At 47.8% G+C, this 62,900-nt stretch overlaps 2 long non-coding RNA genes across 2 annotated transcripts in view; both read right to left on the bottom strand.

Annotated features, from left to right (window-relative positions):
• Positions 1-23,667: 23,667 nt before the first annotated feature.
• LOC135818877 (uncharacterized) lies at positions 23,668-34,220 on the bottom strand. The gene is made up of 3 exons (XR_010553798.1): positions 34,184-34,220; positions 31,524-31,898; positions 23,668-23,825 (listed from the first exon to the last, which is right to left on the bottom strand). It is a non-coding gene; the product is annotated as an uncharacterized LOC135818877 (long non-coding RNA).
• Positions 34,221-51,117: 16,897 nt separating this feature from the next.
• Positions 51,118-62,900, bottom strand: part of LOC135818876 (uncharacterized) — a 17,292-nt gene continuing 5,509 nt past the window's right edge. The window contains exon 3 of the long non-coding RNA XR_010553797.1: positions 51,118-51,264. This is a non-coding gene — a long non-coding RNA (uncharacterized LOC135818876). The remainder of the gene's footprint in view (positions 51,265-62,900) is intronic.

Here is a 62,900-nt window from a genome sequence, read left to right as displayed (position 1 = left end):
CATGAAGATAACAGCGAGGGCCTCAGACAAGGAGACACTTGACAGGTTACGAGCCATCGGCACTGTCAACAAATTTTCAAATTCTATCGATCGGCGCATTCGAGGTTATACTCAAAATGTGGCCGGTTCTTCACGGGAGCGGTGCAAATCGACTGCGACATATCTCACCCACTCCATTGTCAGGCTGCTCCGGTTCGTCATCACCACCAGTGTGATCAACAACGCCTTGAGTATCAGTATTTTCAAACTTTTCATTACAATTTCAAATGCGTCAGCGGTATCGCCACGAACATCGACCTTGCTGTCATCCTCAGAAAAGTAAAAAGGATCACACTGTTCATCCACACTATCGCTGCTCATAAAGATAATGCCGAGGGCCTCAGAAAAGGAGACACTTGATAGGTTACGTGCCATCGGCACTCTCAACAAAGTAACAAGTTAGTTTCAAATTCCAAATAATTTCTCGATCGGCGCTTTCCCCGAGTATACTCAAATGTGGCCGGTTCTCCACGGGACCGATGCGGATCGACTGCGACATGTCTCACCTTGACGAAGAATCAGATCGTACTCGTCTGAGCAACATATGAGCGACGTCCTTCGTCCTCAAAGGGTTAAACACGTTTGCTCTCTCCCCCATCTATCTATCTTACATCCGCCCTATTCTTGAGTATGCTTGCACTGTCCTCTCGCCCGTCCCCGCAACCCTCAAAGACCGGCTTTAGCTCGTCCAATGGCGCGCCGTTCGCCTCTGTTTGCATCTCTCCCTCTTTGAACACAGAACCCACTCTGTGCTGCTGCACTGGCTCAAATGGCCATCACTCAGCAGCCGCCGTACCCTCTTCCATATTTTTCTTGCAAATAGCCTACACCATACATATGCACCACCGCACCTTCTTGCAATTCACCTACCCTGATTACAACCCATCCGCATGCTCAGGTTCCCCCGAACCTTTGAGCTACCCACAACACGCACAAACCGGCTAAGAGACTCCCCCATATATGCTTCTCTTGATCTCTTTATTAGCATCCCACTGAGCTTCCGGCAAATCAACCCCGGACAAGATTTCAAAGCAAACATCCTACCACTTGTCATCTCTTCCGTATGTACTTGCTCACATTGCTCAGCACATCTATAGCTTCATTGCACCCAGCCTATGTGATAAACTCCCTATTGCCATCGCTACTGCCTCTGCAAGCAGCTAAACTTTGATCTCTCTTTATCCGATCCTTGTGCCTGTAATTCTTTTTCTCTTATTGGCCATAGGTCAGCGTGAGAATAGAAGATTTCAACAACAACAACGCTCAAGTCATTAAACTTGCTATTCCACCTAAGATCAACTCTTACCACGTCTGCTCTTGCAACAATCTATACTTCTCGCATCCTACCCCTGTACTCTTATGCAAGCATCGCTGTAACCTCCATATCCCACACCACCTTAGACAAGCAAGAGAGAATCCAGCGGAAAGCCGCACGATTATGCCTCCGCCTTCCTCTTGACACCCATATTAACCACTCTGGCCTTATACACCGCATCAAATGGCCCACCCTCTTCTCCCGCTTTAAAGTTAAACACATAGCGTTTGCTCACTCCATCCACCACAATAACGCCCGCCTAATATTCTATTGCTCGTAACCCCAAATCATGTCAATACAGGCTATAGCTTTAGGAACACTTGCACCTGGCATTTTGCCAACTGCAAGAACCGACCGCTGCTTCGGTTCCCCTCTGTACAAATCTCTCCATTATTTCAATAGCCTCTCATATCAACGTTACGCGATATTCAATCACCAGCTTTGCTTAAGAAAAATATATCAACCCTGCTGCCCAATTCAATCTGCTCGTGCACGAGCCAAGCTCACTCGTATATGTAGTTTGATCATTGCTAGCCATGAAATTTCCGCATCACACTAATCTCACTATAAAATATTACCTCTTATTGGCCACAGGCCATCGTGAGAATAAAAGATTTCAACTCTTGTTTAAATCAAGCAGTAGCAAACATACCTTCGCAGTAAGTGCCATTACCGATGAAGCCACTTGCACAAGCGCATGTGTAAGACCCCGCAATGTTTGTGCAGGAGGCCGACTTATGACAACTGTGTGTACCACTGTCAGCACATTCATCTACATCTGCGGAATGAAACATGTGAAACAGAGAGTCATGTTTTGGGAACACGGACAGAAAGGGGGCCAGTATCGGCATGATCAGTGCCGATATCCTACTCACATGATTAGAGAGCCCTCTTCACCAGTGCCCTCTCTCGAATGGCGCCCCCTGTTTCTGAGAGCCAATGGAAAAATATAGCCCTCCCTCGAATTATCGAGTTTTCTTTTTTTTATGGCGGATAACATGAAAGTACCAGACTTCCAAAAATATTGCAGCCTCTGTGTCAGTGAAGTGTCAGAATAAGACTGTATATCAAGGTTTCTTGCTCGTATAGCCAGATCACCTTGAAAAGACTGAGATTGGGCATAATCAGGGCTTTGATGGTTTTGTCGTACAGTTGCCAATGGCCGCGGACTTTGATGGTTTTCTCGTACAGGTTGCCCCTGACAGCGGACTTTGATGGTTTTCTCGTACAGGTTGCCGCTGAAAGCAGGCTTTGATGGAATATCAAAGCCCGCTCTCCGAGGCTGCTGATTGGTCGTAACCTAGCAAAGGGCACGTGGGTCATTTGAAGCATGCATAGAAATAAAAAAATTGTCGGTGCACCGCCAAAATCGGTGCGCGCGTACTTGAGAATCAAAGATATATTTTACCATGGCCAATGATAAAATCTGATGTTGAGCCAATAGTAACATGTCAAGAGAAAAGTATCTATAAGTCAGTCATAACTAGTAACTTATAGGTCCTTTTCTCTTTACAGCGTAAACAACTCTTGTTTCATTCAAGCAGTAGCAAACATACCTTCGCAGTAAGTGCCATTACCGATGAAGCCACTTGGACAGGCGCATGTGTAAGACCCCTCAATGTTTGTGCAGGAGGCTGACTTATGACAACTGTGCATACCACTGTCAGCACATTCATCTACATCTGCGGAATGAAAGGCATGTGAAACAGAGAGTCATGTTTTGGGAACACGGAGGCAAAGAGGGCCAGGATCAGCATAACCAGTGCCGATGCCCTACTCACCCAGTTAGAGAGCCGTCTTGAACAATGCCCTCTCTCAAATGGTGCCCTTGATTATGAGCGCCAATGGAAAAATATAGCCCTCCCTGGAATAATCGTTTTTCTTCTTTAAGGGCGGATAACCTGAAAGTACCAGACTTTAAAAAAAAGCAGCCTCTCTTGAAAAGTGCCGTGGGAGAATAAGACTGTATTTCAAGGTACATTATGTGAAACAAGAAAGTAACTATGGCATTTTCAAAGGTTTCAGCTCGTGAACATAAAGAACAAGTTCGAGCCCCCCCCCCCCTTCGTTCAGTCGCACATCTGAGTGGAAATTCCCATGATGCAGCTCAGCAGATAAATATGTTGGTCCCCTTTAGTCAGTGGAGACGAGTCGAGTGTACTTCTGGTGTCGAGAGGCGGGCTCACACCTCAGTATGGCAACTTCCCCGTGTCTAACCCCCAAGACGAAGTGAATATAGTACTAGCCATCTTTTACTGGCCAGAGTGTGAAACACAAACAGTAATGATAAAGTAGAAAGGAAAAGGACATATTGAAACGAGTTCAGAGTAACTCTCCACCACTGTAACTAGATACTATATACAGTCAGAAAGTGCAACAACTAGACACAACACTGACAGAGTACTGAGACATTCGACGTCCTGACACCTAGCTTTGTGCCTAGTTGTTGCACTTTCTGACTCGTTTCCATATGTCCTTTTCCTTTCTACTTTTATTATTGGCTCAATACCCGACTTTCAAAGTATTGATAAAATCTGATGTTGAGCCAATAGTAACATGTAAAGAGAAAAGTATCTATAAGTCAGTCATAACTAGTAACTTATACGTCATTTTCTCTTTACAACGTATACAACTCTTGTTTCATTCAAGCAGTAGCAAACATACACAAGCGGTACCCAAGTACGTGTGGGGCAAAATTCACGTGTGCCGTTCGCGCAATCTGTGGATTTCTCTCAAAACCTGAAGGGCACAGCGAATTCATGGGGAGTGCAGTCTGTGGGTGCAGTCTGTCGATTTCGTTGAAAAATCATGAAGAGCACAGTGAATCCGTACGCCGTGTGGCAGCAATCTGTGGCCCGATTTCTCTGATAACGGATTCACTGTCCAAGTCATGTTTTTTCTCCAAGAAATCCACAGATTGCGCCCACATATTGCGTCCCTCATGGATTCCCTGTGCTCCTCGTTTTTGTTTTCAGGGAACTCGGGCCACAGGTTGCGCCCCACATGGATTCGCTAGGGTCTCAATGTTTTTCAACGAAATCCACAGATTGTCCGCACATAGATTCAATGTGCTCTTCATGGTTTTCAACGAAATCCACAGATTGTACTCGCAGACTGCACTCCACATGAATTCGCTGTGCTCTTCAGGTTTTGAGAGAAATCCACAGATTGCACGAACCATGAACTGGACTTTTGCACCACCCATACTTGGGTGTGCTGCCAGAAGTCTCGCAGAGCCTAAAGAACATGGCTTTTCCTTGCCTGGTCTGCGCAATCTGCGCGATCTAGGCCATGCCCACCCAATTGCTTTTCACTCTTTCTACTCTCTCACGCTATTATCGTTTATTAGCCACTGGCTATCGTGAGAATATAGATTTGAAACAACAATGTATTCAAACTCTCTTACTTCATTCAGAGCACAGGCAGCAAACATACCGTTCACAGTGTGTGCCATTACTGAAGTAGCCACTTGGACAATCGCATGTGTAAGACCCCTCATTTCAGTTTGTGCAGTTAAACCCCTTATGACAAACCTCCTTACCAGTGCCAGTGCATTCATTAACCCTTTCGCTGCTGGCCTAGTTTCCCCCTGCCGGATAAGCTTTCAGCCCACTTGCCTTCATTTCAGACCCTGCATGCACGTCGCCGAGCAAATTTTTTCACCATGTTTGCATCTATTGATGTATTTCCACAATCTATGGCTTGTTGGAAAGGCCTGAGCCAAGCGAAGACTCTCTGGTAGTTCTCAGCTCCATGGGCATGCCAGCGTCACTTCTATGTGCTCTAGAAGAAGCCCTTACATGTCTGAGAATCGCTAAACAACTTCATAATACATTTTGGTTTGCCATCTCTCTCAAACTAAACCAAACTTCACGATTCAAACTGCGCTGCAAAGCTGAGATCCAAGCGATTTGTTTGATGCCCCACAGGCATGCGCTGTAGCAAAGGAAAATCCCTTAAAAAAAAGCGAGTCGCGAGCAAAAAGTTTGAACTGATGGCCAGAAAGCGTATTTTTGATTTTTGCAATTCTATTCGTCATCGCTCACTCAAATCTAGTCCTATTGCAACGAACTTTATATCACTGGAAAACTGAGCTCAACAACTTTCCAACGGTATATCGTTTGTGAAAATCGGCCGCCGTTGACATGAGTTACGACAGTTTCTACAGTGACATATGCAGTTCGTACTATTGCGTGGAGCGAGATATCTCGTCATCCGCCGTTTAGGCACACTTTACAGAGCGAGAAGTCGTCATTAGCACTGAAAGGGTTAACATCTGCGGAATGAAACATGCGCAGCAGAGAGTCATGTTTTGGGAACATGGAGGCAAAGGGGGCCAGGATCGGCATGATCAGTGGTGATACCCTACCCATGCGATCAGAGAGCCCTCTTGAACAATGCCCTCTCTCGAATGGTGCCCCCTGTTTCTGAGAGCCAATGGAAAACTATAGCCCTCCCTCGAATAATCGGTTTTTCTTCTTTTTATGGAGGATAACCCGAGAGCACCAGACTTCAAAAAAATTGCAGCCTCTCTTCAATAGTGCCGTGGCAGAATACGACTATATTTCAAGGTACAATATGTGAAACAAGAAAGTAACTTTTACATTTCCAAAGGTTTGAACGCGGGAACATAAAGAACAAGTTCGAGCCTCCCCCCCCCCCCCCCCCACCTTCCCCCAGTCGCAAATCTGACTGGAAATTCCCATGACGCAGCTCACCAGATAAATGTGTGGGTCCCCTTCACTCAGTAGAGACGAGTCGAGTGTACTTCTGGTGATGAAAGGCGGGCTCACACCTCAGTATGGCAACTTCCCCGTGTCTAATCCCTAAGACGAAGTGAATATAGTACTAGCCATCATTTTACTGGCCAAAGTGTAGAAAAAAACAGTAGTGATAAAGTCGGATGTTGAGCCAATAGTAACATGTCAAGAGAAAAGTATCTATAAGTCAGTCATAACTAGTAACTTATAGGTCATTTTCTCTTTACAACGTATACAACTCTTGTTTCATTCAAGCAGTAGCAAACATACCTTCGCAGTAAGTGCCATTACCGATGAAGCCACTTGGACAAGCGCATGTGTATGACGCCTCAATGTTTGTGCAGGAGGCCGACTTATGACAACTGTGCGTACCACTGCCAGCACATTCATCTACATCTGCGGAATGAAACATGTGAAACAGAGAGTCATGTTTTGGGAACACGGAGGCAAAGAGGGCCAGCATCAGCATAACCAGTGCCGATGCCCTACTCACCCAGTTAGAGAGCCGTCTTGAACAACGCCCTCTCTCAAATGGTGCCCTTGATTATGAGAGCGAATGGAAAAATATAGTCCTCCCTCGAATAATCGGTTTTTCTTCTTTTAGGGCGGATAACATGAAAGTGCCAGACTTCCAAAAAATTGCAGTATCTCTTGAACAGTGAAGTGGGAGAATAAGACAGTATTTCAAGGTCATTATGTGAAACAAGAAAGTAACTTTTCTAATTGTGCACCAACTACAATGCAGCTTACATATTTAGCAAACTTCACTTCTCAACTCCAAAAATGGTCTCTTCATGATAAAAGAAAGTAACTATAGCATTTTCAAATAGGGACTCCACTGGTCCGAAAAATACGTACTCATTTTTCTCCATACTTTGTACGGGAAAGCTGGGTCGCGCGACTTGGTGGGCTTCATTCGCCTTGCGCTGGCATATGGCTGGTATGGGGTCACTTTTGAGTGCCCAGTCGGTTTGCCTAGATTTTCCTGCGTCGAATGAGGGTTCTCAGAAGTTTATGCGGCCAAAATTGGGTTTTCTACGACGTACGTGAAGATTTCGGCATCAATTTTGAAAGTGATCCCGGCTATCCATGGGTTTCTCGATACGATATTCGTGTTCAGCGTCAAAAAACTCTTCGGAAACAAAGGGTGACAAGATAGCACGGCTGAAGATCAAACAGCGCAAATGTATTTTGTGAAGGTGACTGGACTGTCAAGGAAGTCGCGCATTTGAAAAATTGTAGTTTGCCGATGGATGCGCCTGAGCAGAAAGACAGTGTAAATGATCCGTTCTATTGCTGGGGATTTATCGTCCCAGTTGCTCAGTGGAGCTCTGCCATCCCGCGAGTTTGTAGCAAGAGGATTAGTTGTGGACCTTTACAAATTTGTTTGTAATAATTCTTCGACGCAGCAAGAGAAGGAGCGCGTTCTCTTCAACTATTTCTCTGCCCTGCTTCAACAAACAACGAGTGCATCTGCTCCTCTACCGTCAGTGTCCACCAAGGGCAAAGTCACTGGTCGCCAAGCGCACAACTCTGGCAAAAAGTAGTTCACGCGCGTCTGGGGCTCAAGGTCTAAAGGAGTTTGATGAGGGTAACTCAAATATTCTATGCTTTAGAACGGTCGCACGAACACCAGCACTAGCACTGGCAGTACCAGTAGCCTCCAGTTCCAGCACGAGTAGGGGGCAGTGTGGTGAAGCTGTATCTTCAGGGAGGGGTGTGTTTGATAAGGATGTGAGTGCAGATGTATGTTCAAAGCTCAGTGAGTGCCATCAGTTGACAGAGAAACTGTCCAAATTGGAGGGTGAACATGTAGATGCCAAGACAGTAGCGAATTTGCAAAGGAGAGAGAGAAGAACAAGTTTGCAGGTGACAGAACAACGTGCAGAGCTAAAAAAGATTAAAAAGGAAATAGAGAATTGGAAGAGGAGGTGCTATGTTAGGATGATTTGAAGACAGAGCAGCAAAGGCTGCGTAAACAGGTTGTTTACACACACACACACACAGTGTATACGGTCAACTTCGCTTATAACAACACTCGGAGCGACATCAAAAAGGTGCCCTTATTCGCGAAGTGTCGTTATACCCGAAGTCTCATTATAATTATGTATTACAGTGGGATGGGACTTTGCCCTGGGCATGGGAATTCTGTCGTTTATATTCGCGAATTGTCGTTATATCCGCAGTCGTTATTAGCGAAGTTGACTGTACCTCTCTTGTAGCCAATACACTTGAAGTTGAAGTCGTAGTCACCCCTTTTAACGTTAGCGATCACCGTGAATATCTGTAAATGTGTCCAACCCTTAGGTTTCTTCTGCTTTTAGACGTTTTTCAAGGCTCCAAGTTGTTGGCTTGATTATATGATGTAATGACACCATTACTTTGTTCTTTTTATACGCTCATATGCTGTTGCTGTGCTGTTGCTATGCTGTTGCCAATGGCCCGCGAGCGTCCGGCACCAGGCTTAACATATTTTCCATGCTACATGTACATGTATTTGGTCTCACGTATAATAATTCTGTTCAGCACAACTTGTTTTTTGCAACATTCTTTCGTTGCTAAGGTGTTGCTAGGGCTGGCATTTACCAAGTTTTCCTATTGTTTTCCAGGAGAAAATACGGCTCACATTTCCAGTGTATGACTAGTCATAACTCTGTTCATTCTTGACCGATTTTCAAAAAAATTGGACCAATGGAAAGACATCAGAATCAGGAAGGTTTTGAGACTTGTTTGAGTGTGTTTCTTGAGATATGAAATTATACACTGGAATCCCTAATTCAAAGGTTTCAACCCGGGAACATAAAGAACTAGTTCGAGCCTCCTCCCCCTCCCCCCCCCCCCCCTTCGCACATCTGACTGGAAATCCGTATGATGCAGCTCACCAGATAATTATATGGGTCCTCTTCACTTTAAGAGACGAGTCCAGTGTACTTCTGGTGTCCAGAGGCGGGCTCACATCTCAGTATGGCAACTTCCCCGTGTCTAACCCCCAAGACAAAGTGAGCATAGTACTTGCCATCATTTTGCTGGCCAAATTTAAAAAACAAAACAGTAATGATAAACGCGATCAATAAGACAAGCTGAATCAACATGTGTGTATAGTTTATTCATGAAATGTAAAACGGTGGAGACAATGTGAAATAAAACGATAAAAATAGAAAGAAATAATGTCACCGGACCAGGCAATCTTCAACGTGTGCTGTGCGTTGGCTCGGTGAACACGCTTTTGCATGAATAAAGTATACTCAAATGTCGATTCACCTTGTCTTATTGATCGCGGTTATCTAAATATTGTCTCCTCGCCGTTTGTTAAACCTATTGAGCCCGGGCCTATTGAAAACCTCTGCCACGCAGCAACATTTTTAAATTCACTATATGTGAGCAAACTTGATTTCAAACGATTCTTTAATGTATCCTGAGCACATAACTGTTTTTGTTTTGGAAATACAACAAAATTTGCAAAAGTTATGACCCGTTTTCAGAAAGGTAGTTAAATGCGAATTTGATATTTTGAAATGTATGCACGCGCCTGTAACTCCAGTTCAAACTTACGGAGCGACTCGCATTTTTGACTGTACTCGTACATCCTAGGAGTCCTCTGTGCAGCGGTACAGCTCGACGCCACGCCACGGCAGAAGTGCGGAATCGATGTAGTTCCGTACTGACTCGTGACGTTCTAGAACGTCACAACGTCACGCGTGTCACAGTGGCAGTGGTCATGACGTGTCAGAACATCACTCGTGCTTGAAAGGTTAAGTAATGATAAAGTCGGATGTTGAGCCAATAGTAACATGAAAAGAGAAAAGTATCTGTAAGTCAGTCATAACTAGTAACTTATACGTCATTTTCTCTTTACAACATAGACAAAGTAAAAAGCATTTTGACCGCCGCTTTTGCCAGGGCATGTGGGTATGCAACGTACCTCTACAGGAAAGCCCATCATGAGAAAACCCTGGATTGCAAGTACATTTGTATGACCCAGTCGTGTTTGTGCAGTGAGCACCGCCGCTGCAGACACGCGTCTCTGCGCTGCATTCGTCAATTGCTGTGCAAAAGAGAAACATGAAACACCAACAGCAGAGGGGCAGTCTATTCAATGGGAATGCAGGAAGTGCGAGTGATGCAGCGACACCGATGGCCATAGAATTTCACAAGGCACTGGTCAGAGTACTAGTTTGTCGACTTGCCAAGGTAGGGCGCTTAGCCAGGGTATTGTGACAGGATAGGATACAGTAAAACCTGTGACTAGCGACCACCCCTTGGTGCCAGCAAAAGCGGTCTTTAGTAGCAGGTGGTCTTTAGTTAGAGGTTTGCACCGCGCGGCCATATATGGACCCCATTATATAATATCATTATGTATATCAAAATCCAGCTAATACAATTCCCCAAGACCTGCGCAATGCCATTCTTATTTCAGGTCAAACAACACTTGGAGAGAAAGACGGAGAGATAAAGAGAGACAGAGAGAGAGAGACAGAGAGAGAGAGACAGAGAGAAGATTAATTTTTTTTCCGGACATCAAATGCACCTCCTACTTCTGAAGCCAGGAGTCAAACGTTCCCTGTGGAAGTTTCGTTTTGTGCTGGGCTTCAAATTTGTTCATGCAATCAATCGTACCGACTGTCCTTGTTGCGACTTCTCGATTGCTTGAACGCGATTCTCCAGCATCAGGACCTTGCGGTGCTGCTTTGTTTCTGGATTCCTTGATGCCATCGTCGATTCGTCTGTATGACTGGGGTGACAGAGCCGCTCAGTCTTCGTTTCTCCTCCGAGTAGTAACATCGATCAGAGAGCGCTTTCGATACGCTCCCCAAGACGTTTCCTATCATGTTTATTCTTGACAGCGCCAGTTGAAATTCTGACAGGTGTAGTGAAGTCCACACCGACTCCACAGTCAAAAATGACCTGCGTTCATTTCTTCAGCTGTAGTATCGAAAGATGCATTTCAGGACCACGGAAAATCATCAAAATTTCAAGAAGGAGCTTCCAGCAACATTTTATTTCCTACATCGCGGTCCCTAGTTACGGGTCAAAAATCGTCTTTGGGACAAGAAAAGGCTGTCAATGTTCGCGTTCAGCAGGTAGTCGCTAGTCACAGTGCATTTTGAATGTGAGACCGCTCGTGCCTGGCGAAGTGGTCGGTAGTACCAGGCTGGTCGCTAGTCACGGTGGTCTTTAGTTACAGGGTTTACTGTACAATGATGCAACAGAGCACATAGTTACGACAGTTCAGCCATAGCCTGTGGCCACACTCACAGGGAAATACATGTATGACATAGAGGCTTTTTACATTGCCAAGCTACAGCCTAAGCTTTGTAGACAGAAGGTTTTTGTTAGGAAACAAGTGCTGTTTTGACTTCCCGTCTCCCTGTTATAGTTCTTGAACTCTTTGGCGCAACTCACACCATCAATCAGCCTGTGTATGTTTCATCAAAAATTTCCGCCCATATGCCGCATAAATTGACATTATTGTGCTTCGTCACGTTATCACCATGTAGTGATTTGAGTAGTGATGGTACCAAAACCCTCATCACATTGACAACTGACTTTGTCTTGCTGGATAATGATGCGTTCACACACCAAACAGCAACCGGACAGTCTCTTTGGTTTATAGCTCAAAGCTATGGGAGTTATAATTAGAAGATACGATGGAAGACTTGGTTGGTAGAGGAATAGTTGAGTAGTCCACAAAGGACGAAACAGCTCTGTCTGCAGATTGAGTATTTTGCTCCTGCTCTTGTACCAGTTGAGCACTCTCATGTGGGGTAGTGCGTTTGCTGATTGCGCTATGCAGAGCTCACTGACTTGTCAGTTTGAGCACTCTGGCAAGGTACGCTCAGGCCTGGTTTTAATCTGGCTTTGGAAAATTTTATTTTTCATTGCTATCAGGTTCGGCTTCATTTCCTCTGCGGTGCTGTGCTGATGAGTCCACAAAGGAGGAAACAGTTCTGTCCGCAGATTGAATAGTAGAGGTGATGTGGGCAACCGCAGATACCGCAGAGTAGATTTCTAGCACCCAGCACCTAGCGGAGGGAGGGAGAGAGAGAGAGAAAGAGAGATAGAGGACGAATCTAGCCCAAATCACTGGCTTTTATTCAGGGCAAAGCTACAAGGCGATCAGTGATTGGCTGGCCAGATCTCACGAGGATGACGCTTTCCCTCCAAAAGGAGAGGAGTTCACAGTACGCGAAGCACTGCAGACCCTCTACGCCGTACAACGCGAGAAGAGGCACCACTCTTGCTCAACTAGCAAGGGTATGAGCTCTCTTGCAGGACAAAGCGTGGTCCCCTCAATCTAAACAGTATAGTGAGTACAACGCTGGTGACTGTACTGAAGGTGTCGTTGTACGACAACACTTGGTGATCTCTGCCACAAGTTGCAAGCCATGATTGCTAAACTAACGAAAGCGCCAAATCCTTCGCAGAACTAGTCATGGTTCTTACAGAAATCTACAATATTTCGGAGTCCAGCTTTTGACTTGCTGGAGCACAATTCATGGTCCTTTTCATGACGAGTCTGACCCCGGTCATGACTAGTAAAATTGAAAGAAGTTGAAGAATTTGCAAACTCAGATGCCATTGACACCAATTAGGCCTTACCTCTCTGGCAAAAGACAGTATATCTTGTATCACAATGGTGGTCACTCCACTTCCCGGAATTTTGACTCAACATGGCTAAACAGTATGCTGATTTAGCCCGATTAGTACCAGGTTGCCCTGCAAAGTTTGTCCAAGAAATATTTTGCCCCTCATTATCCCGCCACGGCGTAGATTGGAATTTTCCATAAGCTCCAATCCACAAATTAGTTGCTGGGTAAAAACTGCGCAGGCAATCATTCTCATTTTGATTTTGGGGCAAGGCAAGTGTACTCCCTGGCAGCACACTTATGCAGTAAGATTCTGCTTCAGTAAAACTCCTTAACTCTGTAGTCGGCATATACTCAATATGTCGCACAGTTGCACAAACTTTCAGCACTGAGGAAATACAACAAAAGTGAAAGAACAGACGTCAATTGCACATACCCCAAGATATACCGTAGCAGAAAACGGGAGTGATGATAGCAAAGAAGCTAAACCCACCCGTAGTAGCCTTTTCATCGTTAGCCATAGGCTGGAGATCATTCATGAGAAAGAGAGAAACTCCGCCACAACCAAGAGATTAGTTGGTGCACCAGCAAAAATGGAGGAAGGGGGCTGCCGGTGGAAGACATGCCTATCTCATACTGGTCTTTGTGCTTAGGCTGAATTAAGGTTTTTTGTCTCATTTCACCAATATGGAGCACTATGTTTCTAGTCAGGTATTTGATAGCAATAGTCACTGCATACAATACCAGTAATACACACAGATAGTCTGATCACAGACGTGACAGAAGTCACGGAAAGTCACAGAACGCCACAAACAAGTCTTTTAGGTATAGCACTCTTATGGCCACTAAGTCTCTGTTGTTGTATACTTTTTTTTATACAAGAAGTGGGAATCAAATCAGGCATATGCCTAATACCAATGGACCCACTGTGGAAAAATGTAAAGCAGGTTTGTCACTCATGGTACTACCAGTACGACCATGGTCGTACAACTTTTCGTCCAGGATGGTCAGCCCAATTCATCCAAAAAAGCATTAAAAAATCAAGGATCTTCGGAGTAAACATCACAACTATCATTGCAAGGAACACGACAATTGGTTTAGACTTGATGCCTAGCTCCCAGGACTTCATGCGCCTATCCATTGCGATCGGCGGTTGGAGTCACGGGTAGAGATAACCGGACAATGGATTCCTCACGGACGTATTAACTCAGCGGCAAAATTGAGGGAAACAGCACTGGCGCCGCTAACCGGGTCCAGAAGTAAAAATTCCTAAGAACCATATGAGCCGCGGCACGACAAAATGGTGCTTATGGCAAGCGACATCAAACTGCGAAAAACTCGTCTGAAAGTTGAGAAAGCAATATTTGAGAGTGCACATTTTCTTTTTGAATTTGATCAGTTTCGTTGCGACTTATGAAGCTTTTTGAATGCGGTTTTTTTGCAACAGAAGCAGTGAGAATTCAGCCATTGCGCTGTGTCCGTAACTCAGTTTGTGAAATTTTTGCCATAAGCACCCTTTTGTCATGGTGCGGTTCATATTAGAATGGCGACCTACGTGGCCAAGAGACGCTACAGGGATATTGGCTACAACATAATTCTATTTTTTCCACAACGATACCTTCCTCTGGCTCCACTACCAATGCGACCCAACAATGTTGAAACAGCTCTGACGAAAGTCTCCCCGCCCGACCAACACACACTCACACACACACACACACACACACACACACACACACACACACACACACACACACACACACACACACACACACACACACACACACACACACACACACACACACACACACACACACACACACACACACACACACACACACACACACACACACACACACACACACACTACTACTACTACTACTACTATAGCATGACTGCCCATTGGGCAATGTCACCCCCGGAGGGGGCCAGAGTTTGGAGTGCACCGTCATTGGCAGGACTTCTGGTGCCTCGTCAAATCACACACACACACACACACACACACACACACACACACACACACACACACACACACACACACACACACACACACACACACACACACACACACAAACTACTACTACTACTACTACTACTATAGCATGACTGCCCATTGGGCAATGTCACCCCCGGAGGGGGCCAGAGTTTGGAGTGCACCGTCATTGGCAGGACTTCTGGTGCCTCGTCAAATCTTGCTGTCGTCGGAAACGTTTCGGGCAATGCATGCAGATCAGCGGCAGTGATTCCCTATCGGCTGCAGCAAGACGTTTTCCACGGTTGCAGTTATGGCGGTTAAGACCAGCCCGGGACTTGAAGCAGCGATTGCAGCGTTGACAATGCTGGAAGCAGCAACTAGCGAGAGACGCCGTCAATGCCGTATCTGCATGTTCAGGGAGTGCAGGCTGGCAGCGATGAACTGCAAGCCCACCCTTACTACGGAACCATCGGCAGCAACTGACGCACTGTGCTGAACCACGCTGTTGGTGGACGGGAAGTTGGCGCTCAGCCAAACACTTGTGCCGTGCCTTGTCTTGAGGACGAGAGAAAGCCCGGTTGCAAGATGAGCAGAGTACGGATTTCTCTACTGCCCGAGGAGGCTGAAAAACCAGAACCTGCTCTCGCCAAGCTGACCGGTCTTGTGCCCAATCAAACCAGTTTGGAATGGACTTCGTGTCCGTAGCCACAACGTCTCTCCACCTACGCCTGGGACCGCAGAAGGGGCGCGCAGCCAACAAACGACCAAACAACAGCTGCAATGGGACACGGTCCTCCGACATCCGAGCCACATGACCAAGCCACTCTAAACGACGATGGCGCATCTTAACAGAGAGTGGCACTGGGTCACCCCAGTGACGACGTAACTGCGCAGTGATGCGATCGGATTGCTGCTGACTGCGAGGGATGGCTAATATTGTGCGGATGCAGCGATGATTGAAGGCATCCAAACGTCTACTATCAGCTTTCAAGGGCGTCCAGCACTCACTGCCGTACAGCAAAATGGACAAGACACAGGCCACATATATATATATATATACATTATAGCTTTCGCTTACTGACTAATGACAGCGAGCGATCCGACAAGACTGGAAGAAGAGCTCCAAAGGCTTTGGAAGCGTTAGCTATGCGGCGACTGACGTCAGTAGAGGAGCGGGCATCCGGTGTCACGACGGACCCCAGATAAATGAAGGATGGAACGTGCTCCACAGTATCACCGTTGACGTTCATATCGGCTCTATCAGGCATGTTGACTTGGCTACCTGCCACTAGAAATTTCGTTTTAGCAGCGTTGACGCAGAGGCCAAAGGAAGAGGCAACCGTGCAGAATGTTTCAAGGCACTTCTCAGCACCAGGGCGGTCTTCAGCGAGCAAGACTGCGTCATCTGCGTACTCAATGTCGTTGATGATTGCGCCAGTAGACTGGCGAGCGGGCTTAGAGAAAAGGTTGCCATTGATGCTAAATTGGATGGGGATGCCAGGTGGATGGTCGCTGTCCTGCATCACTTGTGCCCACCGCTCAAGCACAACACCGAAGTACAGATTAAAAAGTACTGGGGCCATCACACAGCCTTGACGGAGGCCATTGTTGACCGCAAACGACTCGGTAGTGCTGGCACCGACGCGCACAGCTGCCTGCATGCTCTCGTGGAACGATTGGATTAGATTGAGGAGCCCTTCAGGAATGCCTAGCCTCCCCAATGCTAGCCAGAGTGCTTGGCGTGGTACGGAATCATATGCTTTCTTCAGGTCTACGAAGACACAGAACAGCTTCTGACGGTGCTCGTACGATTTCTCGATGAGCTGGCGAATGGAAAAGATGGCATCAGCGCAGCCGCGACCAGGGCGAAAGCCACACTGGGATTCTGGAAGTTCTTGTTCCGCGACAAGTTGGAGACGGTCCTGAATGAGACGGCCACAAACCTTGCCAGCGACATCTAGGAGGGCAATGCCGCGCCAGTTGTTGCAGTTGGTCAAGTCACCCTTTTTGGGAATCGGGACGAGTTGGGCATCCCGCCAATCCTGAGGAACCGTTCCGTTGGTCCATGCAGTGTGAATAACATCAAGCAGAGCCTCAAGCAATGGTGTACCACCAGCTTTAAGCAGTTCAGGTGCAATTCCAGATGAGCCAGGAGCCTTGCAATTAGCCAGCTGGCGTATAGCCATAGTGAGGTCCTCTAGCGAGGGAAGTTGGCCGAGTGACTCATCAACTTCACGCTGCTCAATGTGGTCAAAGATGGTAGCATCGAAGGTGCTGCGAACGTTCAATAGACGGGCAAAATGCTGCAGCCAGCATTTCTCTTGCCCCTCCTGGGAGCTACAGATAACTCCGTCACTGTCACGGATGGATGGGATGGAGATAGGTGATAATCCCGAATAGCACTTCTGTATATCACGGATTGCAGACCATGCGTGCTTGCCACTAAACCGACTTGACTCAACCACATTAGCTTTACGTCCAATCCACTCACTCTTTGCATTAAACGGCAGCTCTGCACTTGCCACGAGCCTCGACAAAGCGACGCCTGTCAGCGTCAGAACCAGAGGCGAGCCATTTGCGATGTAAGGCATTGCGGCTATCCAGCATAGGTGCAAGAACACCAGCACACGCTTCAAACCAATCAGGCTGGCGACGACGTGGACGGCCAAGATGCTTCTCAGCGCTGGTGACGATAGCAGATTTGACGGCAGACCATTTGTCCTCAACGCAGCCTTCATGATTCCAGGATCGTAACTCTGACGCAACAGACGTCGCATATTGCTCACGAGTTTTACAGGTTGCAGCTCTCTGCGCTTCCGTCATGCAGGAGTGTTTGACAAGTTGTTGCAAATCAAACTTAACAGGTGTTTTTGCACGCTTGTGGCAAGCAGATGAACGGATGCGGTATGTAAGACACACAAGGTTGTGCTCTGTACTACACTCAGCTCCCCTGATGACATGGCAATCCGTGCAGTTGGACAGGTCTTGTTCCCGGACCATTGCATAGTCGATGCAGTGCCACCGCTGCGAGCGGGGATGTTGCCAGGTACACTTGTGGATGTTACGTTTCATGAACCAGGTGTTGCACACAGTAAGGCTGTTGCACGCTAAAAACTGGAGAAGCTCAGCGCCAGCCTCATTGACAGTGCCAACACCATGTGGGCCACGTGTTCCATACCAGCCATCGTCACAGATTTCAGCTCCAACTCTAGCGTTGAAGTCTCCCAAGATTATCAAGGAGTCCTGGGTTGGTACGGACAGAATAACTTCCTGAAGAGAGTCAAAGAAATCGTTCTTTGCATCGCGACTGGACCGGAAAGTCGGTGCGTAGCACACCACGACGTGGACCCAAATGTCACCGAACTTTAGCTTGCAGCGTGCGACACGCGATGAGACAGCAGACCACTGATTTCCCCCTGCTACGAACGCTTGCTGTGCGCGTCCGCGTAGTACGACTCCAACTCCTTCGCCTCGTTTGAAATCGTTCGTTGGGATGGCGCGACCTGACGTGAGAACAATTGCATCCTCGACACGGAATATATCTTTACCAAACCACTTCGACTCCTGGAATCCAGCCACTTCTATTTCGTACCGACGAAGTTCACTGACAACGATGTTGACTTTCTTGTCTTCCACGACGCGCTTTCCACGAGCAGCAGTTGAAACCAGGCCATCGATGTTCACTAAAGTCCTGACGTTCCACGAAGCAAATTTGACAAGAGCACCAGCTGGGCGCCTCCGACGGGTGCCTCCAAACTCTGGCTGCTTTGAAGCTGAAACTCTACATATCTGAGGGGTAGCTAGCCCACTGCGGATGAAGGACTACGGACGACGCGACAGTTACAATATCAAATTCAAATAATTGTCCTGTAAGTCACGTCGTTGGATCCGCTGCCCTAAATTCGAAAGGTCTACACTTGACACGCCAGGGGCTCTCCTAGCAAGCTAGGAGAGCCCTGAGTGTACCTACGCTGCTTCGGAGGCTCTAACTAGTCTCAGCAAATAGAAAAATTCCGGAGCTAGAAAAATTCAAACTGTCCCCCAAGAAGACAGTCAACACACACACACACACACACACACACACACACTACTACTACTGTAATAGGTGTATGTATGCTACGACTTGAATACTCACTATTTGTATTTCCCGCTCGTTTCCCTTGGCAATGAGCCACTCACACAGAAGAGCGCATGCTCCAGGTTCTGTTCTGTTCTAGCAAGAGTAGATAAACAAGAGTGTGCAACTCCGGATCTCTCCTGCACAATCTGCAGATACCCCGCGCCCACGGCGGAATTTTTTGTTTACGTCACCTTTTTTCAGAGAAACGCGGCTTTGCCGCAGAGCAGTGTGAGAGCACGTGCTGGGCACCGACCTTGTAGTGTAAAGCCCAGCCAAGTGCACGAGGGAAAACTCTCCAAAAGGCTCGCAGCGCGTGCGTCATCGAAAAGATTACGTCAACAAAAAATTCCGCCGTGGGCCAATCCATCCGGAGTTGCACACTCTTGTTTATCTACTCTTGGTTCTAGTCTAGTCTTGAGTTGTCGTTGTCCTGTTCTCCTTCTGTCTACACTCTTATCGAATACTTCTATAAACTATCCAATCATATAAACCCTTGTGTTCCGGTGTGAGGGGCATCATTAGCCGGGAGCAGCTAACACTGGTGGCAGCGGAAAACGTCCACCACTACATCGCTGGCGGAGTATGTACGCCTTCGGAGATCGCCGACTATGAAGAACCACGAAGGCCCACGCAAGTGAAACCATATCCTCATCCACTCTCTTCGTCAATATTTTCCTATCTGCATTGTGTTTCTTTCTGCTCGTCGTTTTCTTGTTGCATGCATTGTTTACCATGGTTTACAGTCCATAGGTCAAGCATTGGCGCCAACCTGTCTGGCCAAACATTTTCGGAACATTTTCTGTGTCCGTGTTTTGTGCATACTGGCTGCTGTCTAGTGTCTTGTTAGGATATCTGCTAGCTGGGTAGTAGAGTCTAGCTACACTGTGTCCGTAGAGTAGTTGCCTATTTGGAATTGTCTCTGCCAAATTTAGTTGTTTGCCGCTACGCACGATAGGTTACGTAATAGATTGAGATCGATCGATAGTCGATCGAGTCCACGGGAAATTTTTGCAGATAATTTTTTTCGAAAATTCAAAAATACAAAAACAATTTTTTTTCACAATGGGCCGTTCAGCGAAATCCAAGAGACAAGAAAAGCTAGAGCGTAGCTTCGCTGAAGCTGGCTGTGACATGAGCATTGCTGAAGAGCGCGAGAGTTCGCCGGTACAAGGGTTGTCCCATCGTTTTCGTTTGCCGGACACAGACACACCACATGCACGTCCACTGCCGAAGCCAGTCTTGCTTCCTGAGACATTCGGAAATCAGCCAGGCCAAGATTTCACCACGTACATGAGGCATTTCGTCCACACATGCGAGCTGAGTGGGTACGACGACGACCAAAAGCTACGGCTACTACCTGCTCGCCTTGTTGGTACAGCTCATGAGATGTTCACCGAAATTCTAACTCACACGCCTGACATGAACTTTTCCGACACAGTCGAGGCTCTGCATGTCCGTCTTGAGCCGCCCCAGCAAGCATTGATGCACGAGGCCAGTCTTCGCCAGCGAGTGAAGCTGGCGAGTGAAACTCAGCACGGGTATGCCACGGAACTTCGTCGGCTCGCTCGTCGAGCCTACCCAGGACAACAAGGTGCACTGCTTGATTCAATGCACACACACACACACACACACACACACACACACACACACACACACACACACACACAACTACTACTACTATTGACAGCTGCCAGAAATGACCACGCCGCTCCCCAAAGGGAGGTACTGTCAGAGAGGTTAGGGGAGAGGTAGGCAGTGCTTCAAATGGCGCTCCAGGTCCTGTCGCCTCCGAAACTGGCGTTGATTACAGACTCGGCAATGATGTTCAAAGTGCTGGCGATCAGTCACTGTAGGGCGCTTCGGGCGGGGTCCACAGCGATGGCGCTTGAGGCCAGCAGTAGACTTGAAAGTACGCTGGCAGGCAGTAAACACCGGGACCTCGGCAACAGGAGGAGCATCACTAGGCGGTCGGTCGTCACAGTTGTCACTCTCTTGGCACTTATGCACTGGAAGCCCACCCCTGCTCCGGAGCCATCTACTGCAGGCAGGACACTGCACCGACCCAGGCTGCTGTGGTACGGGGAGCTGTCGGACTGCTGTGCACTTGTGCCGGGCCATGTCGGCGTGCCGACGAAACAGGCGGCCGCAAATGTGGCACACGATCGTCTTCGGGGCAGGCTCCTTCACCCCCGCTGCTGCCGACACTATGTCACGCCACTCTCCGCGATCGTTGGCCGATTGGAACCAATTGTGCACACCGGCCACAGTCAGATCAGCCTGGACAACGTCCTTCCAGCCACACACACACACACACACACACACACACACACACACACACACACACACACACACACACACACACACACACACACACACACACACACACACACACACACACACACACACACACACACACACACACACACACACACACACACACACACACACACACACACACACACACACACACACACACACACACACACACACACACACACACACACACACACACACACACACACACACACACACACACACACACACACACACACACACACACACACACACACACACACACACACACACACACACACACACACACACACCTGTCCTGTCCTGTAGAGCCACTGCCACAGGGGTCACGTGGGCCCCGGAGGGGCATCAGAGAGGAAGATGGAGCACGCAGCCTGATGACGCCGGAGATGGTGGGGCAAACGGAACCGGCGAGAACACACGCATACATGGTTGAACGAATTACGCTGCTGGGCAGTCGGGCGCGGGCCAGTCCTCGAGCACCGGTGACGACCGCAGCCTTGCACAGACCGAAAGCAGCGGGCACACACAGCACAGTGCGCAGCACAGCAGGCATCTTGCACATAGACTTGCCGGGGCTCGGGAGGCTGAGGCTGAGGTGCGGAACAGCGGTGAACAGCTAGACCACCCTTGCTGCGAAACCAACGCCCACAATCTCCACAGTGGCAAGCCCCTCGCTGCTCAGCAATCGGCTTTGCCCGCTCAACCACACATTTGTGGCGAGCACAATCTCCAGGGCGCGAGAATGACCGATTGCAATCCGCACATACCACTGGGTCAGGCTGAGGCACATTCTCCACAGGCTCGGCGTACATAGTCCGCCAGTCAGCACGGGACTCACAGGCGATAGGGTACCATTCCTTGGTGAGGCCACGAACTCTTACACACACGCACGCACGCACGCACGCACGCACGCACGCACGCACGCACACACCATTGGACCATTGACCATTGGACGCCCATCGCCAGAGGCGATGATAGCGATGCTACAGCAGAAGCCATAGCAACTTGTGCTGGGATTGCACCATTCAACAGCTTGCAAGGCTGAAGAATTGACCACCACTATTCAGCCTGGTCTACACCACACAGCTTTGAAGTGGCTTTTTTTCTGGCCAGTGAATCCCTACTTTTTGGTCTTTTTTTCTTCTTTTTTCCCGCACACACATCACACCACATACTCCGGCATGCACTGGCTGTTGGTAACCACCCAGGAGAATGAAAGAAAAGTCAGGAAGAGTCTGAGAAAGAGAAGAAAGACGTGTGTGACCATAATCGTCGGGAATCGAACCCGCAGCCTATCGATTGGAAATCGCTGCACATACCACTGCACCATATGGGACACACACACACACACACACACACACACACACACACACACACAAACACACACACACACACACACACACACACATGCACATACACAAATACATGCACATATGCAAACATGCACACACACACACATATATATATACACATATGCACATGCACACACGTACACACACGCACACACACACACACACACACACACACACATACACACACACACACACACACACACACACACTGTCCTGTCCTGTCCTGTTGACCCACTGCCGTAAAGGTTACGTGGTCCCACTACAGGAGGAGGGAGAGGAGCATACACGCCAGTGCCGCATCAAGACTCTGCACAGCCAAAGTGCCCGGGAGCAATGCTGACACAGTAGTGAAAACTTGGTACGTTCTTCCATTGTTGGGCGGACCTGGCGAGGTCTACAGAAAGCGGGCTGGCTAGCGATTGAGTTGGGCTGACGTTTGTGGACAGCGAGTCCTCCTATGCTACAACACCATTTCCCACAATCTGCATATCGACATGCACCACAGTGCTATTGCGCTGGATTGCGACGCTCCGCTGTGCACTTTGGCGCTTTAAAGGTCGCTTGGTCTAGAGCAGACCTTACCACAGACGGAGCACTGAACAGGGACTGCTGCGGCCAGTTTCTTATCCTGGTCTGTGAATATTGAATCCATTTGTGAAATCCAGGCAGAAGAGCCAACAAAAGGCATCTCTTAAAATATTTTGAATATTCTTTTTTGAACGTATAGGAGTAAAGAACAAGTACGCAAGCGCAGCACATTTTCGACGAGCATCAGCCATTTCTCTTGGCAAGCGCCTATTCAAAACAGTCAGAAATATCAATATTTACGCCTTGATCCTTGAAGGGTGGTGGCGTTCCTACGGATGCGGAAACTAACTGAAATTTTTAAAAATTTCATAAAATTTAATATTATTTTTATTTTTCCCACACGTATGTATAGAGTGAGGTTCTCAATCCATGCTTTTGCTGTAGCTCTATACGTTGCTGTATTTTGGGACATTTTTCCATTATTCCCTGTATTTACCCATGATTAGAAGGGAACGAAAAACGTTCGGTTATTATATTGGCTAACTTGACTGTGTGGATTGCGTCGGTGCTGACACTTTTCTTTCGAAATTGGATACGCCTCCAATTTTGTCCTTAAATATTATGGTAAAAAGTATTAATTCAGTGCAGAAAGATACTGGGCTCACCTTCTTTGCAATAAGAACTCCACTTGTTTCCACCCCTGCATCTCATAGGCAGGGTACCAGCTAGACGGTATCGATGGGTACAGTCGATTGTTGCTCTATTGAAGGTATCACCAACATATGCGAAATTTCTGAAGCTGGCATTTGCTGTAGGGGGATCGCAATATGTATACTCTGCAGAAGAAGGTACACAGAGCATTCAGAGCTCACACAAGACAAGCCATTCTGAATATATTGTTCCATTGTTCTATTGTTCTGTTGCCAGGGTTACCGCCAATCAGGGACCTTTCTTTGTGTGCACTATTTCTCAACATACGAATGCTGAAAGGGGTGGCGATCCCTCACAAGTTATGCAATTAACAGTCAGAAGTGGTACAACAGTTGTTCAGAGGTGGCATTGAAGAAATAGCTAATGCTGATTGTGGTGTATTGGAACTCATGCGAAGTCTATACAGGTCCTCCCTCATTATAACGAGTCTGGTTAGTACATATTGATAAACCCCGATAGTAAATAGAAATCTGAAATCCCCTGGCGAAACGTGGTCTATACAACTGTATAGGAAGAGTTATGTTGGAGATTTTCAATTATCTTATAACGAGTTGAAGCATCGATAATTTATGTTGTATCGAGGGTAGCTCCGGTAAGTACGAAGTAGTGCCTATTTCACCTTTCGTTGTAAGTCCTGCTACAAGATTAGTCTCGTTATAAGATAACTTTTTCGATGGCCCAGAGATTATCTACTAACGAGGGAAGACCTGTACCATGATCATTTTTGTGAAAAGTATGTCTTCTTCTCTTTTATCTCGGATAATGAGCCAGTAATTAGTGTAAATTAACCCACATGCATGCATGCATGCACACAACAAAACTTATGAATTATGCAAGAATTATGCAATAAACCAGAAGAGATATCTCTTCACAAGTAGGAAAATAAATGTGTACGTATTTTTCGGAGTATAGTGCGCACCCCCAATCTTCATTGAGGGTGCGCACTTCAATCTTCATTGAAGTACATGCATTTCATATTCGGAGCATAGTGCGCACCTGCGATTTAGGGCCTAAAATAGCACGTCTAAAGTGCGCACAATACTCCGAAAAATACGGTAGGTGCCCGGCAACAACAATCGGGCAAGTCACAGCAATGTACGTATTGCAACTTCAATGAGACACATACACAGTTGACCACCCATGCCTCAAACCGGCGAGTCAACTACATGGTGGCCCGGCAACTTCAAACGGGTCCAACGGGGGAAGGAAAGCGCACTAGTTTCGTCATCATCCAGTAACTTTCGGCATTCTCTGTTGCCGTGATGCGTAGCTCATGCTCTTTTTCGTTGCGCTTTCCTTCCCCTCTTGGACCTTTCCGAACCTGAACCTTCCAAGTTGGAAGGTTGTTGGTTTGCGCCTTGGAGAAGTGTTGGAGCTAGGTGTCAGGTCGCCGAATGTCTCAGTACTCCTTGTCAGTTTTGTGCCATTTTGTCGCACTCGCTGACTGTATAAGATCTGGTTACGTTGGTGGACAGTTAGTCATAACTCGTAACATTTTGTCCTTCTTCTTTTCACAATTTTTATTATTATCATCCGCCATTTTCGGAAAAAAATATTTTTTATTCATGTGTCGCGTGACGAACCCGTGACAAACATGTGCATGCGTGGGCTATCTAAGCTTTGCTGCTCAAAGCCGTCATATAAAAGAAGAAAACACAAGGAAATGAGTTATGAAGCAACTAGCCATGACTGTAACAAGATAATTAGCAGCCGATAAGTGCGATAACATGGCACAAAACTGACAGCCTACTGAGAGATTCAACGACCTGAGAACTAGCTCTAACAAATCTTCAGTGCAAAACGAACAGCCGTCCACCTGGGAAGGTTTATGATTGGGTAACGACTTCCTCGTGTTCTCCCTCTCGTGTGAGGCTACCCGACGGCTCATCATAACAAAGTTCGGGACGTTCTGGTAGCCATCTTGAGGGATGTTGCGCCGGACGTGGAGATCGAACCAATACTGTTGCCTTTCGCTGGGGAGCAGCTGGCAGGCAAGACAGCCAATCGCGCTGAGGAGGCTAGGCTGGACACCAGGGTTTGTGGGTTTTGGACGCAGCAGCAGGATGCCTTTTTCAATATACGGGTTACACACCCAAGGTCGGACCTGCTGTCGTGCCAGCAAATCACCAACCGGTTCCAGAAGAATGGGAGGCAGAAGCATCGCAGCTACAGTGAGCGGATCACACAGATCGACCGTGGGTCTTTCACACCTCTGATGTTCACAACTAATGGCATGCTCGGCAAGGAATGCTCCATCTTCCTGAAGGCCTTGGTGTGCCAGATTATGAAGAAGAATAGTGATTTAGCATATTCTGTCGTTGTAAGCCAGTTGCGATGCCGCCTTTCATTTTGTTTGCTTCGGTGGTGCATCACCTGCCTGCGAGTCTCTCGGACATCATACCGGTCGCATCGATACAGTTTTGTGAATGATTGCAGGATGAGATGACAACAGCAGGACCAGGGGCACGAGATAGCAAAGACTGGACCATCGGCTCAGTTGACACACGGCACAACTGATGCTCTGCCTCCGCTAGCTGACCAGATATGCCAACTGCCAAACCACCAGATTTCACGGGCAGGGACAACAATTTCCTAAGGTCACCCTTAACCCTTTACCTTCTGACCAAAATTCCCAGGCAGTTCCAAATGCGATATTTCTCACCTCATTTTGAGAATATCTTTGGTTCTAATCAACCAATTTTCACAATCTTGGGCATTCTGGAAAGCTCTCCACGAGCTGCGTACAATGAGCTCAAACTGGACACTACTGAGATCACATATCCAACGCCAGGGTGCTTCAAATACTCCCCACCGCTGGGTATCCGAGAAAATCCTCTCCTCGTCAGCCATTTCTCACTCCTTCATCGTAAACATTTCAAATTTGTTTGCTTGAGTTTCTTTTTATGCTGCCCACGCGCTCAAAACATGCCCAGGTGACTCAGCATGTCAGGAGAGGGGAAATCCCCAGCTCAAGGCCAGTCACTCAGAAAAAAATCGACTTTTGCCGTGGCTGAAATGTCGAGCGCGATATCTTTGAATTGCGGCATCGCAGCTCTTTGCCGATTGTTGCAATTCAAAGCTAGGCTCTTTGGCTTCTTCCTGCATATTTAGTTTTTGAGATTCCGTTAGGAATTGATCATGTGAGTTACGCAAGTTTTAGTGCATGCATGTCCATCGACCAAATTCGGTCGATTCATGTACACACAGAAGATAACGGGTTAACAGGCAGAGTGTGACCTGTTAAAGCAGGGAGAAGACTCCGGACAATGACCGTCTCCTGGGGCCCAAACAATTGGGGGTCGGCAGCAATAACTCTCTGGAGGAAAGTCCACCTTGACTGAAGGGATGAGTTTAACAGGTGATAAGCAGCCTGGGGCTGCGTCATGGTAACTGTGGACAAGCGTTGAATGAGGCCAGCACAAATCTCCATACGCTCACGAACAAAATTGTCACAAAAGCCTTGAGTGCCGACGGCTTCTCCAAGATATCGAACGCCGTCTGTGCGAACCGAAACACCGGTCCCGGTAAAAGCCTCCTTGGCACGAAAAGCTAGATTGGGCTTTGCCGGGAGAACGGTCTTTTTCGGGTTAAGATAATACCCATACTTTGGACCGACATCGGATATCACCTGGCAGTACGACAGCAACGCCGGTACCTTGTTTGCAGCAGTGTCATCATCTGTGTACCACACTTGTCCCGCAGAGGGGCAGACCTCCTGCAGATGCCGAACGAGGGGAATCAAGGCAAAAGCGTAAAAGGCCATCGCTAATGGGTTGCCTTGACAAATACCCTCTCTCGTCTGGATGACTTCACCACCGTCCCGAAGAAGTGGGATGTCGCTTTGCTACGTGTTGATGAACACACGTCCGGCAGCAGGACATTTCCGGGGAATATTGTGCAATGCCACAGCCTTGTTCACTGCGTTGAATGCATTTGAGGCATCGATAAGTAGAACGGCGTCAGTGCTCTCCCGGCCGTACAGACTGGACAAAGCCTGCATTCCCACCTCGCATGCAGAAGGAACTCCCGCACAGAGTAGGAGCTTCAGGCGAAATTACTGGTCAGTCGGCGACACGCATTTTTCACCAAAAAATTGCATTTCAGCTGCTGGGAGAGTATGCGTGTACTCGAGTCTCATCCTCAGCATGTTTTTTTCTTCTTTTTTCAGCTCCAATAGCTGTATTTTCATTGCAAAGCCATCCTCGATTGTTGTGTTCGTTGTTCAAACGAAGTGGACATTCAATCACGAAGGCAGAGGACATAGGAGCCTAATTGGAGTTTCTCGTGGCATAGGACGCCCCCATAGAGACACTTTGCGATTTTCGGAATATAAAATACCGTACGCACGATGCTGAGATCAATTTGTGCGATATCAAATTGTTTGTGATCTACCACATCGAGCAGAACGGGATCCAAACACAAGCTTACCGACGGCTAGGCTGCCGACCTGACTGGACAAATGATCCTGGCTTCACCAGACGCCAGAAGTCGGACACCATGTCCTTTGCCGCGACGTCCATCTCCAAAAAGAACTCCATCTTTGTCGTGAAAAGACTTGAAATATATAGTATTCAACCGAGATTCGCGGTCTCACCCTTTCTCAGATCGAATCATTCTTGTTGTTGTAGCAGTTGCAGGGCAGATCCCCGCCACTGCTTCAACAGGGGTTTGCTTCACAGCATGTCTGGAACAAGCCATATCGAGGTTGCAAGCCACCCCTCTCAGCAAGAAATTCGAAATTTCAATGGTGGAAGATATACTATGAAGAGAATTTCAAAAAGTCTGGTTCACGGAGCGATCGCTCAACCTACGTTATTCAAACTTTGCAGGATGGTTCAGACCTACATGCTAGGCATGGAACCACAGGGGTTGATGTCATAGCTGGCACACAGAGTCGCACACACAGCAGATTCGTGTGCACAGATACTAAATTAGAGGACGTCGTCATCTTCTTCCCGCTGGTCTCAAATGCACTATGACGTGCTATTTCGAAGGACGAGGAGCAGTGAAAGCTGTCACATCAATGTCAATGACTGACATACCGTATTTTTCCGGTTATAAGTCGACCTTTTATGACTGAAAATAGCAGAAGAAAAGGTGGGGGTCGACTTACAACCGGGATTCGACTTATAACCGGGAATTATTGGTATCTTCCAAAAATAACCTGCACTGAATACACGAGTGCACCATGTGTATGCATTTTTGCCAAGTTTATTTGCCTTTTTCAAGGATTGGGGTGTTTCAGAATCCAATGAGGAGTGTTCATGTGATTTGTTCATGTGTTAGTAGCAGGGTGCAGTTAGCAGTGCTTCGTTGGGCAAAAACTTAAAAAACATAATTAAGACCTCCAGATACGGGGGTCGACCTATAACCGGGGTCGACTTATAACCGGTAAAATACGGTAATCGCTTTCCCGACTATGCACCAAAAAAATCGCCAATGGCGATTGCCCTCACACCTGGATGCTTATCCAGAGGGATTAGGGGGTGATTATATGTGCAGCTCCAGCCCGGGCTGGTCGACAGGCGGGCCAGCCCGCCTGCAACGGGATCCCGGGGTTATACACAAATCCACACAAAACCTGTGGTGCGTTAACATGGCAAGCGGGCTGGCCCGACAAGGCGGGTACCCGCCTCGAGGCACCCGGGATCCCGGCTAGGCGGGCCAGAAAAAGCACATATAAACAGACCAGCCCGGGCCAGAGTTGTATTATTATGGTATCGACACTGCGTTCATACTACAAAATAGGTACTTTTACCTCTTGAGGGAAGTTATAAAGAGGATTCCCGATATTGTCTTGAAAATCTAGGAAGCTTTTTGTACAGCAACAAGAAGGACGTGCAATGAGCACTGCTTATTTGTCGACATGCATGATTTACATTAAAATGGAAGGGGAACTACTTGCAAAATACTTTGATATGGACAGCTAAAAATATGAAAAACAGGAAAAAGAAACGAGGTGATACAACACACCAAACATGTGTCACAGCGCGAAAAGAAATCAGCAGAAGAATACATTGTGTGAGAAAAAAAGTTTTTATGTTTATAACCTGAGTATGGCTTGCAGCCCTGCGTCTCAGCCCGGGGCAGCACATTACAGTCGTAGTGTGTTTGCTGCATACTCACAACGGGCTGGCGTGTGCTCAGCGCATATAAACTCATTGCGGGCTGGCGACCAGCCCGGCCTTGCACATGTAAACACTCTTGGCGGGCTGTCCCACTCGCTCCAGCCCGGGCTGGAGTTGCACATATAAAAGGCCCCTAAGTCGAGCGGCCAAAAATGCCCGGAGATGTTTCGACTCGAGAACCTGAGTACATAAGCACTTAGCAGCATGAGCTAGAGCTGAGCATAAAGCATTGGACGGTTCATTGAATATGGAGACCATGCGTCGCCAAGCAGCTAAAACAAGGCCTGAGGGACCTGCCGTGCCTTTCATCGCCATGCATGACTTCCGGATATGGGCTGCTGTTATGTCTTCATAGAGCACACTCTCCGGAACTATCAGTTTGTCATCCAACAGAACACTTTCATCACCGTCGACAGGATCCGGGTGCTTTCCCTCAGGACATCGAGAACCGATCTAAGTCGAGCGGCCACCACCATTGTCTTCTAGATAATGGGTAGCTGTACCAATTCTCTCGCCATACACAATCTTGGCAAACTCAACGCCCTCCAGCTTCGTCCGAGATTGAGTACGCTTGTATGCGACTGAAGGAAAATGAGCTTGGATACAGCATGCCTCGCGGAGCAAAGCTGTCAAATTGCCTGATTTTCACAAGGTTAGGCACTTGCAAAGAAACTCCTTGTTGTCAGCGGCAGAGGATGTGCTAAATGGATGCTGCAAAAGCAAATGGCCCGCACCAACCACAGCCGACCACGCAAATGCTCTGGCCTCAGATCCGTTGCTAAACAGACAGATTAACCGAGCCAATTCAGCCACGAAATGTCCACCATCGTCGCCAAATGGTACATTAAATGTATTCCTTTTCCATTTGATCACCTCGGCATAGGCACTATCCATAAGCTGGGTGATGTCGCCATCCGGCAATGACCATAAACCAAGTTCATTTTCTCCACCATCAAACTGTGCGTTACCCGTGGGCACAACCTGCTCCACCCTCAGAGCGCGGCCCGCACCCACAGAATCCGATGTTGATGTAGAGATGGAGACGGGAGCATCGGCAACATGCACGCGTGACTGCGAGGAAGTGTCCACGTGGTCGCCACCAACAGCACTCGACGAGCAAGATTCGAACTAAAGCGCAAAGCGGAGATCAAAGTATTTTGATCCAAGTCCAACAACAATGAGCTTGAGCCTACGGTAACTGTGGAAACAGAGGAGCTGTAGCGAAAAGTTTGAATTGAAGAGGGCCAGAGAGGGTTATTATTTTCGCCACTAAAACGAACCCAGTTCTATTGCCAAGAAATTTATACCGTACTTCCGCACACATAAGCGTATGTGCTTACGTTCGGACATAATGGCTCACACATGACGGGTTTACGTGGCTCTAGTAAAAAGAAAAAGAAAAAAAGCACACCCCTCAATTATAGGCGCATGTGCTTATATTGCTGAAATACCCCTGAGCTGAATACACTTGACCACTAAGCATAGTGATAACACCATTCAATAGGACACAGACAAACCTGTATTGTGCATAGAAGTGCATGTGCTTCTACCCGGACATGTCTACACAGCAAAAAGCTGTTTTGCAGCAAATTTTCGCCTATAAGCACATGTGCTTATATGTGGGGAAGTACGGTATTACTGGAAAGGAAAACTTCTAAGTTAAAACAGATACGAGGAGAAAATTAAACCACGTACCAGCGCAAACGGTGCGGTGATGCTCTCTTTCATTACGGATATCAGCCTGAGTTGCTCCCCGATAGAATACGCCTACTTTTTCTCCTTGACTGGTTGCGGGTTTAGGCCTCCAAATAAAAACACCTTCAATCAAAGTATTGGCCTTCGATGCAGCACTAGTAGGCCAACCATCAAGCATATGGACTAAGCAATGACCGGTGATTAAATCCCCATCATATGACCGTAGTGTAGGCAAGTCCATTCCCCATGACTCACATAGCCGAAGTCCTGCAGTAGAATTCATGACTCGGCCATAACCTTTCGGATAGTGAAGTGTCAGGTTTTTGCAGTGATCAGGATTGGAGTACTGAACAACACCTGGACCTGGACCAGGACCTGCAGAAAATACGCACGACAAAGAATCTCACTGTCACCATTATGCCGGGCGGATGGGACTGATACATGTCAATGAAGGGCTTATTTTCAGGGGAAGTACCTTAAAATTCCGTTAGTAAGCCCCGGGCGTATACTTTGCAGAGCGTCAAAAGCCAGGCGTATATTTGGGCATGGGCTCGTTTAGGGCATGGGCGTTATTTCGGACGCAATCTGCAGAAGATCAATCTATCAGCAACCCACTAGTTTCAGCGAAGGTAAGCGCGACATGTTTTGCTACATGTTGTAGCAGTTTGCTACATTCCAACGGAACAGCGCTGTCCTGGCGCGCCGTGACAGTGTTGAGTTCTGCACTGTGCTGCGTGCAGTTGGATGGCACGCACTCAATCTACGACTGCTCTACAGTTTGTACGCGAACGCACGCTCGAGCGCTGGTCATTTTGAGTCCACTTTACGCCCTGGGCTTATTTCTGGCATGGGCGCTAAAACAGACTTGAAGTGCACACCGCCTAAAACTGGGCTTATTATCGGACATGGTCGTTATTTAGGGTGGGCTTATTTACGGAATTTTACGGTATACCCTAAAATCAAATTTTCACCAGTTGTAGTCTTCGGGTTGCTGAGTCGAATGGTCTTGGTCCGAGGAAGCTGAGACGCTCATTTCCTCCTTTATTTCTAATAGAACTCGCGCACTTCCACCGAAACTGGGTGACTGCGCCCTACTAGATAGGGATTTGTATGCAAAAGTCACTAAAAACGCCGTTTCATTCTTATTAAAAGCACGGACGACCGCGTTTGGTCCATATGTTGTAGTCTTTTGGCCACTGGGTGGACTGGTTTTAGTCCGAAAAGGCTGCGATGCAGCGTTCGGCCCTTATTCCCAATCGAACACGGTTGAGTAAGCGGTCACGTGCGTAAAGGGAGTCGTAAGAGGCTTTTACGACTCCTTGGTTCAAAGGTTCAACTCGAGTGACAGGAACAGGCCCAAACAGGCTGTAAATTGTAGCCTGAGGGCATGTTGACCAGGTGACTGGTGTACGCATATAAGCACGTGACCGCCTACTCAACCGTGTTCGATTGGGAATAAGGGCCGAACGCTGCATTGCAGCCTTCTCGGACCAAAACCAGTCGACTCAGCGGTCCAAAGACTGCAACATCTGGACCAATCGCGGTCATCCGTGCTAGTAGGGTGCAGTCACCCAGTTTCGGTGGAAGCGCCAGTTCGATTGGGAATAAAGGAGGAAGGAAGTGTCTCAGCTTCCTCGGACCAAGACCATTAGACTCAGCACCCCGAAGCCTACAACTGGTGAAAATTTGATTTTAGGGTATACTTCCCCTGTTATCCAGTTCCAAGGACTCCATGATGTTATCCGAAAAATAAATTCAGATGGAGAGCCAAGGTTTAATTTATACAAAAGAGAAAGACCAAGGAACTACAAGTTACGCTATACTGTCCACTAACACCACCAGTTACTAAACAATCAGCTCATGCGATAACATTGCACGACACTAACCGACGGTACTGACGTTCTACAACTAACTGGCTGATTTTTTAGTAACTGGTGGTGTTAGTGAACAGTATAGCGTAACTTGTAGTTCCTTGGTCTTTCTCTTTTGTATAGATAAATAAATTTGCTAAATTAATATGCGAAAGCATCATGTCAGTAAGTTGCTCGGCGTCAATCGCCACAAACAAATCATGACCACAAGGTGAGGGCATGGACAAGAGTGACTCTTGGAGTGGTCAGAAAGAACACTCATGTTGCCAGTTTTAATCAAAGTTTGCATTAATATGAAGAAGAGGTTGGTGCGACTTCGGCGATAGTAGGGGAAGAGTGTGTTGCTCCCTCCATGGAAGCCTTGCATTAATAATGTATAAAAAGGAGAAGGACAACATGGAATGAGATATGACTAACTGTCCATCAACGCAACAAGAGCAGATACAGTCAGCAAGTGTGATAACTAGGGCTGAAACGATTGTACCGATTACTCGGTATTTACTCGTTAGAAAAGATACCGAGCGAGTATTTTTACTCGCTATCGGCTTGAAATGAGTACATATTTTGATGATGAGTGTGTAAATATTACTATTATTCGTCCACTGGCGGCTCGCGTGTGGGGCCCTTCTGCAGTGATGTACAGTCAGTGCAGTCATGTTAGTTGACACGCATGACATGGCTTTGCCATCGTGTAGGTTGCCTTTGTAACAGCACAATCGGAGGGAGCAAATTGCACACCTGTTCCTTAGCAGATATCAAACATCCAATTACAATCTCAAGGAAGCTTACTTTGTGAAGGCATTGTCGTTGTAGGCGGGTTAGCTAAGCATAGATGCAAGCGATAAAGAAAAAACAGCAACAAAAAAACTACATCAGGCAAGATCAGATGGATGTCCGATGGTGTCGCCGTGCGACTACCCTGATCTAATAATACCCATGCCAGTTGCACTACAAACAATCCACTCATGACATCTTGCTCTAAAAGGCGAGCTGCCTGCAAACTTGAATCCATACAAGATTCTTGTGACAAGAACCTTGAGAACACGGGGTCAATCTTGGTGATCAGAAACGAGGCTGATTAGGAACGCGCATGCCTAATTTATACAGGCCAAGATCGCGAAATGCCTAATGACCGTACCATACTGCGCATGCCTATAGCCATTCAGAATATGGAAGGAGTGTGGCAAGGTCAGAAAAAGTAGGCTCTAGCACTACAAAGTGATAATTATGGAAATTACGATCGCGTTCGCGACAGACGGTTCACAGTCATTATTGCAGTCGAGCCTCAGTTCCAGATTTCAAAACGACACTCGACAAGGTTACTGTAAAGCGATAATTTTTTTACGATTGCCTAATTTTCAAGAATTCCGCAGTACACACGAAATCGCGAACAAATGCAGGCGCGAAATTGAAATTTGTGATTTGGGTCGTAAGTGCAGCCATTGCGTTACACGTCAGGGCATGATTTATCGGGTATCGCATCGCAGCTTGCAACGCAAATGCGCTTACAGTAAAGCCTGGTGTAAGCGACCTGTGGTTTTAGCAATCAAGTGCTTTTAACGACCGTTTTTCCATGCACAGACAGTTCTACACAGAAACTGCACCGGATATAACGACCAGCTGCCTTGCACGACCAGCGACCGACTTTTAGTGCACCAAGTGCCATATTGGACCTGCACACAGCAACCGAAAGTAACCCAAAGTGCCATCTTGGCTGCCAGGATTGGCTGCAACAGGGTTGAAGTGTGCTCTGGAGTAACGTCGAGTAAGTGCATGCAGTCAACAAAAATTACAAGTGACAATACAGGATGCGCTGTATGCACTTGGGTGAGGTGTGATTTGCCTGCACGAAAGTATTCTATGAGTAATACTGAGTTCCTGCTCGGAGGAGACGATGAGACAACTGACGAATGACAGCAGACAAATGAATCCTATTCAGGAAATTGGTGCCCTCATCAGCACAAAAAGGTGCACGTGTCAGCGCTATACAATGCAGTGTGTACAAAGAAGCGCAGTAGCGTTTACCATGGTTCAACAGCATGTACAACACCACCCTTAGACTCTGAGACCACCGCCGGAGCCACGGAACATAGCACCTGAGGAGACACGCATGTGTCATTCGATGACGCTCAGGCCGAGGCTTGGCAATGTGGTAGTCGTACAGGGAGAGGCTTCGCAGTCGGATGAAGCGGCTGGTGAGGTACATATCCGCAATCTACTGTTAGGTTTTCGTGCACTAACTTGTCTTTTATGCTGCGGTAATGTAGTTCGTGTGTGTTAGCATCCACCGATCAGACAATCATGTGTGCATTTGCCACGCACCGCTGCATCAGTGCTTTGCGCACTGCACTCACACTACCAGTGCATAGTTTTGGGTACGCTTAGCCTGACTTTGCACACCTCCTTCCTTTGAGCTTTTGCTCGCTGTACTCACACTGCCAGCGCATGGATTTGGGCGCGCTTAGCCTGACGTTACTCAACTGCTTCCTTTGAACTTTCTCTTTCTTTCTTGCCGTTGGCTTCACTTCAAAGTCTAATTAGTTGTGACTTTTAGCTTGTGCCAGCATAAAATATTCTCCCTCCATCCCTCCCATCTTATCCTCTTGCTAATGGTGCTAGGGAACATTTTATCTCTATCTCTCCTAACTGGTCATTTGCTTCACTAGTTGCGGCTCATCACGAGCCAGTTGTGGCTCTTCACGAGCCAGTTATTGCCAATGGCATTAGCTTTGCCTGGCAACCCCATTGTGGCACAACATGGGTATATTGCGACTCTTCACGAGCCAGTTGCGGCTCTCCACGAGCCAGTTATTGCCAATGGTATTGGAATTGCCTTGCAAGCCCATTGTGGCACAATGTGGGTATATTGCGGCTCCTTGCCAGCCAGTTGCTGTCAGTGACCTGGCATTGCTTTCCAGCTCTTCGAGCTTTTGCATTACACTGAGATCAGTTACTCGAGGCAACACACTATCTCCAAAACAATTCCTTGTTGCCTTGGGCTGAGTATGAGTGTGTCAGGGATATGGTGCTAAAACTGGTTCCACATTATGCGATAATACAATCAACCTTGCACCTGTGTTGAAATTGGAATTTTTGAAACTTTCAATTCGGATATTGTAGCGGTTTTCTTTCTCAATCAGTATTCGATGTTAATTCAGTGATGATCATGGAGGGAAAACTTTTATGAATTATTCTTTGATTGTGGTTTTGTGCTAAGTGCGAAGCTCGCTCTATACATTGCGTTAATAAGTTAATATCCGAAGGCTTCGATGGACTTCTTGTGGGCTCTGGATGGCAGTCGTGAGTCAGTCAAGTGTCAAGTCCAGTCGGCGGAAAAGAAGGAGCTCCGGTGTGGGGAGCAAACAACTTTCCTATGTATACGTTGCAGATATCGCTAGCACTATCTTGCAGTAGTCCTGATGGTGGAAAATACTCGTTATAATACCATTATGCTGTGCCCTCCCCCCCCCCCTCCCCGGTTGTAGACCTGTACAGTGAAAATCAACAGTAATTCATGGAATTGGGCCTATGTCCATTCCTTTCGCTACTTTTATATGTCTTTAAAGGAATGATGCCTGCGCCACTCCACTTCTATTCCCATTTGCTTAAGCTGCATATTATAGTTTTAAAACTTGCCAATTTTCAAGTCACTGTCTAATGCACTTACCTAACTGATAGCAAATAACGTGAAAGGCCCTTGGAGGATTCAGATATGAAATCGGCCCTATATTGGAGACAGACCTGACGTCCGGCAGGGCATGATCATGATTTAGCCATGCATTGTAGCCGGTTGCAGCTGTTGCACACAAGCTGAGCTGTGGGGCAAGTAGTTGCATGTTCTTGTTCTCGCGGGCGCACAGCCTTTTTGCAGAGTAATAATTCGGCGTCGTGGTTAAAAGGCCCACAACCATGACATTTATCTTATCTATGCCATATTTACAGATTTTGTAGGCTGTATTAGAAATGCGTGCACAGACATAGATGAAGAAAAGAGAGCACGATAATGCACATGTTAGAGAATTCTTGCCCATATCATGTCAAAGATCACACAGCAGACCATCAAAATGCCCGCCCATCCGATCGCAAGCAACGCGTGCACAAACAATGGTGTAGTAACTGGCCTTTCTCCACCTGCTCCCAGTCCCGTGCCATCTCCACACTTATTCCAAGGGACGACGATAACTACATTTAGAAGACTGTTTATTGACACGACGACGAAACACAACTAGACAAGACGAACTCAGGACGAAGACTACTTTTTACACTACCGCAACACGCGCATGCGCCAACATGATGTACACGCGACGTACACAAAATAACGTACTATACGATAGAAAGTCCGTCTACTACACTGCTCCCCTCTCAAATAATTTTCCGTCCTCGGAAAACAAACAAGAACATAACACAAAAATTAATGTATACACTGCTGCCTCATCAAAAGGCTGAATCGTTCCTGATTCAAAAAATAATAACAGAAGAAAATAGATCACACTAGCCACGCGAGCATACCACACCAATCACCCAAAAATGCATCGCAGCAAAACACAGCAGCCAGAGACCATCTGCCATTCACGCAGGACCTGATAAACATAAAAACCCTGTCTGCCCACCAACCAGACCTTCAGCTCACTCGCTGGAACACAATCGTGGGAAATGCATACAACATCACACTCGCGCCACCTCACCAATCACGCAAAAATTCTAAAATGTAAGAGGACAAAATAATAAGAAGAGAGCAATAAAGTAAAACCCACGAGCTGCGATCTGTGGAAGCGGCTTTAGTACTCATCATCTCGGATGAAGGGCAAATAAGAAAATGACCCTCGTCCTCGAGGAGAGCAACTGATAAATAAACGAAAAAAATTGAGGAGAACAGCAAATACAAAACTCACGCCGTCTACCATGCCGTCCACCATCTCAAGGAGTGCTGCTCAGCGTCGACATCCTCACGTCTGGGCACAGTTTTACGTCGTGTCCGGGACCATCCATCCTTCCTTTTCTTTTCCTTTTCTTCTGGGCACAGTTTTACGTCGTGTCCGGGACCACCAGGGACGACGACTGACAAGAGACGGGAGAGGCGAATGATGAAGGACGAGGACGACGGACGAACTTCTTGAAGACTGACGAAACTGTGACGATAGGACGACCGGAGATGACATCGGAAACTGGGAGCGAAGGCCACGCAGGACGAATCCAGAAGTTGATGTTGACAACAATTTCCATCACCGCTGCCACCAATGTAGTAACTGGCCTTTCTCCACCTGCTCCCAGTCCCGTGCCATCTCCACACTTATTCCAAGGGACGACGATAACTACATTTAGAAGACTGTTTATTGACACGACGACGAAACACAACTAGACAAGACGAACTCAGGACGAAGACCACTTTTTACACTACAGCAACACGCGCATGCGCCAACATGATGTACACCGCGTGTACATCATGTTGGTGCATGCGCGTGTTGCTGTAGTGTAAAAAGTGGTCTTCGTCTTGAGTTCGTCTTGTCTAGTTGTGTTTCGTCGTCGTGTCAATAAACAGTACACAAAATACACAAAATAACGTACTATACGGTAGAAAGTCCGTCTACTACAAATGGCAATGTTGTTGTGAGTTTGTCATGGCTAGTTGTGTTCCCGTTGCCTTGTCACAAATAATTATAGTCATTAAAATGTAGTTGTCTCGTCGTCCATTTCCTGAGTGTGGAGATGGCACTGGGCTGGGAGCACGTGAAGAAAGTCGAATACAACATTGGTGGCAGCGGTGGTAGAAATAACATTGTGGATCCGTCCTGCGTGGCCTTCGCTCCCAGTTTCTGATGTGATCTTTAATCGTCCTTTCGTCAGTCGACAAGAAGTTAGTCCGTCATCATCGTTCCTCATCAGTCGTCTCTCCCGTCTCTCGTCTCTCCTCCATCCCCGTGATTGATTGGTTCCAGACACGACGTAAAACTGTGCCCAGAAGAAAAAAATTAAAAAAGAAGGAACGAAAGGTAATGGAGACGTCAGTCGATACTGAACAGCCTCGTGATGGACGGTATGGCAGACGGCGTGAGGAGTTTTGTTGGCGAGAGGGTACGTGCGTTTTTGCGAACGAGATGGTTATGTGAGTTTTGTTTTCCCTATTCTCCAAACACCCTTTTCTTTACTATCCACCCTCCTTGAGGGTTAAGAGGCACCCGGACAGCGCGTGTGTTCTTTTCGTTTTTTGATTTGCTCTTCTATGAGGATAACTAGAGGCCCCCACAGAGCCAGTGGATTTTGTTCTTTTTGGTTATTCCTAGGATTTGGGCTCTCACATTTTAGAACTTTTGCATGATCGTGAGGTGGTGTTGTGTGACTTGAGTTTTTTTTAGAGGTTATCATTTCCCACATGTGTGACGGAGATCGTTTGCTGGTGTTCTGGGTGGGCGGACAGAGCTTTTATAATCTGAAATGCAGGCAGACGTATTTTATTTCTTAGTGTGACTGGTGTGGCATGATTGAGTGATTGCTGTGATCTTTCCTCTTTTTCCTCCGTATTTATTATTAGAATCGAGGACGATTCTACCCCCTGGACGGAGTTCTGCTGTAGTATATGTGTGTTATTTTGTGTACGCCGTGTGTGCGTGGTGTTGGTGCATGTGTTGTAGATGCTTTTTCTTCACCTTCGCCCAGCCCCTTGCCATCTCCACAGTTACTTCAAGTATACAATAATATTGCAATTTCCATGTTATCAAGCGAATGGCCAAGGGCCCTCTTGATTGGTGTGAGTTGCCAGTATGATGCAAGCCAGATGTGGATTGATCGAAGAGGGATAGATTTACCATCACTGTGGATAAGAGTCATACTGTAGCTCAGTTGGTTAGAGCTTTGCTCGCGAATAGCAAGGTCCCTGGTTCGAGTCCCGGTGGTGTGACTGATGATTTTTTCTTTCTTTCATATCTGGCTTGCAAGTGTTGAGTTTCGGAGAGAAAAGAGCAGTACGTGGCATGTGGCCTCTAATTTCCTAAAATACAATAATATTGACGACGATAAGGCGAGACCAAAAAATAGAGAATCCCGGGCCCTCCCGCACCAAAATCGAGCCAAAGCCATTTTTTTAACAGTTCATACATGTACAGTACTGATCGTGAGAAGATCTGTGACGTGGAGTCACACAAACCCGAGCTTGTACGACTCCCAGATGTACAGATCAGGGCCATCGTTGGCCGAAATATAGAAAAATTAAACGGGATTCACAGTAGCTTTTTTTGCGATGCGACACGCGATGCGACTGCCGCGAAACGGGGAAATCCCCAAATCGCAGCCATCTCGCACCCCACGCAACTGCCGCAACTGGGCCATCGCTCAACTTTTGTTATGCGACAAGCGATTTGGCGTACGATTTTGACCTTTTCTACAGCAAAGTTGTACAACGGTTCAAGAGTTTCCTAGAAATTTGTACAAGTTGTACCAAACCGCACGAATATCATGGTAACGTATCCAAATCAGCATCACTTTGTCGCATCGCTGACTTCTTCTGTGAATGGTATTTCGCGAGTTCGCATCGCACGCGTCCATCGCAGATCCCGTCGCATCGCGTGTCGCATCGCCAAAACGCTTCTGTGAATCCCGCTTTAACCGCGTACCGGTACCTGTTGTCTGTTTAAAAATTGAATAAAAATGACCGGAAAATGCTGTAAAAAGTTCAACATGGCATGCGTACATATACACAGGAAAAAATTAAAAAAATAAAATTCGCCCGCCCGCACCAATTTCACATGGGTCCTGCCCGGGAATCTCGATTTTATTTCGGTCTCGCCTAACTACAATAGAAAGACTGTTTAACAGTGACTCTTATAAGACGACAACGGAAACACAACTAGACGTGACGAACTCAAGACGAAGACTGCTTTTCACACCACAGCAACACGTGCATGCACCAAGACCATGTACACACGGCGTGCACAAAATAACATACTATTACACATGCAAGTGTTGCTGTGGTCTGGAAAGCAGTCTTCATATTGAGTACGTCATATCTAGCTGTGTTTCGGTCATCTTGTCACAAATATAGTCTTTGACGTGTACACACAAAAAGCAGAATGGAGAGTCTTTGAAATGTAGATACTTCGCCGTCCATTGTAAGAGTGTGGAGACGGCACGCGGCTGGGAGCAGGTGAAGAAAGTCGAAACCAACCTTGTGAACCGGCATTCGTTTGTGTGGATCGTGGTGTACAGGACATTTATTGGGGAAACATTCACTCTGATTGTTTGTGTATTCATCTAATATAATGAGTCAGGGACTGCAGTACTAGTAGTGGTTCTGCAATGATTTTGTCATCGATTCGTGATCATACTGTCTTCATAGTCATCATGGTCATCTTATCATAGCGCGAACCTGTAGCCTGTGGCTGCAGTCGACAGTCGTAGTAAGTAGCAAGTAGTGCAGAACACTGAACAGTCATGTAGCTGACACAACAATTAAAGACTACAGTCATGACTCATGTACCATGTGTACTGTAGTCTATAGTCTCGATACTGTCGGCCGCGATCACGTTCAAAAAATCGATGACGCAATGCATGCGCAGAGGCCTGCGCAGTGCGTTCGCTGACATCCCTATCGTCGATACTTAATCACTCAACGGCAATTTTGGTGAAAGTTCCTTTCGCTTAAAATGTTGCTATGGTATGGAAACGTGCCTATGCAAAATTTCATGTTGAAGGCATGCCAAAATGTGCCACGATTTAAATGAGGTAAATGCAACTTCAGCGATAATTAGGGAATTGCATGTTGCTCCCTACGTGGGACCTTGCGCTATTCCTGCCGACTTGAAATCTCTCTTGACTGACTCACGACTGCCACCCAGAGCACACGAGAAGTCCATCGAACCTTCCACTCTTCAAACCTGAAAGAAAAATGTTTCTTGCTGGTTTGCCGTCAAGCGAAATTACGCATCTATGAGCGACATCCACAGAACCTGCTGGGAGAGTACGCGTGTACTCGAGTCTCATCATGAGCACGTTTTTCTTCTTCCTTTTTTTCAGCTCCAGTGTAGCTGTATTTTTCATGGCAAAGCCGTCCTCGATTGTTGTGTTCGTTGCTCAAATGAAGTGGACATTCAATCATGAAGGCAGAGGACATAAGAGCCTGATAAGAGCCTGATTGGAGTTTCTTGTGGCATATGACGGCCACACAGAGACACGTTGCGATTTTTTGAATATAAAATACCGTACGCACGATGGAGAGTTCAATTTTTGCGATATCAAAATTGTTTGTGATTTACCACATCGGGCAGAACAGGATCCAAACACAGGTTTACCAACGGTCAGGTACCCAGCAGGTCCGTATGCATTTTTTGCGTGAGCCACAACGTAGAGAACCTCATCTACGCGTAGAAATCTGGACCAAAACACGCGAAGCCGTAGGCTCTAACCAAGACACCTGCTCTCCACGTGATTTCTCTACGTTTCACGTATAGCAGAATCTCTCTACAATCTTCCTCAGCCTGACCAAGCTCAACTGATGTGGAGTGATTTCCCCCCAAACACTGTGTATTGCGCAGGGAGTGGGGCTTTCTTGCAGGTTTGCCGAGTGGAAGGTTCGATGGACTTCTTGTGTGCTCCGGATGGCAGTCATGAGTCAGTCAAGTCAGAATTTCAGTCGTCATGAAGAGCGCCCTGTGTTCGTAGAGTAGTTGTCTATTTGGAATTGTCTCTGCCAAATTTAGTTGTTTGCCGCTACGCACGATAGGTTACGTGATTGTAGATATAGATCGATAGTTTAAAAAGGTGATAACCTAGCTTTTGGCCATAAAAGGGTCAAATTTCGAGTTTTTCCACAATTTTTCTGCAATCCCCTTGGAATGCTCTTCCAATTATGTTTCTGAAGTCCATTTCTCCGAAAAGCTAGCCATAAAAAGAATAGGATTTCGTCCAGGTTTTGTCTTGTTGAATTGTGTGTTGCTCCCTACGTGGGAGCTTGCGCTATTACTGACGATTCGAAAAATCGAAAAAAATAGTCTGGCGCAAAATGTGGCAGTTTTACAGTGCGACCCAACCTTCATTCTCTTCCTCTTATCTCATTCAAACTCACGTAGCCAGTAACCAGCATACCTTCACATATCACGCCATCTCCATAGTAACCGACATTGCATGTGCATTCAAAGCTGTCAACCAGCTCTTTGCAGGTAGCATTGCCATGACATGTTTTACTTCCTTCATGACAATGGAGAGGCAGACAATGGGTGCCACTGCCTGTGTAACCAACATTGCACATACATGTATACGACCCAACCGTGTTTGTACAGAAAGCATTGGTACTACAATTGTGACTACCAGCACTGCATTCATCGACATCTGCAGGAACCCGAAACAAACAAAATAGAAAAGGAAAAAAGACTGTTGCAGGTCTGCATAGTCTCAAGCACAGATAGCTTAGGATTTCCGTTCCAAAACAATTTCTACAGAGAACACCAATGTCAAGCAAGGCTAGTTCCTCACTACTCTGAGTTTCATGCTTTAACGCACGATTTTGTGATGCTATGCTTGAGGTATTTTACAGTACAACACAATATTCAGCCTCTTCTTCTTGTTGCATACAAACACACATAGTCAATCACGAAAAATAATCAGTTATTCGCTTAGAACATGCCAACTTCCTTCCAGCAATCAAATCTTCACATGTCACCCATCTGTTTATAAGGGCGTTGATAATAATAATTGCTAGTACCCACTACATTGGTGCCTGCGGTCTACCTAGTCAGTCATGAAGTTATGGCTCAACATGTCTTCTCGTTAACATATGAATTTTTGGACAATCGTTAAATTTGCGACTCGTTATAATAACATCTCTTCCAGTATACCATATACTTAGCATATCCCCGTACGTTAGCGTACGGAGTCTGTTGCCCTATAAAAGTTGCTGCGCTTTACTGATTTCATTAATTTTATAACAAAAACAAAGCCGAGCAGAAGAGCTGTTCAACCTCCAGGTGTGTACCGGAGAAAGTTATTATTATTGCCGCTTCTCTTTCTTACATAGTAATCCAGGTGTGTACCTGAGGAAGTTTAATTAAAAGTTAAATCGTGTTAAGCATCGTGCCTCCACTCGGCTACCCACTACATTGGTGGCAGCGGTGGTTAAAGTTAACTTTGTCAGATTCAAACCCACCTGTTCTACATTGGTAGTGGCTACCCACTACATTGGTGGCAATGGTGCGTGAATTCGTCCCTGGACTGTTTATGGAATGTCAGTCTCATTGTGAATAAAGATAATAATAATTGTTAGTACCCACTACATTGGTGCCTGCGGTCTACCTAGTCAGTCATGAAGTTATGGCTCAACATGTCTTCTCGTTAACATATGAATTTTTGGACAATCGTTAAATTTGCGACTCGTTATAATAACATCTCTTCCAGTATACCATATACTTAGCGTATCCCCGTACGTTAGCGCACGGAGTCTGTCGCCCTATAAAAGCTGCTGCGCTTTACTGATTTCATTAATTTTATAACAACAACAAAGCCGAGCAGAAGAGCTATTCAACCTCCAGGTGTGTACCGGAGAAAGGTCTTTTTATTGCCGCTTCTTTTTCTAAAGAACTCTTCCTCTCCTCTCCTCCATGCGCTCTCACAGCCGACTCACTGCTACATTCGGTAGCCATTACACACACCAACAGCCATACAAGGAAGAGCACAAGAGCGCAAGGAGGAGAGGAGAGGAAGAGTTCTTTACATATTATTGGCCGAATAGTACCGTTCACCATTTGAAATTGCATCTCTTTCTTACATAATGATCCAGGTGTGTACCTGAGGAAGTTTAATTAAAAGTTAATTCGTGTTAAGCACCTTGCCTCCACTTGGCTACCCACTACACATGCTGCTGCACCGTCTTTAGCTCTGTTGTACATGCTGATGCAGAGTCTTCTGTCCCTTCGTATACACACTTTCCCGTCTCGTCCCTGTTGTATTTGGCCGTGTGCCATCTTGTCCTCACTTCCAGTTCCGGACTGTTTTCTTCCACAACTGGCACCTATTTCGTTTCCACCGACGCACTTTTTCCTCACGCCTTCATGATAAATTCTCTTGTCTTGCCTTGTCTTATCAGTCGTCTCCTCAATTCCAGGTTGAAATAGATTCTCTCCAATGAACTCATGCTATACTTACTGAGCTAGCCGTCATTTCTAAACTAGACCACACCTATCTCGAGTCATCGCAGCATTCACCCACAAGCCAATTTGGCTATTGTAAACACAACTCCACAAATGATGCACTAGTCCTCACAGTCAACACATGGTCTGTAGCCACATCTCGACAAGAGTATAGTGGATTTGTGTCCGTGGACATGCCGAAAGTGTTTGGACATGTTCAAAATGCGCAGCTTCTGACTGGACATTTCTCTCTTGGCATTTCTGGCAACCCAGTCAATTGGTTTGCTGACTTCTTCTCAGGCCGCTTCCAGCATATCACAGAGTTTAGGGACGTCTCTCTCCCACATTGTTTTCCTTTTTTCGATGTGTCTCACAAGGCAGTGACCTTGGTTCACTGCTCTTTATCTTGTCCACTAGGACAATGAGTACGATCCTGCCCATGGCGGTAAACCACCAAGAATTTGCGGATGATACTACGCTCGACTGCTCGGCCGCCAACCCTACTCAAGTATGCCGAACCTTTAGCAACACCATTAGAAGCCTCTCCACATGGCTTGACATTATTGGTTCGCTGCTGAATGCAGCAAAACCTTAGTTTCTGTTTATAAAGCCCTGTGGCGCAGATGACACACAGCCTGACGAGATCTCCCATGCTGACAAACTTGCTGTCACACCTCCGCCTAAGTATCTCGGGATAATACTCGATGATGAACTGGCCTGGAATCCCCACATTTCGCACCTGAGCCGCAAGACTGCTAGGACAATTAGGCAGCTCTGGAAGCATGGCCATGGATTCAGCAACCATGCCTGTGCAATTGATGAAGTAAAAATAAAAGGCAACGACAGTAACCAGCATACCTGAACAATTCACACCATCTCCATGGTAACCGACATTGCATGTGCATTCAAAGCTGTCAACCAGCTCTTTGCAGATAGTATTGCCATGACATGTTTTACTTCCTTCATGACATTGGAGAGGCAGACAATGGGTGCCACTGCCTGTGTAACCAACATTGCACATACATGTATACGACCCAACCGTGTCTGTACAGAAAGCATTGGTACTACAATTGTGACTATCAGCACTGCATTCATCGACATCTGCAGGAACCCGAAAAAAAAACAAAAAAAGAAAAAGAAAAAGACTGTTGCAGGTCTGCATAGTTTCAAGAACAGATAGCTTAGGATTTCCGTTCCAAAACAATTTCTACAGAGAACACCAATGTCAAGCAAGGCTAGTTCCTCACTACTCTGAGTTTCATGCTTTACCGCACGATTGTGTGATGCTATGCGTGAGGTATTTTACACTACAACACGATCTTCAGCCTCTTCTTCTTGTTGCATACAAACACACATAGTCAATCACGAAATTGCCGATTTTGACTTCTTTTTTTAAATTGGCTAAATAGCAAGTCATATTACGCTTTGCTCCTTCTTCTTCTCCTTCTATATCAAGTTCGTTTATGTCACTGTAGGTGGCTTGGCATCCATTTCCCCAAAGTTTAAAAGTGCAGTTCCCAGGACGGTAAAGTTGTGGAGCCTTATATTTAGCATTTTGTCCAGGGACTGAATGGCGGGATGGCGCATACTTTTATCGATGACTATTGATTTCTTTTTTCATGCCAAAGTGATGTCTATATATATCCAACTTCCATCACGGAAATTTTGGTGCCCATCTGAAATGTATATGTGCCATAAATAAGCATGTATTGTGCACATGTCACAGAATGGCTGGTATCAATGACACTATTCCAAGACCTTCCCAAACTCCAAGAAAACATGGGACACCAAGTGGAGACAAAGCTTAGCAGGTGTGCAAGTAATACAAGAAGAATGAGCACTTGTGTTCAAATCAGAAGATCCAAGAAAGAAGAAAAAACAGACCTACATTTCATCATAACTCATATCATTTTATCATGCAATACGAATTTTCATATCCTTCATCATGATGAACTTAGAAGTTGCGACTTCGGCGGTAATAGTCATGAAGTTGGTTGCTCCAACGAGGAGCACACGCTTCTTGCCGAACTTGACACTTGACTGACTCACGACTGCCATCCGGAGCACACCAGGAGCACGTCGCACCTTCCGCTCGGCAAACCTGAAAGAAAGCACCACTCCCTGCTCAATACACAGTGTTTCGGGGAATTCACCCCTCATCAGTTGAGCTTGAGTCAGTCAAGTGTCAAGTTCGGCAAGAAGTGTGTGCTCCTCGTTGGAGCAACCAACTTCTTCATCATGATGTTGTGACTATATTTATTGTTTTGCTGGGTTGTGGAACGTCGCATTTTACCAAGACAGTCCATCATACTCTCTCCAATCACCTATGCCAGGATGAATTAATCCTTTCATGTAGCTCGTAGTGCTGTGCCAGAGATCTAGCTCCATTGGTGTACTGCCCTCGCACATACATATAGGTCCAGTAGACTGCACATCGCTAACAAGTGGCACTGGTTCTTTGTCCGTCCTAGTCCGTGCCATTCCCCTTCCTTGCCAAGGATACTGGTAGAAGGCACCACGGGACAATATGCTAGCAGGTAGAGTCAATGCATCGCTTCGTCGTGTGACACTATTTCCTTGAAATGAGGAAATTTTGAAATCCAGTACGCCACGTCATGAACACTAAATTGAAGGTAGCCAAAACAAAGTGAAACATCGCTGCAAGAGCCAACTCACCAGGCCGCTTGTCAGAATGATAGCCGGAAGGCTCGTAGACGTCTCCCCATAGCTATATTCGCCGCTCTAGTCGTGGCCACGATAAGAAACACAGCCACTATGAATGATCGACTCTTCCTCGTCAAATAGATTTGGGCACACACGGATACAGAATGTCATCCTGCTCAACTCCACATTCTCTAGAAGCTCCATTACGATCTCTGGCAGCGCTGAGGAATCCCCACAACGATGAAAGAGGGAAAACTGAAGAAGTGTTGCTCAAACATAAAAAGGCTTCTCTCTTCATCCACTTGCAAACTAAATTACTTAGGCCGCGGTCACACCGAGCCCGATTCAGCCGTTCAGCACAAAAAAGCGCTTTTTTCGGCTGAGGTTTCCACGGAAACGGCTGAAAATCGGGGCACAAGCCACTTTCAGCTTTCAGCCCTTTTGGAAGCGCTGAAAAGGTGAAAGTGGCTGAATAATTTTGGCTGAAGTGCAAGACTGCGAGAGGAGTTGAAGAACTTGAGTTGACGTTCGTTGTAGTCAGGTAGATTCTTCTTCTCTTGTATTGTAACGTAGTTGTGTGAAGTGTTTGAAGGTTTTCGTTGTCAGCCATGGATAGTTGGAGCATGGAACAGGAGCGCCGATTGCTCGAGCCGTGGTACAAAGCAAAAAACGCGTTATCAGACGACAATGAAAAAGGATACGAGCAAACGAGCCTGGATCTTCGCAGAACTGAAAAAGTTTGCTGCGAATGAAGCTGGGGCCGTCTTCATCAACAAAGTCGAAAACGTGTCGCTTCCTCCGGCGACAAAGCCTGGCATTTTGTCACCATCGGCAAAGTGAGGTGATTCTCAGGGGAAATTATTCGGATCATCATTATTGTACATAATAAAATACAGATAGCGATGCGGCTCTTCGTTTCCGAATCCATTCTCAATCCACTGTAATAACAAATCGCTCTTCTCTGTCTCTCTACTCCTTTCTCTATCTATTTTCCAGATCCCTACGTCTTCTTCCATCCACGACGAGGCCCACTTTGAGATTCAAAATTAGGACGTAGTGTGGGCAAATCACGTATACTGTGCACAGGGGTCATTCTCCAAATATAAAAAAACCTGGGAAAACCCGCGTCAGCCAGTTTTGGTGTGACCGTCAGCTGGCTAGTCGCAAGCCACTTTCAGCGCAAGCTAAAAACAGCTGAACTTGGTGAGACCGCGGCCTTAAAAGTGAATATTTTCGTGATCACGCTCGAGTAGAATTTTGCCAACTGTGACGCTTTGTTGGATTTCTCGATTTGTTGGCAAAACACGAAGCCGTTTTTTAGCTTGGCGCGGCTCAAATGGAGAAACGAAATGGACATAATATATTATGGATATGAGTTAAGAGTAACTGTCCACCACTGTAACTAGATACTATATACAGTCAGAAAGTGCATAAACCAGGCGCAACACTGAGCACTGAGACATTCGTCAACCTGACACCTAGCTTTCAACACATCTCTGTTGCGATAACCAACAGCCTTCTAACTCGGAAGGTTCAAGGTTAAGGACACACCACAGAGGGGAAAATAAGCACAACGAAAATGAGCACAAGCTACAGTCCTGCGGGAACAAATAATGTCGATCGTTACTGGAAGATGAGGAGACCAGTAAGATACTTGACAAAGCGGTCTAACTACAATTTGAAGCAGCAAAGCAGCACACCACTGAACGTGGGTGGCTCAGAAATATCGAAGATAAGTACAGTAGGGTTGTCAGATCTACCATGCTACAATGACGATCAGCATGGTCATGAGACACCACAGGTATGTCACTTGCCAGCTACAACATCATTATATTCTCTCCACGACGACACCTACCTCTGGCTTCTGACAATCTGCAAGCTGATGCCAAAGTACACCCGTGAACGCTGCACTTGCGAAGGAATAGGGAAGCGTTTCATTCTCCGAAGTTGACATGTGTTTGGACTGCCTCTTCATGGCAGCAGACCATTCTGCAGCTCTTGACCTCACCAACATGACTCGCTTCACCAAACGACTTACGATCGTTTCGTTCTCCGAGTTTTCTGGGAGCAGCAAGAATTGCGTCTCCAACGCCAGGACGAAAGTCTCTCACAAACTAAAGTACTGTTGCCACGGAGAGACAGAGAATACTCTGCATGCCCTTTGGCTTTCTTCTGACTCCAGTGTTGTAGCGATCGTGCATGCGTGCGTGCGTGCAAGCGTGCGTGTCGCAAAGCTACCTTCTTGCCAAAGCTTTTGAAGTTGGACTAGTTTCAGCTCCACAATCCAGTGTGTCGTTGCTATAATAGCTTTTATCGCTGAGGTTGCTTGTACTTCCTCTGCGTCATTAAAATTGTCGCTTCCCAGAGCGATTTTTCAATTCTCTTACGTCCACTCGAAGGGCAAAGAAATCAGCTAGAAATTGAGGCAGAGCATTGTCGACGGACCAAACTTTTGTGTGTGTGTGTGTGTGTGTGTGTGTTTGTGTGTGTATGTGTGTGTGTGTGTGTGTGTGTGTGTGTGTATGTGTGTGCGCTCTTATCCCTCGCTACATTCCCTCCCTCACTCCGTTCGATAAAAAAACGTTCGCTCTCCCGAAGGAGAGTGCGGAGAAACGTTACTTCACCAAACAAACATCCTTTGAAATAATAATACTATTATAATTTATCATTATTGAGTCACAGTCGTTTTATAAATCCTCATTTATCGCTGGCAATTTTATGTGCGGAATATTCATTGGAGTAATAGAATATTCGTTCGTTCATTTGTTACAGTTTCGAATATTCGAATAGTACATTCCGGTATTTCGTTTCACCACTATGCGGAAATAATGAAAATTTAATCCCCAGCAAAGGTGTTCTCACTTTACAGTACACATCGTGTCCTAAACCATGCTGTGACATAGACTATGTAGCTGTTGTAGAACCAACCTTGACAAATAGGCACTTCAGTTAGCGATGCTTGAGCAGTGCAGTTAGCAGTGGCTTGGCCAACCAGTTCAAATCCAGTATTGCATTGATACCGCACACTTTCACCAGAGGAGATGAAGCCGGTATTGCTCACGCTACCAGAAACAGGTGCTACAACTTGACATCGAGCTGCAAGCAGACAGAAGTTATTAGAGGAGAAAGTCATCAGGATTCCATGGCAGAAAGCATCTGTGCTTCACAGAATATATTTTCGTAGGACGTAGTGTAGAGATTCGTGTACACTAGTTGTTTTGAATCTAACGTGATACTTGGTGGGCTTAGGTTGTAAACAAAATTCGCGGCCGCATCACCTGACGTGTTGAGAAACACATCAAGCAAATACATTCGCATCGGCGGGCCACCACTTCGCCCATATATCCTAAGTGTTGTAAAGATTGCACAATTCACAGACACCTTGGAACCGGGGAACACCTTGAAATGGCCCCAACATATAACTGAAGTGTGCGACTAAAAGCAAGTGCTGATAGAGTTTACACCAGAGGACTACCAACAAGCCATTCCCATAATTATGGCAATCACCTAAGTTGAGTACCCACATACATGCACACACGCACGCACGCACGCACGCCCGCCCGCCCGCCCGCGCACACACACACACACACACACACACACATACACACACTTGTACTTGTACTTGTTGCTCACTGCCAAAACTGGTCACGTGGGTCTCCTCGGGAGAGGGGAGAGAGACTCAAAAGGAATCTTGGAAAGATGACTCAACTGGCTATTGAACCGCCCAATGGCCGACACCCCCTGAAATCCCCAAAACTCTGGGTGGACTTGAAAATGATCCCACTTATGGGCTCACCACACCTCAGTAAGTGGGTGAGGACAAGATGCAGAAAAAGGATTGACGGCATCCGGGTATCCGTCCTGGGATCCAACTGCAGTTACCCCTGCCCCCAGTGAAGGTAATACTTGCTACTAGTGTGGGTGGCTAAATCAGAGTGGATCTGATCTAAGCGTCACTAGCATCATTGATTACATAAGAGTTAATCTAGCCCGACACACACACACACACACACCTTGGTCCTTGGTAACACTGCCATCAAATGGTCACGTGTCCCCTGTGCAGGGGTCGACAGCACTGAGTTCAGCATTGGATCCAGAAACGCCGCTCTACTTCCTGGACAGGAAATTAGCACAGCTATGCAGGTCGAAACCACGGGATGACTTGCAGCAGCGACCGCAGCCGAGACAATGCGCTCTGCAGCAGGGCAGGGCAACCCGCTGTTTCCGGACCGAGTCTGCCGATGCCACAGCCGAGACCGACGCCACTTCAGCAGCCGAGTTGGAGAGACACTTATGCGAAGCTAGCCCGCCAGCACTCAAGAACCATCTCCCGCACGCATTACATAGTCGGCTGCCGGACTGCTCAGATATGGGTTTCCTCCTCTCGGCCAGGCACTTGTGGCGATTCTTGTATTTCTGGTGGGCGAAAGTACGCTGGCAGACATCGCAGAGCACAGAAGTGTCACGCGGAGCCGATCGCGGTACTGGTTGAGCGGAATACGCACTGCGCCATTTCCCACGCTCCTGGGCGAGGTCGTACCATTCCGTGTGGTCGATGTTCACTGCGGAGAGGTCAGCTCTGACAGAGTCTCGCCACCGTTTCCGAGGACCACAAGCCGGCCTCGGCGGAAGGAGCGCACCAAACAGGAGCTGGCGCGGAGTTCTATCGCCGTCCATCCTAGCTAGATGGCCTAGCCACTCCAGACGGCGGCGAAGAACACGTGTGGTAATATCCACTGGATCTCGACGATTCCAGGCCTCGAGAATGGTCTTCCTGTTGATGTGGAAGTCCCAGGTGTCTCTTCTACCGAGAGCTAAGATTGCGGAAATGCAGCGAAGATGGAAGGCGGACAGCACCGCAAGCTCGCTTTTCAGTGGTACCCAACACTCCGCTCCGTAAAGGAGAAGAGAAGCCACACATGCATCATACACCATTCGCTTCGTTGCCAGTGAAAGATCGCCATCATCAAAGACAGATCGACGCAATGCTCCGAATGCCCTAGATGCTGACGCTATTCGGGACCGAGTGTCCACTGCGGTGCGGCCACCAGTATGGATGATGGAGCCTAGGTAGCGAAAGTCATGCACATTCTCGACAATTTCCCCGCCAACCACCAATGGACGACGATCCTCCGGAGAAATGCCGAAGCCGACCGCCATTACTTTGGTTTTTAATAGGTTGATGGTGAGGCCGAAGCGAGTTGCGACGTCCATGAACCGGCTGAGCGCAAGTGTGGCACCATGGTGAGTTGTAGCAATAAGTGCCGAATCGTCTGCGAATTGACAGTCACGATGGATGTTGATTGTGTCAGTCTTCTGGCGTTTGAAAAGGAGAGACGGTCCAGAGTTAGAAGAGACGGGAAGTCCAATCTCAGGTATGTCCGCAACCTCACGCTGCCACAGCCGGAATACTGCCCACATGAATATATTGAACAATACTGGGGCCATACAACAACCTTGTCGAAGGCCATTTTGCACCTCAATAGGCTCGGCCTCGATGCCCGGGATCGACAGGTTTGCAGACATAGAGGTATGAAATGAGCCGATAATGGTAACCAGCTTGTCAGGTACTTCTGGAGAATTTCCCACATGCACTTACGGGTGACGGAATCATAGGCCTTCCGTAGATCAACAAAAATCATGAAACCAGAGCAGCGATGTTCATATAGTTTCTCTGATATTTGTCTCACCGAGAAGATCATGTCCGCACAAGATCTGCCTTTGCGGAATCCACATTGCGTGTCTGGCAGGATGTCTTCCGCGAGCCGCTGCAATCTTGTCTGGACGAGGCCAGCAACAGCCTTTCCTACCACCTCCAGAAGAGCGATGCCCCTCCAATTGTCACAGCTGGATAGATTTCCTTTTTTTGGTATCGGGACAAGCTGGCAGTCCACCCACTCCTGGGGCACCCGCTCTGCATTCCACACTGTCTGGACAAGGTCTAGTAGTGCCATCATGAGGCCATCCCCACCAGCCTTCAGCAGTTCCGGTAAGATTCCAGAGCCTCCTGCTGCTTTTCCGTTCCGTAGTCGGAGCACAGCTTGCCTAAGCTCTTCCAGAGTAGGTGGATCAGCGAGGTCTTCACACACTTCCTGTTGCTCAATGGTGGCAACAGTTGCAGGTTCATACGAGGTTGGAACATAGTAAACCTTGGAGAAGTGGCGGTGCCATGTGCGGCCCTGATCCGCCGGTGAATTACAGACATTTCCGTTCTCGTCCCGCACAGCGACTGCAGTTACACCCACAAGCCCTCGCCGAGCCGTCTGCATGGTCTTGGTACCGGCCCAAATGCGCGCCGAGTCAAAGCGCCCCTTCTCAGTACGTTTTGCCATGGCAGCAAACCAATCATTCTTCGCAGCTCGGGTGGCAGCGCGAGCCCTCCTGCGTGCAACACGGTAGCGCGAATACTCTTCCTGATTCCGGCCACTTGTGATCCATGTTCGGTAGCATGCATTGTGTGCGTCCAGCAGTGGCGCAGCCCGTCCTGGCTTTCCGTAAACCAATCAGGCTGCCGTCTCCTCGGATGACCGAGAGTGTCCGCAGCTGCCGCCGTCACCACGTCCCGCATCGCATTCCATTTCTCGTCTACCATTTCCGCGTCCGCCACAGCATCAATCTTGGCATTGATGTTTTCCTGGTAGTCGTCAACCTTCCTCCGGTGGTTTCCCTCAGCATCTGTCGAAACCACTGCGGGCAGATTATGCACTGCAAATCGTACTCTCTTTGTAGATTTCCGCGGTTTCCACAAGACCCTGCCGAGCCTAAACCTGGCGGCAACAAGACTATGGTCGCTCCCACATTCTGCCGAGCGAATAACCTGAGCATCAGTGCACCAGTGCCGGCCCCCTTGCGCTGTGATGATGAAGTCAATACAATGGACATGTTTAGTTCTGGGATGCTGCCAAGTGCCTTTCAATTCCTGCTTTTTCCTGAACCAGGTGTTCGCGATCCAGCTGATGCATTGCCAGAAACTGAAGTAGCTCCTCTCCAGACGAATTCAGGCAGCCCAAGCCATGTGAGCCACGCACAGCGCTCCAATCATCACCTGGCTCTCCAGATCCCACTCTGGCATTGAAATCTCCAAGTAGAACAAATTTATCTGTGCACGGAATTGAGTTGAGTACTCCTTGCAGAGAGTCATAAAACGCATCCTTTTCACAGCGCTTACTGTTGAATGTTGGCGCATAAGCTGTAACCAGCGACATCCATTCAACCTCTCCACTCGCCAGATCAAACTTCAAGCGTATGGACAACAACCGAGCAGATACTGCGACGAGTTGACAACCTCCTTCGCGCCAGGCCCGAAGCGCATTTCCCCTCAGCACAAACGCAACGCCCTCACCTCGCCGTCTGGGCGCTCCTTCCCCAGGCACAGGCCGGCCCGAAGCAATGACCATTGCTCCGTGGACTTGATAGTTTTCCTGACCAAACCAGTGGTTCTCTTGAAGAGCAGCGGCGCCCATCTCCAAGTGTTCCAGATGTTGTACAATTTGATAAAAAAATTTATCGTCGGCAACAATTCCACTCGCGGCAGCCGTCTGAATGTGGCCCTCACTCTCAACCAGAGAGCGTACGTTCCAAGAGCCCATGCTGAATACTCCATCCTGTCGTTTTCTTTCTGCTGTAGATGTCACCACTCGCGGGCTCGCAACGCCTCGCGAAGGCATCTGAGAACGGGACGACGACAAGAGTGTCGACATCAAAAATCGTCGACCAAATCCGCCGATATTCCCGCCTCAGTATGTTATCCTGGACGGCTGGGGAGGCCCCAGGCCGCCCAGGCCTGTCTCACTATGTCCAGAAACAGTCAGGAGAGGAAGACTTACAGAGAGCAAAAAAACTCCAACTGTCCCCACCCAAAGCAAGGACATACACACACACACACACACACACACACACACAAACACTCATGCATGCGCATACCTAGTCTTGGTCCTGGTAAACACTGCCATTATGTTCACGTGTCCCCTTTCGGGGCCTACAACATGGAATGACGAGCGACGGCAGAAAGTCGGCAGCGTTGCAACACGTTTTTTTGGGTGCGGATGCAGTTTTGAGAGCTCTAGCCTCTGCATCCTTTTGGGAAAGTCTTCGGTTTTAGGTTGTCCCATGTCAGGAGTTTTTTGCCCTGGCCATGGCGACAAGTGCAAGTAGTATCAGTATAGTGGTTGACCCCTCGAATATGGGAGTCCTTCGCCCAGCTCAGCTCTTACAAACAAATGCAGTGATTGCCTAAACGGCCTGGCGGAAATTGTAGTTGAAATACAGCGAGAGCGACGCGAGGCAGCAGATCGAGAGAAGCGTCTGATGTCCAAGATTGATCTGCTCACCCGGAAGGTTGAAGAACTGTCTCTGAAAGCTGCTGGGTCATCGGCATTTGATCACGGTGATGGAATTTCCGAAAAAGTCGACCAAAAAACAACGAACAAGAAAGGCCAAAAAAATAGAAAAAACCGACCTGGTGGCGCTGCCACATCAACGAGTACAAATACGGGTACTCCAGGCAGCGACCACCGTACGACCTCCGAGACCTCCGTAGCTGTCGACAGTTCCAGTTCCTCTCCTGAGAGCACAATCGTATCGCAGCTCGGAAATTCGAAAAATGCCTCCAACCCAGCGCAGAGTGATTTACTTTCTAATTTCGAAGAGGACAACAAAGACAGTGGAGTATGGGAACTTGTTTGTGAACGAAAGCCTGTCGGAAGGAAGTGTGTGATGTTCGTTGGCAATCTTCCCTGCAGTGCAGTACCTGAAAAGATTGCTGAGTTTGTGACCGTCAGAGCAAGTGAAGCCAAAGTGAACGTCAAGATCTACGAATGCAAAATTTTCAAAAAGGAAAGGTCCTCCTCAGCACGCCTTGTTCTGGATGCTAAGAGTGCAAGACTAGTGAATTCGAGAGAGTTCTGGCCTAGACCTCTGTACTCACGTCTATGGAATTTCGACAAGTATGATTCTACTTCCCCACAATCCCGATCACCTGCGGGTGATGATGAGGCAATGGATCTGTTAAGTGGCCTACCAAATATCCGTACTGAGACACGCCCAGCTGATGAATCGTCTGGTGCCATCAAGGGATCATCTATCAACTCGGAATGACCAGCACGAGCACGACCAACACGCTCCGACTGTACCTAACGAACGCCTTTGGCATAGCCTCCAAATTTGGTGACTTCCGCCATGCTCTCGCACTCCACTCTCCCGACATCGCTATCGTTACCGAAACCAAGCTCACGGTGGAAAAAATGTCACAAGCCGAGACTGCCATCCCTGGCTATGGCCCTCCAATGCGGTTGGATAGGACGGCTCAAGGAGGTGGTGTCGCTGTCTGGGTGCGCAACGACCTAGCGGCTATTGAGCTAGGCATGGTTCCCCGTGACAACCAGGAGATCATATGGTTCACCGTCCGTCTGAGATGTGGCCGAACAGCTGTTGTTGCTGCCCTGTACAGGCCTGGTAGTGCTCCGGAGGGTGACACCAGCCTCATGGAGTACCTTGATCGCACTCTCAATGCTGCCCGATGTCATGGTACCCAGTTGATCCTTGCTGGAGACTTCAACGTCCACAGCACCGACTGGCTTCATAGTACAAAGACAACACCTGCTGGCGAAGCAATGGAGGAGCTCAGTGCTGCTCATCACCTCACCCAACACGTGCTTGAGCCAACCAGGGGCAATAACACCCTGGACCTGGTCCTTTCCGACTTTGACACCCCGGTCATGTCTACTGTGCACCCACCTCTCGGCCGATCTGACCATGCCAGTGTGATTACCGACTTCCTGCGTGCTCCACCACACCGGGAGCCTCCAACCTCGAGGTGCGTGTGGCGCTATAATTTGGCTGACTGGCCACGTTTAAAGCACTTCTTCCGGCAAACAGACTGGTCCTCTATCATCACTGACAACATTGACCTGTCATGCGAGCGGCTGACTGGCAGGATCTCTGAGGGCATGACAACGTTCATCCCGTCCAAGAGCCTCAAGCTGCACAGTACCGACCCAGTGTGGTGGACACCAGAGTGCACCGAAGCCACCAAGAGGAAGCGAAATGCATGGAAGCGACTACGTCTGCATCCAGCGGATGCACAACTCCAACTAGCTTATACCCAAGCCACAGCCACTGCCTCAGCATGCCTTCAGAGAGCTGAAGATACCCATACAGCAGCCATCCGTCGAAGGCTCGCAGCAGGTGGTTTATCCAGTCGTGAATGGTGGTCCACTGTCAAGCGTGCCGGTGGGTGTGGGGGTAGCCATGATATCCCTACCCTCAAGGAGGAAAACGGCGAGGAGCTAACCACCAGTAAGGACAAAGCAGAGAGCTTTGCCCGCTACTTTTCAGTGAAATGCAGCCTTGGTGCCCTCCCATAAGGCGCCATAAGGCGCCTTGGTGATGCCAGCAACCTCCCGTCTGTACGCCCGCGATCTGATGCTTGTCTCAGTACCATCCACTTTAGGCCACGAACGGTATGCCGTGAACTGAGGAAGATTGTCCTGTCCAAAGCCACTGGCTCGGATGGTGTACCAGGACGAGTGTTGAAGCAGTGCTGTGAGGAATTGTGCAGGCCTGTGGCCCAGCTCTTCAGCAAAGCATTCCGCCAAGGCCGGCAACCGTCACTGTGGAAGCTTGCCTCAGTTGTACCTGTGCACAAGAAGGGTTCGAAGTCCGCAACAAAGAACTACCGACCCATATCCCTGCTGCCAATACTGTCAAAGGTCATGGAAGCTATCATCAATCGTAGCCTTATGGGATTCCTTGAGCGGCGGCACATCCTCACCACTAACCAGTACGGCTTCCGCTCCGGCCTGGGAATGCAGGACCTCCTTACCCTACTACACCATCGTTGGAGTACCGTGGCTGCAGGGGGCGGAGCTGTGCGGGTTGTTGCTGTGGATATTGCTGGAGCGTTCGATCGAGTCTCCCACCCAGGTGTGATCCACAAAGCCCAGCAGTACGGTGTATCCGGCATGCTCCTTGCATGGTTGAGGGACTACCTGCTGGACAGGCGCCTGAGTGTTGTCGTTGGTGGGCAGTCGTCCAGCCCACACCGCATCACAGCCGGTGTTCCGCAAAGTAGCTTGTTGGGACCGACACTGTTCCTCCTCTACACGAACGATGCCGATGACCACCTTCCACCAGGTGTAGATCTGGCCGCTTATGCCGACGACACAACGCTGTTTCAGTGCCTGTCCACCATGGATACCATTGACCACAGCTCGACAATCCTGCAAAATGCTTTCGATGCCCTTGTGGATTGGGGCACCAGCTGGAGAATTGCGTTCGAGCCAGCCAAGTCCCAGGCCATGACTATTGACCATCACCGCCCCGCCTGGGACCTCCCAGCAGTACAGTTTGCGGGTGTCCCCCTGAATGGAGAGAGTAACCTCAAGCTTCTTGGGGTAACCTTGGACAGCCAACTTTCCCACCGCAACCACCTCCGTACCATCGCCATCAGAGCACGCCAGCGTCTCGGGCTCCTGCGGAAGGCCTCGCCGCTCCTGGATTCTCGCAGCCGAGCTACAGTGTACCGTGGGTTTGTACGCCCAGTAATGGAGTACTGCACATTGGTCTGGATGGGCGCAGCAGATTGTCACTTGCAGCGACTTGACCAGACGCAGCGCTCAGCCCTCCACTTGATTGGCCCCGGCGCAATGCTGCAAAGCCTGTCTATCCGGCGCATGGTAGCTGCGTGTACCTACATTTACAAGCTACTGTGCTCCAATCCTACCAGCCCGCTTCGTCAGCTCTTGCCTCCCTCTCAAGCCCCCCGACCAGCCCATGTTCGACCCACTCGTCTCTCTCTCGTCCGTTTCGACATGCATAACTACCAGGTTGAGACAGGGCTACCTGTCAATAGCCGGGAAAGTTGCCGTAGAGCTTTCCCCGCCTGTGCTGTCCCTGTATGGAATGCCCTGCCACCCGTCCTCAGCCAGCCACCTGACCGGAAACGGCTGCAAAGTTTCAAAGTGTCTGTCTTCCGGCACCTCCGTGCCCAGCAATGGCACTGGGCCACTGACACTTTGTAAGATGTATGCACATCTGCCCACACACTGCTGCATATTGCCATACGCCTCGTGCCCTGCTTACTCTTTTCTCTGGATCTGAATGTGCACCCCTTACGCAATATATAATTATACTTTATTTAGTTCTCTCCCCCTCTCTTGCCCCCAACCCTCCCCGCTCGCGCTCTCTCTCTCTCCCTCTCTCCCTCTCTCTCTCTCTCTCATTTTTTTAAATACTTTATTTAGTTCTCTTATTTAGTTCTCTTGCTCCCCAACCCTCCCCGCTCTTTCTCTCTCTATCGCTCTCTCTCCTCTCTCTCTCCTCTCTCTCTCTCTCTATCTCTCTCTCTCTCTCTCTCTCTCTCTCTCTCTTACTCTCTCTCTCTCTCTCTCTCTCTCTTTCTCTCTCTCTCTCTCTCTCTCTCTCTCTCTCTCACTCTGTCTCTTTCTCTATCTATATATCTCTCTCTCTCTCTCTCTCTCTCTCTCTCTCTCTCTCTCTCTCTCTCTCTCTCTCTCTCTCTCTCTCTGTCTAAGTTTCTCTCTCTTTCTCTCTCTGCTATTGGCGCGCCTGGTTGTGATGAAGCCGAGACCCAAGGTCGGCAGAGCATCCCAGACCACGCCACCACTCCCCTTATTCATGGCTCACACATGACGGGTTTACGTGGCTCTAGTAAAAAAAAAAAAAAGTCTGCGGAGAGATCAGGGACCATGTTCAATAGGAACGACGAGAGAGCCATCTTTGGCAACTATGGGTTTGGAATCCACGGGTAGAGCGGCAGCACCGACCACAGGCCCCACAGTGGGCCTTGCAATATGAGAGGGCGAGCCGGACACGCGGCTTCAGAGGAGTTGTCTGAACAGCAATAGTGGACACCGCTGCCTGGCACAGAGCCTGAGACGATGTCGTGGGGAGCGTCTGGGAGATGGGGCACTTGTGGACCGCCAAACCTCCGGCACTGCGGAACCAGCGCCTGCAGGAAGAACATTGTCGGCTGCCTCTCTGTTCCGATACACGTTTGCGGTGCTCACCGAGGCATTTATGACGAGGCAAACCACTCCTTGAGAAGAGACGACCACACTCGGCACAAGGTATCCGCAGGGGCTCACAAACGATTTCGGGCGGAGCGGAACTTTGTAAGCGGCCCGCCATTCCCGTCTATCCTTGGCCAAGTCATACCATTCCTCGATGCCCAACACTGCCAGATTCTTCCGCACAGCATCGCGCCACCTTTTCCTCGGGCCGCACTTTGGACGGACAGGATGTAGGGTGCCAAGCAGTAGGTGACACAGAGCACGCTGTTCATGCATTCGCACATCATGCCCAAGCCACTCCATGCGGCGCAATGTCAGCCGGCTGGGGATGTCACGGGCTGTCGCGGATTCCACCGCTCCAGAACATCAACCCTGGTCAGTCACTCGTCCCACATATACAACTGGCTGATACCCATTACGGAACGGATGCAGCGCAGATGGAAAGAGCACAGTGCATCAAGTGCAGGCCTCAACGGCACCCAGCACTCAGTACAGTACAGAAGCAGAGACAACATGCATGCCCCGTACACAAGCCGCTTCGTAGCAAGTGAGAGCTTGCTGTCATTGAAAACCAGCTGGCGCAGGGCTCCAAATGCACGTGATGCACCGGCAATGTGCGCGAACACACACACACGCACGTGCACACACACACACACACACACACACACACACCTTGAATTTGCCCATTGCCAACGGCAACCGACAGAAAGGTTTGTGTCGCTTGAGCGTCGGGTGCTAACACCCTCCTGCAGGTGTAACCCTTCAGCAACTCTTTTCCTTCTTCCTTTTTTTGTTCTGCACATGGTCATTGCTTGCAGACCAGTCGCCATATTTTTTATAGTCACGCCGACTGAGCAGTTGCGTACTCATGACGTAGTAGTGTAGTGTGTCTTTTAAAAGCCGTGTCAGATTTGTACTCTAGACCCTTTCGTCATTTTCTTTAGACATCACATATCCATCTATGTTCTACGGGAGCTTATTGTGAACCCGCTGGGTCGCTCGCAGGGTTCCCATGAATCGTACTTTGTTGTACGATAATTTGGTCCCAGATTATTTCTTTATCCTTTTCGGGTCTTCTTGTTCTGGTTTTCTATTTTTATTTTATTTTTTATTTTTATTTTTTAGTCGTTTCTCTTTGATCTCATTGTCTTTCCATCAAGTGATTGTGGGACGAAAGTTGCCTAAACGATGTCTCCTGTCTGTTGAAAGAACCTTGTGTGAAGTAACATTGAAGAGCCTTACTGGCCAAATTTCTTGGCGACCACTCCAGGATGGCATCGGTAGAATTATACTATGTGGAGGCCACTTTTATCCGCACTGCGTACGGTTACAGTGGCAGTGGCCTGAGGGAGTAAGGCGATACTCGTTTGGGCGGAAGTGCGAGATCGAAATGAACGAGCGGAACAACAGTCTTTGACCCAGCTGCGGGAGGAGTTGGGCAAGCAATATGAGGAGAAGTTGGCCGAAGTAAACGAGAGGCCGAGTCTGTATCTCATGTTGCTGAGAGTCCGCAGAGCAGACAGACGAGTAGTAGCAGTGCTACTGGTAGTAGTGTAGCGGGCCGCAGTCTCTCGGAGGCAAGAACGCACAAAGGTCTCAGTGAACACACTGTAATTGGCAATTGAAATGTACTGGAAACTGGCAATGAAATTAACTATAACTGATTGGCAACTAAATTAACTAACTGGCTATAAAAGAATC

The sequence above is a fragment of the Sycon ciliatum genome, chromosome 6 (assembly GCF_964019385.1).
Source record: "Sycon ciliatum chromosome 6, ocSycCili1.1, whole genome shotgun sequence".
NCBI classification, from domain to species: domain Eukaryota; kingdom Metazoa; phylum Porifera; class Calcarea; order Leucosolenida; family Sycettidae; genus Sycon; species Sycon ciliatum.
This window is presented reverse-complemented; position numbering and strand designations above follow the sequence as displayed.